General features: G+C 61.9%; 4 protein-coding genes across 5 annotated transcripts; 2 read left to right on the top strand and 2 right to left on the bottom strand.

The window, feature by feature from the left end:
• The first annotated feature begins 9,832 nt into the window (after positions 1 to 9,832).
• SEMA3F (semaphorin 3F) lies at positions 9,833 to 28,398 on the top strand. 2 transcript variants are annotated; one of them, XM_039695422.1, is made up of 18 exons: positions 9,833 to 9,995; positions 18,195 to 18,355; positions 18,504 to 18,566; positions 18,987 to 19,106; positions 20,409 to 20,489; positions 22,512 to 22,605; positions 22,926 to 23,045; positions 24,097 to 24,236; positions 24,326 to 24,440; positions 24,627 to 24,696; positions 24,803 to 24,947; positions 25,063 to 25,285; positions 26,097 to 26,185; positions 26,497 to 26,538; positions 26,693 to 26,850; positions 26,952 to 27,019; positions 27,713 to 27,846; positions 27,924 to 28,398. In XM_039695422.1, the coding sequence occupies exons 1-18, from the start codon at positions 9,884 to 9,886 to the stop codon at positions 28,332 to 28,334; spliced, it is 2,346 nt and encodes a 781-aa protein (XP_039551356.1). In that variant the 5' UTR covers positions 9,833 to 9,883; the 3' UTR covers positions 28,335 to 28,398. The 2 variants fall into 2 exon arrangements, with proteins under 2 accessions (XP_039551356.1, XP_039551357.1); XM_039695423.1 differs by lacking the exon at positions 20,409 to 20,489.
• A 2,995-nt stretch (positions 28,399 to 31,393) lies between these two features.
• GNAT1 (G protein subunit alpha transducin 1) lies at positions 31,394 to 34,572 on the top strand. Its single transcript, XM_039734284.1, has 8 exons — positions 31,394 to 31,552; positions 32,916 to 32,958; positions 33,144 to 33,285; positions 33,359 to 33,516; positions 33,597 to 33,725; positions 33,809 to 33,938; positions 34,024 to 34,177; positions 34,382 to 34,572. Exons 1-8 carry the CDS (start codon positions 31,447 to 31,449, stop codon positions 34,570 to 34,572), a joined length of 1,053 nt encoding a protein of 350 aa, XP_039590218.1. The 5' UTR covers positions 31,394 to 31,446.
• Positions 34,573 to 35,681: 1,109 nt separating this feature from the next.
• On the bottom strand, positions 35,682 to 42,150 carry GNAI2 (G protein subunit alpha i2). The gene is made up of 8 exons (XM_039695292.1): positions 42,022 to 42,150; positions 41,700 to 41,841; positions 41,340 to 41,500; positions 38,768 to 38,896; positions 37,508 to 37,637; positions 37,145 to 37,298; positions 36,657 to 36,863; positions 35,682 to 36,544 (listed from the first exon to the last, which is right to left on the bottom strand). The coding sequence occupies exons 1-7, from the start codon at positions 42,024 to 42,026 to the stop codon at positions 36,673 to 36,675; spliced, it is 912 nt and encodes a 303-aa protein (XP_039551226.1). The 5' UTR covers positions 42,027 to 42,150; the 3' UTR covers positions 35,682 to 36,544; positions 36,657 to 36,672.
• Positions 42,151 to 52,090: 9,940 nt separating this feature from the next.
• SLC38A3 (solute carrier family 38 member 3) lies at positions 52,091 to 65,935 on the bottom strand. The gene is made up of 16 exons (XM_039695506.1): positions 65,761 to 65,935; positions 58,348 to 58,499; positions 58,132 to 58,216; positions 57,923 to 58,038; positions 57,400 to 57,473; positions 57,230 to 57,322; positions 57,060 to 57,141; positions 56,413 to 56,495; positions 56,198 to 56,256; positions 55,594 to 55,767; positions 55,381 to 55,460; positions 54,740 to 54,840; positions 54,520 to 54,644; positions 54,036 to 54,180; positions 53,484 to 53,587; positions 52,091 to 53,378 (listed from the first exon to the last, which is right to left on the bottom strand). Exons 2-16 carry the CDS (start codon positions 58,455 to 58,457, stop codon positions 53,274 to 53,276), a joined length of 1,536 nt encoding a protein of 511 aa, XP_039551440.1. The 5' UTR covers positions 58,458 to 58,499; positions 65,761 to 65,935; the 3' UTR covers positions 52,091 to 53,273.
• Positions 65,936 to 67,352: the final 1,417 nt, after the last annotated feature.

A 67,352-nucleotide genomic window follows, 5' to 3' on the forward strand; every position in this document is an offset into this window, starting at 1 on the left:
GTCAGGATGGGGCTCTCCCCATTCCTTCAGTCTGCACAGAGAGCCCTCGCACCAGAATTCCCACCACAAACCCAGTCTGGGCTGGGCTGACCACCCTTCCTCCACCCCAGAGGGGTGCTGGGGCTGGCTGGGCCGTGCCAGGCTGTGACCTTCCATCCATTTGTCCTGGCTGGAATGAGGCAGCCGCCACTGGACACATCCCAGGGAAGGATCCTGGAGCTGAGCATCGCTGAGTCACGCAGCCAAAAATCCTCTCCAAGTGCCTGGTGCTCTTTTATCCCTGTGAGCTGATCCAGCTCCCGGACCAACTTCTTTGGGAGGACCCACGTGCATGGACGTGTCCCAGTTTCTTGCAGCCCTTGAGCCATTCCAGCTGCCTCTGTCCTGTCCTTTCCAGCTCCTCTGTGCACACCAATGCCCAGAGCTGCACCACTGACCCACTTACGTGGCACACCAGCACGTCAGGGTTGTGCCTCAGAGCTGCTGGCCCCCACCCTCTGCCCACATTCCCTTCCCATGCCATGAAAGCCCCTGGACGCCCCAGAAAATTGGGAAGTTATCTTAAAACTACTGAGTTATTCAGTTGTCCCTCTCACACAGACAGCACTGAGCATCTCCCTGTGTTTGAGGGGGCTGGAAATGGCTCCAGCAGCAGTGAAGCCCAGCCCAGGCACTCTGGATGCTGACCAGTGCAGCCCTTGATGAGAGGATGCTGCTCCTCTGGCCCAGTGGCCTGGCTCCCACTGCCACCTCCTGCATGGCCACTGCAGCCACGGGACAGTGATCCAGTCATGTCCCCAGCCTCTCCCTAAAACAGGAAAAGAGCCTTGTAGCCCTCCAAAATAGTGCTATTCATAAATTTGGTGTGCATGGGGGTGTGTTGGAGGGGACACAGCCACATTGTGACACATCCCTGCCATCCTGTGCACACCCCTGTGCTCCCGTGTCCCTCTGCAGCCCCCCCAGCACAGAGTACCCCACGGCTCACCGGGACCCAGAGCCACCAGTCCAGGTCTGTTTTCCACTGCACAGCTCCTGCCCATTTCCATGGCAGCCTGTGGGTGACACAGAACCCATCACGGGGGCAGAGCAGGAGGGGTACCATGGTTGGGCTTGGTGCAGGCAGCACCAGCCACCCTCTGCCCACATCCTGGGAAGGGCCTGTGTGTCGGCACTGCCATCCCAGGCACCCTGGACTGCAGCTGGGAAGTGAAAAGCCTCAGTCCTGGGGGCAGGGTTTACCTCAGCAGCTCCCGTTTCGGGGGTGTCAGCCTCTCCCAGCCTCTCCCAGCCTCTCCCAGTCCCTCCCAGCCTCTCCCAGCCCCATGCCCACCAGTACATCACACTGCAGACACTGCCAGGCACTCATCCCCCCCTCAGGGTCTCCTGCGGTGCCTGCAGACCCCCAGCAGGACGTGCCCCCTCCCTTCCAGGCTGCTATCGACCGCCAAGCCCTCGCTGCCATCAGCAGGAGCTGCTCTTCAAACGCCTTTGCCGTCGGCGCCGGGCAGAACATCGATCGCAGCCCCTTTCATGTCCTCGCTGTCCCTCTCCCGGCAGAGCTGCTCCCTGCCCCAGACACTTCTGTGCCCCTGCTTCTCCCAGCGCTGCCGTGCTCACAGCCCCTCAGCCCCTGTGCGTGGCCCTGCTGCCAGCTGTGCGACCCTCCTGCCTCAGTTTCCCCAGGAGCAGAGCTGAGCTTGGTCACCCTGTGGGTCACCGGGCTGGGGACAGCTCTGCGCACACCTGGATGGCCAAACCTGCTCTGCTAGGGGATGGCAGGCTGATTGTCCCCATGCCACCGTGACACACCCACTGGGTGCCTCTGATTGACCTCTCACATCACTGGGGCCTCACTGGGACCTCACTGGGACCTCACTGGGACATCACTGGGACATCACTGGGACATCACTGGGACCTCACTGTGCCCCTCTGGGTCTGACTCCCCGCTGCTGCCAGGGGTCCCACCGGGGCACCCCTCCAGCACAGCCCCCCGCTGGTTTTCCCAGCTCGTCACGGTGCGAGGCAGAGGAGATGACATCCCCGCTGCTGCCAAGACAAACACGGCGCCTTCCAAACACGCAGGGCTTGGCAAGGCCCCGCCTCGGCCATCGATCACCGAGCCCGCCGTGCTGCAGCCGCAGCAGCCTCCGTGAGCAGAGCCGGGGACAGGGACCAGGGTCCTGGGGGTCTCAGCACACCCCCGCCCCTCTCCCCGCGCTGCCGGCTGGTTCTCTGTGCAGGATCCACACTCACAGCCTGCCTGGGGCTGGGCTGGGGGTTCCCCCGGCTCCTGACGCCCACAGGCTGCTGGCAGTGTCAGGGTCTGTCCCCAGCCCCGGCACGGAGGGAGCGCCCGGGGCAGGGACAGCCCGTGCCGGGGTGGCTGTGCCCGAGGGTGCCCCGCAGGGACAGCCCGTGCCGGGGTGGCTGTGCCCGAGGGTGCCCTGCAGGGACAGCCCGTGCCGGGGTGGCTGTGCCCGAGGGTGCCCTGCAGGGACAGCCCGGCCCGGGGTGGCTGTGCCCGAGGGTGCCCCGCAGGGACAGCCCGTCCCGGGGTGGCTGTGCCCGAGGGTGCCCTGCAGCTGCTGGCTCAGCCCCAGGCAGAAAGTTGGCCAGAGGCAGCTCCAGGCTCTTACAATAATAAACCGCGCTCAGGCGAGCATTTGTCACTGGGCTGGAGCGGGAAAGGACCAGATATCCCAAACATCTGGGGGAGGGAGCGTGGGAGGCACAGGGCACTCAGGGAGGTCCTGCAGGGGCCGGAGCGGGTCTGTCCTCTCCACAGGGTCCTAAGATGGTGGCAGCAGAGCGTGGCATCACCACGCCAAGCCTTCCAGAGGGCTCAACTCAGCCCGGAGGAGCAAACCCTGCTCCTCCCTCGCATCCCGTCCCCTGCAGCGGTTTTGAGCTGGGAGCTGCTGAGCTTTCCGTGCGAAGCTGGTGTCTCAGAGCTGTAGAGGGGGGCACAGGCAGCTGGTGGGGGCTGGGGATGGAGGCTGCTCTCGTGGCATTGCCAGGCTAAGCCAGACTGGAAGAGGAGTGTGTGACACTGCTGTCTCCGTGCACCGAGGTGTGCCCATCCCAGGAGCCACGCTGGGGCGGCTGTGCCCTCCTGCCTCCTTTACTGGCCACATCTGCAGGGCACATCTGCAGCTGGAGCTCTCCCGGGGGCTGGGGCACCCCAGCATTGCTTCCTGCAGTGGGCTGGGAAGGGCAGAGGGTGAGGGCTCAGGGAAGGTCCAGCCCCTCACCTCTCACCCTCTGCCCTCCTGCAGCCCCCTCAGCGTGCCTGCCCTGCAGCACAGCTCCTCTCCTGTCCCGTCCCGCACCCACCATTCCCTGCCACCCCCTGCCCGTACCCCCAGCCCCTGCCTCCCCCTGCCCTGCCCAGCTCCAGCTCTCCTGCGCTGCCCTCAGGGTGGGTGCCCTGGGTGGTGCCAGGCTGCGGGCACCCTGGGCACCTGGGTGACCACCGTGGCTGCCCAGCCGGCCCTGGGGACACTGGCACTGGTCACCGCCGGGAGTCCGAGCCCGGCGGGGCAGGGGCTCTTGCTGCGGAGCGGGGCAGCAGAGGGTTAAGCAGCTCTGGCGGCGGGAAGGGGACCGGGAGGAGGGGGGAGATGGAGGAGTTTGTTTAATAGCTGGAGACAAGCTATGCAGCTGTGCAGGTCGGACGGGCCCGGCAGCCCCCGGCCCCCGCCGCCCCCTCCCCGGCCGTGCCCGGGCAGGCAGCGCACAGCGGGCAGCGGGGCAGGCTGGCACGGCGCTGGCAGCTGGGGAGCCTCAGCAGGGTTATAAAAAGCAGGAATGCTTCCCCCAGAGCAGCACACGGCAGGCGATGCCTGCCAGCCCGGCAGGGGATGGCGGCACCGCCCGGGAGGTGACACCGAGGGCACTGGGGGACGCTTTGGTGCTGGGGCACGACCCAAAGGGCTGAGCAGGTCCTGGGGTCCCTGCAGGCTCCCTGGGCTGGCTCAGAGGGGCCACCAAAGCTGGTCCAGGCAGCTCTGCAGTGCCGTGCCACCAGCATTGCCCAGCTCCCTGTTGTCCCTGGGGACACCCACCCTGGTGCTCGCTGGCATCCCCAGGCTGGGGCAGGCGACACAGGCACCCCTGGCCCCCAGGAGGAGGCGTGAGACGACGGGCAGGTGGGGGACAGATGGCCAGAGCACGGAGCTGGCACGGGCTGAGCCGAGGCATCCGAGAGCTGCCAGGGGCCTCTGCACCGCCCTGCAGCAGGGCCAGGAGGGACAGGGGACAGGCTGGGAATGGGGGAATGGGCACAGAAACAGGGATGAGTGCAAGGATAGCAAGGAGGATGGAAATTGGGACAGGAAAAGGGATGGGAAAGGGGACAGGAATGATGGTGAGGACAGGGAAAGGGACAAAGATGGGAATGAGGACAGGGATAAGGCTGGGAATGGGGACAGGAAAAAGGATACAAATGAGAATGGGAACAGGTATAGGGATCAGAATGGGGTGGGGATGGAGCTGAAGATGGGCACAGGAATTGGGACAGGAACAGGAATGAAGACAGGGATGGGGTGCTGGGTAGGTAGTGACTATTCACCCCAGGCCTGGCAGGGGCTGAGGAGGCAAAAAGCACTTGCAGGAGCTGGAATAGGCAGGCAGTCACCCTCAACCATGGCATGGAGGTGGCCACATCAGCACTTCCCATCCCTGGTGCTGGGAGAAGAGCCCATGGAGTGGGGAAGGGTCCAAGGGTCAGTGCACGAACAGAGGATGCAGTGACCCACCCCTCAGAGAGGCTTGGAAGTGTAAAGAAGCTGGGGGCCAATTAACCTCGCTGGCTAATTAGGACAGGAAGCCACAGGCTTAAACTGCAGCAGGGGAGAAGGAAGTTACGGGAAGGCTGATTTATAACTGTGGGGACTTGGGAGAGTTAATGGCTCAGTTCTGGGTTAATGATACACAGGGCGGTCCAGGACCCTTTCCGTGCCAGCAAGCCGTGGATCACAGGGATGAGAGGGGACGGTGGGGACACAGCTGAGCCTTTGTGTGGCTCCAGGACACCCACACCTGTTCTGGGGGCCAGGTCTCGGGAGGGTGGCCCGGGGTGGGCGCTCCCTCTCCTGCCTGGTGTCACAGCAACGCAGCTCCAGGGAGCACCCGCAGCCCCCGGCACAGGCAGGGAGTGAGGGGCGCTGAGAGCAGCCTCAGGATGTGGCTGCCCCACTTTAAGTCGCTGCCAAATGTGTGTCACCACCCCCAGAACTGAAGCTGGAGGCTGCACCACAGCCCAGCGGCCCTGGAGTGGCTGGGGGGGCCGGGTGACCTGCCACCACCGCAGCCCGGTGTGCCGAGGCGCGGGCACAGGGGACGAGGTGCCCCAGAGCATCACCCAGCTCACCAGCTGCCAGGAGAGAAAGTGAGATGGAAATTCAGGACAGCCTTTGTGTTTGGACCACATCACGAGAGACTGGGGCTCCGAGGGGAAAATAAAACCTCTCCTTAGAAATTCTTTTATCCCAGGGAGCTCCCGCGTATCGAGTTTCGGGCCATTTATTTGTGCTGCTGACTGAGGCCAGTGCTGCTGCCCTCCCGCACACAGAGTGCCTGGTGATGAGAATCCGGCCACAAACTCCTCATTTTTCAGAGGAAGACAGAGCAGATGTGTGAGGGTGAAGGACGGCGCCAGCTTATTTCTGTGGAGCCATCCCTGGAAAAAGAAGAGGCAGCAGGGGGCAGATCACGGTGGGGCTGGGAGCAGACACCCTCTCTGCCTCCTCCAGCAGTGCCCGGGTGACAAGGTGACCCCGTCTGGGTGGAAACCCTGCCCTGAGAACCTTCCCCTCTTCCTGTGGGGTTCTAGGGGAATGGAGGGGCACTGGGACAGGGAGGGGTCTCTGCTCAGGGGAGGAATTTTCCCAGGAAAAATGTCTGCTTGTGGGTGGCTACTGCTCTCCATTCCTTGGTCTGTGTGCCGGGATGCCTTGGCTCCCCCTGCCCTGCTCCTGTCCAATAAGCCTCGGCTCAGAGCAAATGATGGGTGTTAGATCAGGGCACCTTCTGCAGTTAGATCAGTGCACCTCCAGCACCCCTTGCTGCAGTTTTTCAGCATCCTTAATGCCTCATTACCCCACTTGGAGCAGGTAAGCAGATGGAGAGGCTGCAAACCTCTGGATGGGTCCCCTTAGGCCAAGGGGGAAGGTCCTGTTGGGACTGGGGGGCATGGGGCCAAGCCCTGTGGTGCTTACAGGGGGTTGTACCCATACCTGGGTGAGGAGGCCCTGACAGAGGCCCCCAGCTTGGCAGAAACAGAGCAGGGGAACTGAGACGTGTGCCTGGCTCTTGGGGGACTCCAAGGTGTCCCTTCAGGCAGGAAGGACCAGAGCAGAGCTACAGAGCTCAGCTGCACAGCACCTGCCAGTCACTGCCTTGGGTGTGCGGGGGGACGGTGCTGGGCAGGGATCACCCAGGGGAGGATGGTCCCGGGAAGGGATAGGCAGGAACCCGCAGATCCTGGATGCCAGGCACAGGTCCTGAGCTGGCATCGCCCAGGTGCCAGCAGGGATGCTGTGCAACCAGAGCGGGCAGGGGTCACCTGCCTGCCCCGGGCTGGGCTGGGGGTCACCAGCGGGGGTACCCGGGGCGGGGGCGGCAGAATGGGCAAGGTGGGGCTGGGGACGGCGCCCCGCTCCCAGCCTTTGGAGATGTCGCGTCTGCGAGACGGTTCTGGTTTCTCAGCGGAGCCGAAGCTCTCACAAAGCCGCCGACTCGCCGGGGCTCGGCTCCCCGCAGACCCCGCCGCCCCGGGCCGCCCCCCGCCGCGGCAGACAAAGGAGGGACGGCACTTATTTATCCGCCTCCTTCCCGGGACCGGCGGGAGGGTGGCGGGCTGCGGAGGTGCGGCGAGCCACCGGCGGGCGGGCACGGCGCGGCGGGGCACCGCCTGCGCCCCGCAACAAAGGGCCGGAGCGGGAGGTGAGCGGCGGGGCGGCGCCCGGCGCGGTGGGCGCCCCGGGAAAACTTTCCGCCGCTCGGAACTCGCGCGTGTGGGTCCCCCCCGTGTGGGTCTCCCCCCCGCCGCAACTTGCCGGTGGAGCGGGCAGGTGGGGCTGGGGCTGCTGCCGGCGCTGCGGGGCTGGGACCCCAGCCCCGAGCCGGCGGCGGCAGCGGGTGCGCCGGGGAGCCGCGCTCCCCGCCTCGCAGCGGGGAACGCCGAGCTGGGGCACAGCCGGTCCCGCTGCTCCCGGAGCCGCGGCGGGGCGGGCGCGCCCCGGTGCCGCTCGGGGCGGGGGGACTGGCAGGGGACGGGACGGGGGCTGGAGGGAGCTCCCGGGCATGGGGGCTGCGGCAGGGCTCGGCGGCGAGCGGGTGCCCAGGGCGGGGGTGCCGGGGGAGACACACGCGGCGGAGAATGCCCGGTACCCTGCAGCCGGCTGGCGGAGCCCGCCCCGGGGGACGGCGAGCCCGGCGGGACCCCGCGCCCCGGGGCTGCGCGGAGAGCGCCGGGCGGGGGGCGCAGGGGACAGCCGGCGCTCCCTGGGGACAGGCCGGGCGTGCCAGAGCGCAAAGTTGTGCAAAGTTATTTCCCGTGTGCGCGGGGCCGCGCTGGACATTTCGCGTTATTGTATTATGGTATGTTATTTTTTTCCCCCCCTATTTTTCCCCCCTTCCCACTGATGGCATCGCGCGCCGCGGCCGGAGGTGGGCCAGGCTCCCCTCCCGCTGCCTGTCCTGCCTCTCTGGCTTTTCCCTCCCAAAATGTTTCCTGCGCTCTCCCGGGGCCGCGGGGAGCAGCCGTGCAGGCAGCCCTACCCCTGGGTCTCCCCGGGGCTCTCCCGAGGCATCCCCTCGGCCCTCTTTGGGGCTTCGAGCCCCAAAAGGAGTCCCTGTTCCAGACGAGAAAACCTTTCCCTAATTGCTGGGGCTCGGCGGCGCTGGGCTGGCCAGCCTGGGGAAGGGGGAATAAAGCCGAGTGGGATTTTGATCTTCCTGCGGCAGCACAAGCCATGGCCAAACTTTAATTGCTAAAAAACTCCTCCAAGCCCAGACAGCCCGGGGGCTGGAGGGCAGGAATGTGGCCGCTCTCCCCTGGAGTTCTCCGTTTCCCCCGAGTGCAGATGACCCTGGAAATGGACATTTCCTGGCCAAGGTGCACTCCGGTGGCCCGTTTCCCTTTTTTGCTTCCTTGGAATTTGCCTTTCCCAGCCGGCTCTGTGTGCCCCCCACTCCCCGCCGGCCCTTTCCCCTCTCCTCGCCCTGCGCTTGCTGCGCTCCCCTCCTCTCCCTCTTTTCCTTTGTTTGCCATCTCGCTCCCTGTCTCTGACGCGTACGCCGCTCCATCCAAATGCAATAGTAGGATTTGCCAGAATTATTTCCTAAAGCTGCCGGGGAGAGGGGGGAGGTTTGGATGGAGGGGGGTTATTTAACTGCAACCAACTGGAGTTTTGGCTGGTGGAGGAATTGGGGGTGCAGGCTGTCCCGGCCTGGCGCTGGTGGGAAGGGCAGAGCCTGGGAATGGGTGGGAGAAGGGGAAAGGCAGCCTGAAAAGGGACCGAATACCAGTACAATGGAGCAGAGCTGGGTGTGCTCGGGGACAGAGGAGAAAATTGAAATATTTATTGACCCCAAAGGCAAGAAGGAGGGAAAAAATACACAGCCCGGGGAGCAGCGGTGCCACCACGCTCGGGGTCCTGCCCTGCTGCTGGTGACAGTGCTGCTGCCCCTGCCCTGCTTGGGGCTGGGCTGGGGGTGTGGGTGCTGTGCACTGCGGGAGAGGCCGGCCAGACCACCCGGGTGGGGTGCAGGATTGCCCCCCTTGCAGCTCAGCACCTCTCTCCGGGTGCCCCAAAGGGTTCCCAGCCATCCGTGCAGCTTCTTTGGGTGTGCCTGTCCCCCGTGGGGCTGTGTGGTGGCAGCTGGCAGAGCCTGGAGGGCATGGCTTCACTGGGGTGTCACGGTGGGGACCCCCGTTCCCACGGGGCTGGCGGGATGCTCCCCACATGCCTGAGCCCACCCGGGTACGATGCGTCCCACCCAGGCGTGCAGCCCCCTGGGGACACGAGGGGCTTCCCACCACAGGCCCCCTCCCAAATGCTGCCTCAGTGCCCCGCAGGCCCCCGGAGGGTGCTGCCCAGGGGCGGTGTGTCCCGGAGGGGCAGTGGGGGGCACCGTGCCCTGTGCCGTGCCGGGGTGCGTGTGTGGCTTGCTGGAGGCAGCTTGGCGGACTCCGCTCAGTGCCGGAGCCCCAGGGAGTCCAGCTGCCTGGCACACAGGCAGGGCTTTTTTTTTTTTTTTCTCTCTTCTTTTTCTTCCTCTTTTATTTATGAAAAAAAAAATCCTTTTTTTTTTTTTTTTTTTTTGTACGTTCTTGGAATAATGAAGTCCAGATTTCCTTCATGTTGGAAAGATTTGATCCCAGCTCTGCTTGCTGTGGCTTTGCTGGGGGCTGGGAGGAGAGGTGGGGAGGCAAGGGCTGGGAGTGGGACCCCTTTGGGTGCTGGGGCAAGGAAAGCCAGCCCAGTGGGGGGCTGGGGATGCTGCAGCTGAGGGGGGGTGAGGAGGGGTGGAGGGATGCTCCTCACCTGGCCGAGGCTCACCAGCTGGGCTGGAGGAGGGTGCTGCAGCAGCTCTCACTGTGCTTGCCTCGCCCTGCGTGCTCACAGGGAGGTGAGGCTGTGGCCCCCCGATTTGTGCCCCCCAGTCTGCAGAGCTGGGTTCATCCTCCTGGGCTGGCTTCGGTCCTCCCCGGAGGATGCTGCGTGCCAGCGGGTGATGGAGAGCGGGATGTGGGGCTGGTACCCCCCGGGGGATGGTGGGCGCAGTGAACTGACCTCCCTCCCACGTGTGCCCTCCTTGGCAGGCTCGGCTCCCCGGACTGCCCTCGCTCTCGGTGCCCAGGCGTGTGCCCACCATGCCCGTGGTCGGTGTCCTGCTCTGGGCCACCCTGCTGACTCTGGGCTGGCGGGCTGCCCACCCCAAAGAGCACGGCTTCGCTACCCCCAGGGTCCAGCTCTCCTTCAAAGGTAAGAGTGCTTGTTGGAGTGGGGGGCAGGGTGGGTCCCCAAGATGGAGGAAACCACGGGCACCCCGGTACAGGCTCCTTCTCCTCGCTCAGGGGGCATCAGCATGTGCACCCTCAGAAATCTCCACGGGGATCCCTGTTCAGGTGTGGCTGAGCTCCTGGTCTGCAGCAGCACACGCAGCCTTGGGGGGCTGGTGGCCTGCCTCGTCCCCCCAGTGTGCTTCCTGTTGTGGGTGGGTGGCTCCCTCCGTCTGGCAGGGCTGGGTGCTGAGGGGCAGGAAGCCCCCCCGGCAGCACCCCGATTCCAGACAGCAGCTTGCCGCCGCCCCGACCCCCCCAGCTGGTATTAACGCCTGGGAGCTGGCAGGGAGCCGGGAGAGGCAGGAGGGGAGGGTGCTGGGTGGGGGGAAGGGGCTTAACCCTTTCGTACCGGGGCTGCTTAGCCCACCCAGCCACTCCAGGAGCTGTGGGGGCACCGCTGGGTCGGGTTTGGGGTGCACATTGGTGGAGGGGTTTGTCTTGAGCTCGTGTTTTGGGGTTGCTGAGCAGGGCAGGCTGAGGCTGATGAGGCAGGTCCCAGGCTGCAAACCTGGAGGAGCAGAACGGAAATTGTTCCTGCTGGGGGCTTGCCTGCTTGGATGTGTGTCAGGAGGTGACAGACACGAGGAGCCTCATGTCTGCCTGCCCTTGGGGTCTGTGGGAGAGCTGGGGCTGTGCTGCCTGTGCCCTTCCTTTGCTGTCCCACTGTGCCTGTGCCCTCTGGTCACCTACTGAACCTGTGAGCCCAAGGCAGTGGTGGCAGAACTGATGGTGAGCAGAGCCAGGCAGGAGGGGCTGGGGGGCTGACAGCAAACGCGGGAAAGCAGCAATAGCCATGGGTGTTACAGCCTGGTCTTGACAGAAAAAATGGCTGGTATGAAGAGTCTGGGGACAAGTCCAGGCTGGAAAGCAGTGAGCAAGTTCCTCCCCAGAGGCAGGCGCCACTTTTCTCTCCAAACAGCGTTTTTGGAGAGTTTTGGGGGCTGCTGGAGCACTTTAGCTGCTGTACGGATGCTTCTGCACCTTGGCTTAAAACAGCTCTTCCTCACAGCTGTGGGGAGGGGAGGCTCCAGCAAAGTCCCAGCTGGACCTGGTGCCCACCACCACGGTGTGCTCCAGGACTGAGATTAATTCTGGATAGGCATGGTTAAGCATGCTGTGCCACAAGTTAGGGGCTGGTTTGGGGTTGGTTTTTTTTGGCCCCAGCTGGTTGGAGCAATGGTTCCTGGCTGTGCTCAGGATCTGCAGTCCTTCTCCCTCCTGCCTGAGGTAGTTTGACAGGGCTCCCCCTGCCCTCGCTGCCTAGAGGGGAGATTTGTGGTGGGAGAAGGGCTCATTTGCACTGGCACATGGAGAAGAAATGCCAGCAGTGTGCTGGATCCAAGCACACTGGGGCTGGGAAGGGGTGCCACTTTCCTGCCTGTATTCTGACACGGGTGGCAGTGGTGGAGAACTCCCCCAGGGTCTTCCTCAAGGGCCAGCTGGGAGCCACACACCAAACTGCTGGTGAGCAGCTTCCTGGGTTGATCATCTGCACGCAGCCTCCCTGAAGCCAGAGAACCATGAGATATGGGGTGACAGTGGCACTTTGTGGATGGTCCAGCCCCTTCTCTTGCCTGGTGGGGCAGGGATGATGCCCAAATGCCCAGCCCCAAACCCCCCAGTGCAGCTGCAGACAGTGGGCTTGGGCGTGGTGGGTCTGGGCTGGGGGACATCGGTGTGATGACTTTGGCTGGGCTCTGCTCTCAGCCTGGCTGCGGTGCCACAGGGGACCAGGTGGCTGTGCAGTCACAGCTGCTGGGTTGGGCTGTGGGTCTCTAGCGCAGCATCCCTCTGGCTAAAGCATCCCAGTGCCAGGCTGGGATCGAGGTGGCCTCGTGGCCGGGCTGCTGGGGGAGAAGCCGCCGTGTCCCCAAGCGTGTCCCCAAGCGTGTCCCCGCGCCTTGGCCGGGCTGCCTGGAGCCCTGCCAGCTGCGGGAGCGTCTCCGGGTTTGTACCGTGTCCCCAGGCGTGTCCCCAAGCATGTCCCCGCGCCTTGGCCGGGCTGCCGGGCTGCCTGGAGCCCTGCCAGCTGCGGGAGCGTCTCCGGGTTTGTTTGCCTTTGCTCGTTATCGCGCGCCAGAGGTTTGTCGCAGCTCCCCGGGGCCTGCGTCATCCTCCGCGGAGCCCCGGCGTCTGAGCGCATGAAAAAATACATCTATAAAAGCCTGAAGTGATAGCGAAGGGGTGGGGGCTGAGCTCTGGGCCCTGGTGCAGGGTGATGGGCTGGGCAGGGTCAGTCCTCCCCCCGTCCCGTCACCCCCGTGCTCTCTTTACGTCTGTCCTCCTCTCAAGGCTTTCCTGTCCGTGTGTCGGCAGGAGGAAGGTGACCAGCATGGAAAGAACAGTGCTGGGAGCGGCTCCGGCACAGCTCCCTTTTGCCAACAGCTCTTCCCAGATCCCAGCCCAGTGCTGGCCAGAAATAGGGTGGATATTTTTAATCATCTCCGTGCTAACAATTCACTCGCTCTCCACTCTGCTGTACACATCCTGCGGTCCCCTCTCCTCCGGGCCGGGGGCTCGGGCACCAGCGAGGCTGGCCCGTTCCCCACGAGGATGCAGGAGGTGATGGTGATGATGGTGATTCATCCCTCCGTGTCCTGCTCCCTGTCCAGCGTGGGAAAAGCGTGCGGGAAGGAAGGGTGGGCTCTCGCCCCGCATCACGGCGGGAAGCCCTCGAGGTCAGGGCTCTCCGTGGGGCTTCCAAACGGGAGCCACTCCCCCCAGCGACGGGAACAGCCGTGCTGGCACCTCTGGAAAAGCTGTGGCTGAGCTCCAGCCGGGGGCAGCCCTGGCGGGGAGGGGCAGGGTGAGAGGCAGGGCAGTTCCTGCAGGGGAAAAAAATTACTTTAAAAAGAATGAATTGAGCATGGAGTCTCCTCTGGGCTCCACTGCCAGCCCCCTGCGTGGCCTCGCTGCTGCCTGCCTCGTGCCTCAGTTTCTCCTCCCACCCCGCTGGCATCTCCGCCGGTGGCCAGGAGATCCCGGCACGCTTGATCCGGGCCAGGGGGTGGCAGATGGCTGGAGAGGAGCCCGGACAGGGGACCGTGTCCTGGGGGCCACCCAGGCGCCCTCCTAAGCTGCTGCAGCTGTGGGCACTGCTTGGTGACAGCAGGATGGGATCAACAGCGGGCTGCGAGCAGGGCCAAGGGCTTAGGGACAGCCAGGGCTGGGAATGTGCTGGGAGCACTGGCACTGTGGGTCCCCACCCTGGCCTGAGTGCCCCATGCTGCTCCTCAGAGCCTGTAAAGGTCGGGGGGATGCCGCAGGCCCCTTTGCCGTGCCCTGAGGGGCGGGGCCATGGGGCTGAACCCTGTGACCCCTAAGAGGATTTCCTTGGCTGGGACAGTGGGGGGCTGCGGCAGAGCCCCTCCACCCGCTGGGACCGGCTGCTGCCGGCGCTGAGCTCCCTGGCTCCGGCTGCGAAGCTCCATAAGCTCCTTAAACCCTCCCTCCCCCAAAAACCCTGTGCAATTTCAGCCCCCCCCCAGCCTATATCTAATAAGCTAGTTATCCCTCAAATTAACAATGCTCCTTGTGGAACAGCGTGGCCCTTCCCGGGGTCCTGGCAGGGGTGTTCTCCCTGCTCCAGTGCTGCTCAGAGCAAAGGGCCGGGAGCAGCCGCAGTTTCCAGCCAGCACCGTGCCCTCCCCTCAGGGGCTGTGGAAAGAAATCGTGTCCAAACATTAAACAAAAGAGCCCAAAGAGCGGTGGGTTGGGGCACCTCAGCTCGGCGCTTTGCTTTTGGGGTGATTAAAGTATTTTTTTTTCTGAAGCCAGGCTCTTTCCTGGAGGGGATTTCGTGCTGCTGGAGCAGCCAGGAGCCTGGGCTCCACAGCCCGGTGATGCTTGCTGGCGCTGGGGCTCCCCTCACAGCGCTGCTGCTTGGGGCACACGCACACACCAGCGCTCGGGGCAGCCTGGCCCGGGGATGAATCAGCGCTTTCCGCTGAAAAAAATGTGGGTTTTCTTTTTATTTTTTTCTTTTTGTTTTTTGGCTTGCGCCCAACCGGCCGGGCTGCGATGGCTGCGGGGAGCACCCGGCCGGCTCCTCCTTCATCCCGAGGGATTTGACCCGGGCGGATGCAGCACCTGTCCTGGCTGCCGTGCCGGCACGGGATGATGCTCCAGGGGGCAGGAGATGGTCGGGGCTGGAAGGCAGCAAGCGGGAACAGGAGTTATTTCATCTCCCAAGCCCCTGCAAGGCAGCTTCGGTTTCCTCCCACCTGTGAATCGGTTAAATGGGAAAAGAGCTTGGCTGGGGGCCACGGAAACTCTCTTATTACATGTAATTAGCTTAATTACATCATAAATAACCCATCAAGGGGTAGCGGAGTGACGCTCAAACAAATAAGCAATTCTGCTTTCATCGGACGACCCACCCAGCTCTTTGATCAGCCCCAATAACAACAAATGCTTTAACCACGAGAGGGGACACATCCAGCCCCCTATCCCTCTCCTGGCATTGCTCCCCATCCTGCCCCTCTGAGGCGTACCCAAAAAGCTGCATCTCAAATTCCGAGCAGGGAAAAAAATTAGTAGGGAACGTAATCAAAATTTGGGGCACGCTTTTAAATTTGTGGGATAAAACGCTGCAGGATAGAGATGGGATTTATCCCTGCTGTGCCAGGCTCCCTTGGGATCAGTGCTGGGCTTCTCCATCGGCATTTAAAGTGAATTCATTCTTCCCCACGCAAAGAAAGGGCTCCCGAAAGGCGCTGGCTCCGCCAGCCGGGGTGGGGGGGGCGGGAGTGCGGTTATTGAATATAAACACGCCGTGTAATTTACATGCTAATTATGTTGAATGCGCTACAAGCCCATAATTAGAATCTAATTAGGTGAGAGCGCCTGTAATTGGTTTTGGGGAATGCAGTGATGGTGCACCTGGGGAGGTGACCCGCTCGGGTCGTAATGGCATTAACTCTTCATGCGGGTGCCCTGGTGGTGTTTGGGGGAGTCGGGAGGATTTGGGGGACTGGGGTAGGGTGAGGAGTCCCGCGGGGTGCGCGGTTTATCGAGAACCCCCCAAAAATCTCCCTTTTCCTTTGGAGATCAGCAGCGGTCTCGGTGCCAGTGGGTGATGAATAGGGACCAGTCCCCCCTGCCCGATGGGGCCAGCGGTGACAGTCAGCAATGGTGGGCAGCTGCCGGGGCTGGGAATGCAGCCCGAAACTGGCATTGCGGGAGGAATTTGGCTTTGCAGAGCAGGCGGCGGGGCGGTGGTGCCGCGGGCAGAGCAGAACAGAGCAGAGCATCGCGCCTCGCTGCCAGCCCTCGGGCTCCTGCCGCCGGCATCGCCCGAGGCCGCGGGGTAATTGCAGCGCAGCGCCCGGGGACGCGCAGCGACCGCGGCCGGGCGGCTCCGGGGGCTCTGCGGGATGTTGTCCCCACGGAGGCCACCCTGGCTGTGATGCCGAGCGGCTCCTGGCTCCGGTGCTCGGCAATTAAAATAGGATTAGGCTCGCGGCCAGCCGGGGAAGCTCTGCCGGTGCTGGGATTGGCGATGGCGAGGCAGGAGGGAATTTGCTCCTTGGGGCACATCGGCTGGTGAGGGGCCAGCCCGGCCGGGGCCCTGCCCCACTCCATCCCCAGGGACACCCATGGCCGCTGGGGGCGGCTTTGGGGGCAGCGGGGGATTGGGCAGGGCGATGGAGGTTTGGGAGGTCAGGGGTTGTGGCAGGGTCTTTGCAGAGGGCGTCACGGGGCAGCGGGTCCGGCACCGCCCTGCTTTGGCAGAGCCCCCTCTGATCGCTGGCCCGTGGGGGGTTGAATGGAGCCACTGGCGGGGGGGGCAAGGCCCTTTGTGCTGCTGGCCCTGTCCCCTGCCAAGCCCTGGAGACGCCCATCCTGATGGACGTGGGATATTTGGGGCTGTCAATGGAGCCCTCCACTCTCCAGTGTCCCCACAATCCAGGATCCCGGGGCTGGCTGTTGGTGCTGGTGTTCCCAGGCTTGGCAGGGATGACAGATGAGGAGCTGTCCTGGCATGGGGGCTCCTGTCCAGTTTAATTGCCATCCTTGCCTCTGCCTGCTCCAGGTGTCTCTGCCCTGAGTGGGAATCCTGGGTGTGCAGTTCCATCACTGGCAGTTCCATCTTCTGCTCTGTGTCACTGACTGCCAGAGCTACCCTGCCCTTTCCTGGCTCCGAGCTCTGGTCCCCACTGGCACCAGCATGGCACTGGGGGAGGCACCAGCACACACAGAGTGGGGCACACACCTGTGCACACACAGTGTATGGGGCATTCAGGACAGAGGACAGGCAGGGAGCAGACCCAGTGTGCCATGGCACAGTCAGGGACCGCTGCAGGACAGCCTGGGGACGCCATGGGTGGCATGTGAGCCACGCCAGCAACAGGGAGCATCTGGAGCCCAGATGGGCCAGGCAGGAGGAGGAGCCTGCCGTGGGTGGGTGGGTGAGCAGCCGCCTGGCCCCCCATCCTTGGCCCTGTTCCACTGCACTCTGCCATGGGCCCCTCGCCTGCAGCCCAAATTCCAGCCCTTGCCATGCCCACCGTGCTCATCCCGCCCTCCAGGCTGGCAGACAGGCAGCCCCCAAGTCCCCAGGCTGGCAGAGGTTCATGTCCCATCCTTGTTTCCCAGCCGGCTCCGGCGGCTCCCACGCTGTGGGTGTGCTCCGGCCTCGCTGCCGCGGCCCAGCGGGTCCAGCAGCCACAGGACTGGGGACCATCAACCGCTGCCAGCCGTGGGAAGGGACCCTGGGGGCACCTGTGGGACATTCCAGTCCCTTGTGCAGCCAGGAGGAGGGAGGTCAGGGGATCTGCAGGCGCTTGGCCTCCCGCTGGGAGTGGAGGCTGGCTGCTGGAGCCCTGCCCAGTGCTGCCTGGAAGCCGCTGTGATGCTTCCTGACCCCGACCTGCAGGACCCTGCTCTGCTTCTCCCCAGGGAGGGTCCTCAGAGCTGCTCCTGATGCACAGGGCACCCGTCTGCATGCAGGGCCACACTCCACAGGGTGAGGGGGCTCATTGGATCAGTGTATCAGGGATGTGGCATTCGATGGCTGCTGGTGGCATCCAAAGAGGATGACAACGCCAAAGAGTATGGCATCTGGGGCAGATGGCATCCCATGAGGGTGACATGCAATGGCTGAGGATGGCATCTGATTGTTGTTTGTGGCATCCAAAGAGGGTGACACCTTTTAAAAGTGTGGCATCTCCAAAGGGGTTGGCTTCAGAGGCTGATGGCATCACGTGGAGATGGCATCCAATGGCTGTTGATGGCATCCTAAGAGAGCAGCACCTCCAAAAGGAAGCATATGGGGAAGATGACGTCCCATGGGGATGGCATCTGATGGCTTGGAGTGGTATCCAAAGGGGTGACATCCAGGGCAGATGTCATCCCATGGAGGTGGCATCTGATATTTGGGGGTGGTATCCAAAGGGGGTGACACCTCCAAGGGGAGTGACACCTCCAAAGAGCAGCATCTCCAAAGAGCTGGCCTCCAGGACAGATTGTATCCTGTTGGGGCAGGGTGCTCTGTCTTGCTCGTGCCCTGGCCCCTGCCGCGTGGTTCTTGGCACTGGCCCACATCATCTGCAGCACTTCTGCCTTCCATCTGGCTGCCTCGTTGCACTTGTGAATATTCATGACCCTCATTATCCTCTTTCACTCCTTGCTCCCACACTTAGACTAAAAATAACTTTCCAAGGGGGGATGGGGTGTGCTGGGCGGGGGAGAGGCTCATCACCTCCCCTGGAGCTGGTTCCTTGGGGTCCCAGCTCTCCCATCCTACAAGCCAGAGGCTTGGCTGGAGCACGGGGTCACAGTGCAGGAGGGGGATGATGCTGGAAATTCTGAGCTGTGGTCTCTGAGGTGGCAGAGAGCTCCTGCCTCCTGCCCCATCTCAACAGCAGCCTCCACTCCGTGCTGTGGGGTGCTGCATCTCCCGAGCCCAGGTTCTGGTGATTTATCTTCTGGCCACTCTTGGTTGTCCCAGCTGGCCACGAACATCTCTGTCATTGTACCTTGTCCTGCATAGAGGTGCAGTATCATCGTGCTCATGGAGTGGAGAGTGGCACCTCTTCTCACAGGGTGTCCTCCAGCTGGGCCCAGGCTGGGGGATGACACTGGTGAAGATCATGACACTTTTCCTTTCCCCCTGTAGAGCTGAAGGCCACGGGCACAGCACACTTCTTCAACTTCCTCCTGAACTCCAGTGACTACCGCATCCTGCTGAAGGATGAGGACCACGACCGCATGTACGTGGGCAGCAAGGACTACGTCCTGTCCCTGGACCTGCACGACATCAACCGCGAGCCCCTCATCGTAAGCTGGGGGCACGGGGAGCAGGTGGAAGGGCTAATTGGGCACTCTGGGGACCTTGTGGATGCCAGGGCAAGAGCTCGATGGGCATAACTGGTGCTGGTGGGGCCAGGTGGGAGTCCTGGTCTCCCCTGGGTTGCTGTTTCCACAGATCCATTGGCCTGCGTCCCAGCAGAGGATCGAGGAGTGCATCCTGTCAGGCAAGAACAGTAATGTGAGTAACCACCATGAACCCCCTTCTAGTAGTGGAGTGGGGCTGGTGCTGGGCACTGGAGTGGGATTCATGTCCCTGTATCCTACTCTGGAAAAGCCACCCCCTCGCATGTACAGCTATGTGGAGATGGGGTGGCACTCCAGGGTGTTGCAGTGTCCTGTCACCCATTCTGTTCCAGCCAGGCAGCTCCTGGAGAGCTTTCTGGGCAAGTGGGAGGCCAAGCTCCCCATGCTGCTCCCTCCTGCCAGCCAGGGCTGGGCCCTCTGGCTTGCCGGCTCATGGCCCATGCCAGCCCCTGTCCCCTGCTGTCCCGTGCCACGTGCCATCCAGTGACCTGTTCCATCCCGTGCCCACCAACACAGTCCCATGGCAATCTATAGCCCCCATGCTTGGTTTGACATGTTCTCCTCTGCTTCCCAGGGGGAGTGCGGCAACTTCATCCGCCTGATCCAGCCCTGGAACCGGACACACCTCTACGTGTGCGGCACCGGCGCCTACAACCCCATCTGTGCCTTCGTCAACCGCGGGCGCAAAGCCCAGGTGAGGGGCGGGAGGGATGGCGCTGCTGAGCCGGCGTCTGGCACAGTGGTGCTGGCACAGCCCCCGGGACACTGCGGTGGGCTGGGTGCTTGCTCAGCTCTGCTGGGTGGGGGAGCTTGGGGGCTGGAGGTTGTGGCCAAGGGCGGGCTGGGGGTGACCGTGGCTAACAGCATTGTGCTGCTGAGCGGGGCCAAGCCATCTCCACAGACCAAGGACTTCTCTTCACACTGGAATGTGGCTGTACTCTGGTGGCAGCTTCCATGCAACGTGCCCTCCCACTGTTGGCTGCAGCCACTGCTGGATCTCCACTGGGACAAGGGACGTGTCAACCCAGCTTCCCACCTGCTGAGCCCCTCACCGTAGATTCCAAGGATGCCAGCACCGGTCCTGCACAGGGAGAACCGTGCAGGGATTGTGCCAGCTCGTGTGGCCATGCAGGAACATCCCCGGATGGATGTCACCCAGCACCAAGGACCACAACATGCAGTGACAGGGTGACAACAAAGCTGCATGCCACCAGGCAGGAGGTGTAGCAGAGGAACATTTTCAGGACAGCCTTGGGAGGGAGCTGGTCTCTGCAAGTAGCAGCATGAGTATGCCAGGGGTCCCAGGCCCTGTGAGGTGTCTGTCCCCTCTGCACTGGAGTGACAGGTCCCAGCTGTGTCTTCTCCTGAAGCTGGAGAGGGAGTCACCAGCCCAAACTGATGGAGGATCACGGCGCTGGATATGAAGGATGGGCATCTGCCTTGAAGTCCCCAAACCTGGCATGGGCACTGAGAGAGGTGGATTCTGCTCAGACCATTCCAAACTGGGATTGGATTGGGACCAAACTGGGGAGTGGCAGCATCTGAGCAGGACCTAGGTGCTAGTGCAGACGAGGACAGCACTAGTTGGCCAGCAGGGTCAGTGGCAGTGTGGAAGTGTTCAGTGAGCCCATGGTGCTAATAGCTTTGATGCTGAGGCATTGCTCACCAGCACAGGAAGAACAAGGCAGGTGCCATTTTTGAGCCCCCAGGCGTGAGCCCAGCCTGGCATGCTGTGGGCAACAATGGGCAACAATCTCTCCACTGTCTCCTACTCCATGCTAAGGGCACCCCAGTTCTGTGGGAGAGAGCAGGATCCATCCTGGAGGAGCTCCTGCTGGAGGCCAGCCCAGCCTGGAGCATGAAGGAGCGCAGGGGGACAGCAGTGCTGCTGCTCAGTGGGCAGCCACCACCGCAGCTCTCGGGGTCCCCTGCTCCCCCCTGCCCTGGGGGTCCTTCCCTGCCGGCGCTAACTCTCTGCCCTGCTCCTTTTCCCCAGGGGTTCCCGCCGAGCCAGCCGGGAGGCCGGGAAAGCAGATCCACCGACAGCCCCCTCAGCCCGAGACCAGCACAAAGCAAGGTGGGAACCGGTCTGGGAGCCCGCCCGCCGCAGCCGTGCCCGCCTGGCACAGGGGCACACCAGAGCCGCGGGCTCCTGCGTCCCACTGGCATGCTTCCACCCCTGGGCCAGGCTGTCCCCTTCCCTCCCAGCCAGCACCTCCCGGCCACCGGCCTGGCGTCGGCTTTCCTTCTCTCACTAACTCCTTCCTCCTAGGCCCTGTAGGATCCCCCCCGTGGGGGACACTGTCAGGGGTGGTGGCTCTCCACCCACCGCTGACTTTGCCTGACTCCAGGCTTGCTGTGTTCCTTGGAAGTGGGGCCGTGTGCCGGCAGACACACAGGGCTTGGAGTGGTTCAGGGGAGGATGCCCAAGTAATGTGCAGAAGGTGTTTGGGTAGGGCCTGCAGAAGCACTACTGACAAGCTGCTTCACCTTGCCCCGAGAGGGGCTTATGTCATCCTGGCAGTCAAGTGCTCTCAGGGAGGTGGCAGCATCCCCGGCTTCTGGGAGCAGCCCAGTGTGCAGCCCACCCTGACAGTGTCACCCCGAGCCTCTCCCCTCCGGACTAACATGGGTCAGTGCATGGGCTGGGGAGCATGGGGGACATGGGCGCCCTGCTGCAGCCTGGGGCTCCCCCAGCTCCTTGGGTGGTCGGGGCCAAAGGGTGATGCTTGGCAGTGAGCATCTCCCAGACTGTGGGCAGCTCCTGCTGCCAATTCCCCGGTGCCAGCTGGGAAAACCCACTGCCATTTCAGCCCCCTCAGGTCACCCCTGCTGGGGAGAGGGTGTGTGTCCCAGCAGGAGCTCCGTGGGGGCTGCCAGCACGTGCTTCCTGGCAGCCCTGGGGCATTTCAAGGTGCATTAGCTGATCAGCAGTGCCAGCACCACAATGGCTCCTGTGTTGCCTGACCAGGAGGGTGAGATGGTGCAGCCAGTGCCAGGGCTGTGCTGGAGACAGAGAGGTTGTCCATGTGAGGTGTTTGCCCACTTCAGGAGCAGGGCCAGCATTGGGCAAAGGTGTTTGTGATGGTGATGGTGGCACAGACAGCACAGTGCAGTGATGAGGATGGTGAAACATGGCTGTGCCCATCTCTGGGCATGGGTGCTGCCGGAGGAGCTGTGTGAGCAAACCCTCTAGTGGGAGATGCCCACGGTGAGATCCCAGCCCCTCACCCTCTCTTGTTCTTCCCAGAGCCTAGGCTCCACCAGGACCCTGCTGGCCTCTCAATGGAGGGTGGCTGTCACTGTGTCTGTCACCCATGTGCCAAAGCAGGGCACAGGGCCAGTGGACATCTGCCCAGTTTGGTTGCTTAAGGTCCCCCCATGCCCAGGCTCCCCACGGATGCTCTGTGCTGCTGCTGTGTCTCAGCTGAAGGTGGTTGCTGTGCCAGGGTGGGGAGTGACCTGGCTGGGCCAGCCTGTTCCTGTGTGTCCCCAGCCAGCACTGGCAGAGGATTCTGAACGTGCCTCCAGAGGCAGCGTGGGTCTCGCTCCTGGCTGGGAATGTGTGATGGTGCCAGGGATGGCCACGGGAAGGCAGAAGCGACAGTAGGGAGGCATCCCACGGAGCAGACACAGCATCTCACTGTGTGAAGAAAAGCACTGGAAAATGGCCCCTGGCAAGAGAAGTGCAGTGGGTCCAGCAGCCAAGCTGTGCCAAGCCCAGGCCAGACCCTGCCTGCTGAAGCTGCTGGGACTGTGTGACCTTGCTGGGCAAGCGGCAATGTGCAGCACAGCCAGCTGGAGTGAAGAGGCAGTCAGAGGGAAGTGTTTTTCCAGACCTGGGGGATGGATACCCCAATTCAGCCTGATGGCTCAGCCAAGTCTCCAAGTGGTGGAGGGCATGGAGAAGAACCCAGCATCTTTGGAGGAGTCGCTCACAGGAGCTTCATCTTCTCAGGGGACCTGCAAACCCCTTCCACATCTGTTCTCACTGCTGTGCACCGTCCTGGAGGAGGCTGCCTCTCCTGGTGGGTTTTGGGAGTCACATAAATGGAGGAGTGAAAGTCTAACCAGCTGCTCTATCTGCTTCCTTCTCCAGGATTATATCTTCTACCTGGAGCCAGACAAGCTGGAGTCGGGCAAGGGCAAGTGTTCCTACGACCCCAAAGTAGACACTGTCTCTGCATTAATAAGTGAGTCCTGTGGCTCCCTGGTGCCAGTGCTTCCTGCTCTGGGCAGAGGGAATATGCAGGCAGGATGGAACAGCTGCTCCCACCAGGAGCAGGGTTCCTGCTCCGCCACCCCTGCCTGCTTCAGCTGGCCAGGCACCTGACCCAGCAGGGGTGGGGATCGTGGTTACAGACCAGTGCCAACCTCCAGAACTCTCTGGGATGGTCACAGGCAGTGGCTCTTGGTTGCCTGGTGGCTACTGGCCTGGTCTGGGGCTGGGGTTTGAAGAAGGTGGGTGGATGGGATGAGGTGGGGATTCCTGGCTGACCTCTGCCCTCTGCAGATGAAGAGCTTTATGCTGGCGTCTACATCGACTTCATGGGCACGGACGCAGCCATCTTCCGCACCATGGGCAAGCAGACAGCCATGAGGACAGACCAGTACAACTCCCGCTGGCTCAACGGTGAGCTCGGGTGTCACTGCCCCGGGTGCCCTGGGGACCTCATGGCTCCAGCCCTAGGGATGAGACCTGTCGTGTGGTACTGCCTCCTGCCAGAACAGAGACAGCAGCCAGCAGGGGTGGGTGGGTGGGTGGGTGGAGGGATTGATGGACAGAAAGTGTGTGGGTGGATGATGGATGGATGGATTAATTGATCATGGATGGGTGGATTGATGATGGATAGATTAATTGAGGATGGATGGATGGATGATGGATAGATGAATTGATGGATGGATGGATGAATTGATCAGGGGTGGATGGATGGATGGATGAATTGATCACGGATGGGTTGATTGATGATGGATAGATGAATTGATGATGGATGGATGGATGGATGGATGGATGGATGGATGGATGGATGGGAAGGCACAGGGGCAGGGACAGCTGTGTGGGGCAGTGACAGACATGCCTGGAGCTTTGCTGGGTGGCGGGAGCGGGCTGGTGAGAGATGGGGCTGGCTCTGTCGGTGTCAGTGCGTGGGTTTCTGCAGCGCTGACATGTCAGCCGTGTCGTCTGCAGTCGGTGACCCCAAACGTTCATGCTGCCCCCCTCGGAGCACCCCTGCCTGCGGGGCAGCAGCTGAGTAAACAGAGCAGAGCAGATGGGATGATCCTGCCGGGCTGGGGAGCCAGCGGGGTGGTAACCTGAAGAGGGGGAGCTGTCAGCACAGGCTGGGCACCGGCTGATGGATGGCAGGGAGAAGCTTCCTGAGAAGCTTCATGCTGTGTGGTTCCTTCCTGGGGGGAAGACTGGTTCCCACCACCTTGCTCGTAGAGCTGATGTATCTCCAACCTGTGAACCTCAGGAATGCTCCTAGGGACCTCAGAGATGCTTCAAGCGTCTCCTGGTGCATTAGAGATCATGAGAGACACTGAGAGATGTAGCTCTCACTCTGTGACAGTGCTTTTCCAGGAATGAGGTGATGCTCCAGCAAAGGGAGGCTGAGCATCCTGCTATGGTATGGAGCAGCAGTGCCACTGGGCTGATGGTGCCATGCTGTGTTGTGCCATTCCAGACCCAGCCTTTGTCCGTGCCCAGCTCATCCCTGACAGCAGCGAGAGGAATGATGACAAGCTCTACTTCTTCTTCCGAGAGAAGTCGGCTGATGCCCCACTGAGTCCTGGGGTCTATTCCCGCATCGGGCGCATCTGCCTGGTAGGTGTAGCAGAGGACAGGCAGGGAAGCAGGCAAGGAAGTGGGCAGGGGGAGAGGCAGGGCTGAGCACAGGGTTCTCACTGTTGCAGAATGACGATGGGGGCCACTGCTGCCTTGTGAACAAGTGGAGCACCTTCCTGAAGGCCCGGCTCGTCTGCTCTGTGCCGGGACCCGATGGAATTGAAACGCACTTCGACGAGCTCCGTGAGTGTGCAAGGAAAGGGAGGGGAGCCTTCTCTACCCCTGCAGGCTTGGGGGGCACCCTGGGCAGAGCTGGGGACATCCCTGCTGCCCCCTGCCTCTTGCTCTTCCATGGGTAGCTGCTCTGCCTGTACCCTGGTGTCCCTGCCCTCCTTCCCTATGGTGACGCCTCCATCTTTCTGTCCCAAGAGGACGTCTTCATCCAGCAGACTCAGGACACCAAGAACCCTGTCATCTACGCTGTGTTCTCCGCTTCGGGGTGAGTGCTGACCCTCCTGGCACAGTGCAGGAGAGGAGGGGATCTCAGCTGGGTGGGTGTCCTGGCAATGCCATGACAAAGGGTGGCAGCAGGTCCTTGTCCCCAGGTCGGTCTTCAAAGGCTCTGCCGTGTGTGTCTACTCGATGGCTGACATCCGCATGGTCTTCAATGGGCCCTTTGCCCACAAGGAAGGACCCAACTACCAGTGGATGCCCTACACAGGAAAAATGCCCTACCCCCGTCCAGGCACCGTGAGTACCCCCCGGGCACCACGGGCAGGTGAGCCAGTGCCTGCCGGGCAGCCAGCACCCTCAGACCTGTGCTCGGCTACCACCTCACCAAACTCTGCTGGTGTTTGTGCCACAGTGCCCTGGGGGGACCTTCACCCCGTCCATGAAGTCGACCAAGGACTACCCTGACGAAGTGATCAACTTCATGCGCGCGCACCCGCTGATGTACCACGCCGTGTACCCCACGCACCGCCGGCCGCTGGTGGTGCGCACCAACGTCAACTACCGCTTCACCACCGTGGCCGTGGACCAGGTGGACGCGGCAGACGGGCGCTATGAGGTGCTTTTCCTGGGCACAGGTACCCACGCCGCGCACCGCGGGGAACGCAGCATGCTCCGGCGCGGCCCCGCAGGGCGCGGGCACCACCAGGGCTGGCCAGAGCACGGTGCCCTCCGCCGCTAGAGCGGGGTGAGGGGCTGGGAGTGCCCCCCCCGAGATCCCTGCCCCTCCTCGAGGCTCCAGACTGTTCTCTCCCTGTCCTGGTGCCATCCCACGGACCCTGCTGTCCTGCCTGGTCCTTCCCTTAGCCCAGCTCCTATCCATGAAGCCAGTGGTCCAGCATGATACTTCCCATCCTAGGGATTCTGCCATGCAGCCTGGTCCTCCCCTGTCCTGGTGCCTGTCCCAGGGGCCTCATCATCCAGCCTTATCCTTTCCTGAACCTAGCACCCATCCAATGTGCTTCCTACTGCCCATCATCATCCAGCCCTGTGCCTTTCCTGCCCAGTTGCCCATCCCAGAGACCCTGTCCTTCCCAGACCTCAGTGCCCATCCTGGGGGCAGTACCTTCCAGGCCAGTGCTTCCCCCGCTCTTAATGCGCATCCCAGAGCCCCCATGATCCATCCTGGTCCTTCTCTTGCCCTGGTGCATGTCTGCATGCTGCTCTGGGCCCTCTCTGGCACTCTGGTGGCACTCTAGACACGGCTGGTTACCTGAGCTGGCACGCTCCACCCCAGACACCCCAGCTGCCACAGCTACAGGAGAGAGATGGGGATGGGCCTTGGGGATCCTTCCTTTCCACAGGCCCAGCAGGGACCCTCTTCACAGACAGGGAGGGCATGGGTGCCCAGGGTAGCACTGAGCACCTGGGCACTGTGGTGTCTTGCAGATCGGGGCACCGTGCAGAAGGTCATTGTGCTCCCCAGGGATGACATGGAGACAGAGGAGCTCATGCTGGAGGAGATCGAAGTGTTCAAGGTAAGGGCTGGCATGTCCTCCACCCTCTGCAAGTGTTCTGGACCCAGCCAAGCAACCCCTTGGGACACCAGCTAGCCCCTTGAGTTACCAGTCACTCCCTGGGACAGCAGCCAGTCCCTTGGGACACTAGCTACCTCTTGGCCAGCTCTGGAGGGACTCCGGGCTTTGGTCCTCCTGCCTGCTGCCCACTCACATCTCCCCCTGCCTGCTCCAGCTGCCTGTAGGGGGTCTGGGCTGCCACCCCAGACCTGGGGTGTAGCGTCAGTCCAAGCAGTCATCCCTCCATCTTCTTCATTCCTGCTCTCATCCAGGTGCCAGCCCCCATCAAGACGATGACCATCTCCTCCAAGAGGGTGAGTCACAGCAGAGACCTGGGTGGGCAGATCCCATCCTGGTCCCAGCGGTGGCATTGCCCAGCGTCACCACAGCACTGGAAGAGGATGTTGCAGGGGCCCTAAAGTAGTGGGGATGACTAGCAGCTCACCCTGTCCTCCTTGTCCCCAACAGCAACAGCTGTACGTGTCCTCGGCCGTAGGCGTGACCCACCTGGCGCTGCACCGCTGCGACGTGTACGGGGAGGCCTGTGCTGACTGCTGCCTGGCGCGGGACCCCTACTGCGCCTGGGACGGCAGCGCCTGCACCCGCTACTCCGCCTCCTCCAAGAGGTACAGCACGGCACAGGGACAGGCACAGGGACAGGGACAGGGACAGGGTCAGGGTGGGACCCCCGCCGCAGGCTCCCCCTCTCACCTCCCGCTTCCCGCAGGCGGAGCCGGCGGCAGGACGTGCGGCACGGCAACCCCATCCGGCAGTGCCGCGGCTACAACTCCAACGGTGAGCGGGGCCTGGGCACGGCCCTGCAGCACGGGGCAGCTGGGAGGGCAGCCTGAGGGACGGGCTGGAGCCGGGCACACAGGGATTCCTTGGTGGGGGGTGGTTTTGTGGGGTTGGAGAGGAGATTGAACAGATTTGAATGGGTGGGTGGATGGACGGATGGATGGACGGATGGATGGATGAATGGATGGATGGATGGATGGATACATTGGGGAGGAGGTTGAACACAAATGGATAGATGGATACACTGGGGATGGATGGGTGGATGGATGGATGGATGGATGGATGGATGGATATATGGGGGAGGAGATTGAACAGTTTTGAATGGGTGGATAGAGGGATGAATGCATGGGTGAATGGACGGATGGATGGATACATTGGGGAATAGGATGAGCACGGATGGATAGATGGGTACACTGGGAATGGATGGGCGGATGGATGGATGAATACATTGGGGAGTAGGATGAACTTGGATGGATAGATGGATACACTGGGGATGGATGGGTGGGTGGATGGATTGCTGGATGGATAGATGGATACATGGGGGAGGAGATTGAACAGATTTTAATGGAGGTATGGATGGATGGATGGATGGGTTGATGGATGGGCGGACACCCACCCTTAGAGACAGAGGGGGCAAGGGAGAAGTGCAGCGGGCTGGGGGTGACCTGGCTGCCCGTGGCCCCCCTGCAGCTAACAAGAACACGGTGGAGGCCGTGCAGTACGGGGTGGAGGGCAGCACGGCCTTCCTGGAGTGCCAGCCCCGCTCGCCCCAGGCCAGCGTCAAGTGGCTGCTGCAGAAGGACAACAGCGACCGGCGGAAAGAGGTAGGGCAGGGCAGGGCGCGGCGGGGGCGCGGGGCGCTGGCTGCCCGCGGGCTCAGCCCTGCTCCCTGTCCCCCCAGCTGCGGGTGGAGGGCCGGGTGCTGCGCACGGAGCAGGGCCTGCTGCTGCGCGCCCTGCAGCTCGGCGACAGCGGCCTCTACTCCTGCACCGCCACCGAGAACAACTTCAAGCACACGGTGACCAGGGTGCAGCTCCGTGTCCTCAGCAGCCGCGCCGTCCACACCGTGCTGGTGCAGGCGGAGACCCCCCCCGGCCTGCCGGGTGCCCCCACTCCCCGCTACCAGGACCTGCTGCAGCTCCTCAGCCAGCCTGAAATGGGACTCCTGGACCAGTACTGCCAGGGCTACTGGCGCCACACGGCCGCCAGCCCCCCGCAGCCGCTGGCTGGCCTCAAAGCCAAGGAGCAGCAGGACCAGAGGAAGCCTCGAAACCGCCGGAATCACCAGCCAGAGACCTATGGGCATACATGAAACCATCATCAGGGACTTTGCTAGCACAGTGGTCTATTTTTCCCCCCTTTTAATATTAAAAATATCTATAAATAAATATATATATATATATATACATCCATGCACACACACGCGCGCAGACACACGCGCTGCCCCTCCCACGGGAGGTGGTGTTTATTTGTAGGCTGTGGGGTGGTGCCACCCCCACCTCCCAGCTCCAGGGAGGAGCAGGGACCCCTGAGGTGGCTGCAGCCCCCCTCGCTGCCTTCCCCCTGCTGAGGACCCCCAGATGCTGTGGTGCAGGGACCATGGGTCACCACAGCCCCTCTCCCACAGCTGGGGTGCTGGGGGTGGGTGTCCTTGTGTGGGAGGGGACGGTGCCCGGGGGGCAGGCAGTGCTAGACAAGGGCTGCCCACTGCCAGCTGGGCACGGCCATGGTAGTTTTGTGCCTCAGTTTCCCCACAGGGTTATGGAGGAGCAAGTGCTTCTGTGGGGAAGCTGTAGCCCTCCGGGCAAGCTGAGGAGGAGGGTTGAGGGTACACGGCTGTGTCCCCTCCCTGGGGGCGTGGCAGGGGTGAGATGGGGCCTCCAGGTAGGACCGAGGTGTTGAGGCAATAGTGGGGGCTTGGCCCAGGGTGGTTGGATGGAGAAGGGAAGGAGAAGGGGCCGTGCTGGTGTGAAACCTCGAGCAGCTGCTGGGGCTTGGTGGCAGTGCCACCCAGAGGTGTTTGGGACCCCCAGGCCATCAGCCACCCTCTGGGCACCCCGGAGGGTGTGGAGGGCTGTAAATAGTTGTACCTGTGAAACACAGGGGCGAGCAGGGCTGAGTGTGCCCTGCTGAGCTCGGGGCACTCCCGAATAAGCACTGCCTTTGGGACAGGCTGTGTGTGCTCTGTGGGGCCTGGCCTGGCCCCCAGCACGGAATGCTGAGCCCTGCAGGGCACACGGGGCTGTCCCTGGGGCTCTGGGGAGGTGGCAGCAGTGGGTGGCACTGCTGGTGTCAGGTGGCCGGTGCCACCACTGGGTGTTGCTGAAGGCACTGGGAGCACTCAGAGTCACTGCTGGGGGCACAGGAAGGTGCTGGGGGCCTGAGGAAAGCTCTGGAGCACTGGGATGTGGTACTGGGAGCTGGTACTGGGCGGTACTGGTGGAATGGAGCAGGGGAGACACTTCACAGAGGGCACTGAGGGTGGTGGTGGATGGTGCTGGGAGCACTTTGATGGATACTGGGGGGGCACCAAGTTACTCTGAGTAGCTCCAGGAGGCACTGGGGTCACTTCTGAAAGGTCCTGGGCTGTACTGGAGGTAGTACTGGGCACTACTGGGAGGGCTAAAAGTACTGAGGCACTAGGACTGGGCAGTGGGAGCTGGTACTGGGAGCAGTGGTGGTGGTTCCAGTTCCTCAGGGTGCCTGGGGCTGTGGTGGGCAGCACTGGGCTGTGTTGGGCAGCACTGGGCTGTGGTGGGCAGCACTGGGCTGTGGCAGGGCCCTGCTCAGCACTGGGCTGATGGAGCAGTACTGCGCTCCCCTGGCAGCCTTGAGAGGCTCTGCTGTGGGCACTGGGGGTGCTGGGGCTGTGCTGGCTCAGTACTGGGCATACTGGTGGGGTGCAGAGCTGTACTGGGGGTGCTGCAGTGCTGTACTGGGAGCACTGGGCATACTGGGAGCTGCGCTGCCCTCTGGCGGCCGAGCGAGGCGCTGCAGGAGCGGGGACAGGGCGCGCTGGGGACAAATGGGGACACCGGGGAACTGGGCTGTACTGGGGACACTGGGGACACCGGGGAACTGGGCTGAACTGGGGACACTGGGGACAAATGGGGACTGGGCTGTACTGGGGACACTGGGGACAAGAGGGGACACCGGGCAGCCACTGCGGTGCTCCTTGGGATACTTGGCTTTACTGCCGTGGCCACACGGTGGTGGCAGTGGGGGCACGGTGGCAATGGGGACAAGAGGGGACACCGGGGAACTGGGCTGTACTGGGGCAGTCCCGGCGGGGCCGGGAGTCACCGGGATGGGGACACCGGGCAGCCACTGCGGTGCTCCTTGGGATACTTGGCTTTACTGCCGTGGCCACACGGTGGTGGCAGTGGGGGCACGGTGGCAATGGGGACATAAGGGGGGGCACTGGGAAGGCACACCGAGGGACCCAGAGACATTGGGGGGCTCACTGCGCTGGGATGGTGGCACAGAGGTGGCACTGCAGTGTCCCTGCACGTTGGACAGGGTTTTTTGGGGTTGGGGGGGGACGTGGTCCCCGCACAGGAACTGGAATTGTTTGGGAGCACTGGGATTTCCTCCGTGTCACTGGGGAGTTACTGGAGAGGCCTTTGGAATCGCTGTGGAGGGTGTGCGGGTGTCCCTGAGGACATGGTGCAGGTGTTGCTGGCGGGCCTGGGGACGCTGTGGAGGTGACACTGAGCTGGCCTGGTGGCACTGGGAGTGTCCTGGTGGGTGGCTGGGCAGGCACACTCAGCAGTGCACCCAGGGGCATGGGGACATTACTGGAGGGTTCTGGAAGGGTCCCTGGGGACGCAGGGTGCGGTGGCTGAGGCTGACGTTCTGTCACTGCGGGGAGTGCCCGTGGGGACACTGGCGTGGCGTACTGGGGCAGGACACTGGGCACTGATCCAGAGCAGGGGTTTGCCCAGGTGAGATGGGGACAACGGGGACATCTGCTCCCGCTCTGACCAGATCCCAGCGGACACACCATCCCCACCCCGCAATGCCAAACCCCTGGGGTCCACGGCAGAGCCGGACATGGGGAGGGGTCCCGCTTCCCGCAGGGTGGCCGGGTCCCTGCCCCAGCCCCGGGTGGGGACAAAGCTGGGGGCTGCTGGGGCCGGGGCACCCCCCCGGCAGAAGTGCTGACACCGGGAGCCGCGGGATGCTGAGCTCAGCCCGCCGCAGATTGCAGGGGGTTTATCGGGGGGGCCCAGCTTAAGCCCCGGGTGCTGAGCGCAGCCCCGGCAGGCGGCCCCGCCGCACCTTGGCCCCGTCCTTGTCGCACACCGGGCGGGCGGCGGGCACCGGAGCGAGCGCTGGAGGCGGCGGGAGGCTGGAGCTCGCTGCCCATCCTGGTGCTGACCTCCAAGGAGCAGCTGGTGAAGCGCAGGGCTGCGGGGCTGAGCATGGGAGCCGGGGCCAGTGCCGAGGAGAAGCACTCCCGAGAGCTGGAGAAGAAGCTCAAGGAAGACGCTGAGAAGGATGCCAGGACCGTCAAGCTGCTGCTGCTGGGTAAGGGGGACACAGCACCCGGGGGGACAGACCCATCCTTTGAGCATCTCACCCTAACAGCCACCCGAGGTGCCCCTGAAACCTGCCAGAGCCCCTCAACCCAACCAGCACACCCCACAACTGTCCCCAAACCCAACCAGCCAATCCAGCATCCCCTGGCCCCCAGATGGACCCCCAAACCCAAGCAGCCCACCCTCACAATTCATTCAACATTCTCCTGACTCACCCAGGAGCCTTAAAACCAAGCAGCCACCCCAACATCAGCCCCATTCCCAGCAGCCCTGAACCAAACTTCCTCTTCTCAAGAGGCCACACAGTGTTTCCCTGATGCCTCCAGCACCTTTAAACCAAACCAACATCACCCAGGAGTGTCCCCAACAGCCTCCCACTCCCAGGCATCCCTAAAACCAACCAACCACTCCTCAATAAACACCCGAAGTTTCCCTGACCCCACTCTAAACCCAATCAGTTCAACAGTCCTGTTCCTAAGCACCCCTAAACCCAGTCAGCCCAATTTAGCAGTCCTCTGACCCCCACAGCACCCCTAAAGCCAAATACCCAACCCAAAAGCCCATCCAATGTTTCCTTTCTCCCTCTGAACCCCTAAACCCAACAAGCCACCCCAACAGCCCCCCCATTCCCAGGACCCCCTAATCCAGCTCATCCCAACTTGGTCAGCACCCCTTACCAGGCACCCCAAACACAACAGACCATCTCAACATGAAGATATGATCCTGAGATCCTAAGGTCCTGAGACCTACCCCCATGATCCCCTGGCTTCTATATATCCCTCAATCCAACCAGCCCACCTAACACTGCCCCCATTCCCCAACCAACCCGTCTTAAGAGCCTACACCAACACTACCACCCCAGCCTGTCAGCACCCCTGCCCCATCCTCCTAGGGACCCCCATGCAGCCCCCTGTGTGTCCCTGGAGCCCCCTTGCACTGTGTGTCCCCCCCAGTCCCCCAGTGGTGCCTGAGGATTGGGGTGCTGTGTATGTGGTGGGGCCATGGGTGGCATCACTGTCCTCACAGCCTGGCCCAGGACACATCTGCCTGCACAGCTACAAGTTTGGGGCATTGGGTGGCAGGGTTGCAATGCCACCATGTCCCCAGCCCCTCCCTTGGGTTCCTGAGAGTGTCCCTGGCTGAGCCGCTTCAGATCCCATTAGACACAGCTGCTCAGGCTACCCTTAATGCCCTGGCACCAGGCTGTTAATCCCCTGCACACCCTGAGCCATGGACCAGCCAACAGTGCCCGCAGCTGCGTCAGGCACCAAGGAGCTCAGTGAGCCAGCACTGGCTCAGCTGGGAGTGCCCATGGATTGGGCACCACCCTGACCCATGTTTTGTCCCCTCAGGAGCAGGGGAGTCGGGGAAGAGCACCATTGTCAAGCAGATGAAGTAAGTGCCAAGGGGGGGTCACTTGATCGTGCCCACCACGCACAGTGTCTGTCCCACACGGCAGCCTGGGGTGCCCTGTCCCACTGTGCCTGACTGCCCCACGCCACTGCCGTGAGGTGCATCTGCCGTGTGGCTCAGCTCCACGGCACCCAGCTCAGCCCCATGCTGTGATCTGCCCCGGCCAGGATCATCCACCAGGACGGTTACTCGCTGGAGGAATGCCTGGAGTTCATTGCCATCATTTACAGCAACACGCTCCAGTCCATGCTGGCCATCGTGCGCGCCATGACCACCCTCAACATCCAGTACGGGGACACGGCTCGCCAGGTGGGGAGCATTCCATGCTGGGCAGGGGGTTCCCCGCGGTCCCCGGGCCCCACTGACCCCCTCTCCCTCACAGGATGATGCCCGGAAGCTGCTGCACCTCTCGGACACCATCGAGGAGGGGACCATGCCTAAGGAGATGTCAGAGATCATCGGACGGCTCTGGAAGGACTCGGGCATCCAGGCCTGCTTCGACCGCGCCTCCGAGTACCAGCTCAACGACTCTGCTGGCTAGTACGTGTGCTAGGGAGCGTGGGTGGGGGGCATCAGGGGGGTTCCAACCCGTGTCTCATGCCCACCACGTGCCTGGCCAGCTACCTGTCAGACCTGGAGCGCCTGGTGACCCCCGGCTACGTCCCCACAGAGCAGGACGTGCTGCGTTCCCGCGTCAAGACAACCGGCATCATTGAGACCCAGTTCTCCTTCAAGGACCTCAACTTCAGGTGGGGACCAGGCCCCCAGGGAGGGCTGGTGCCGGGGGGTGGGCAGGGAGTGGGGGGTGCTGACGCTCCTTTGTCCTGCCCAGGATGTTTGATGTGGGCGGACAGCGCTCGGAGAGGAAGAAGTGGATCCACTGCTTTGAGGGTGTGACCTGCATCATCTTCATCGCGGCTCTCAGTGCCTACGACATGGTCCTGGTGGAGGATGATGAAGTGGTGAGGAACGCTCACCACCTCACAGCCCCTCTGCTTTGCCCCGGTGATGACCTGGGTGTCACCACGGGGCTGTGTCCCTCTGCAGAACCGCATGCATGAGAGCCTGCACCTCTTCAACAGCATCTGCAACCACCGCTACTTTGCCACCACCTCCATCGTCCTCTTCCTCAACAAGAAGGACGTTTTCCTGGAGAAGATCAAGAAGGCCCATCTCAGCATCTGCTTCCCCGACTATGACGGTGAGTGTGGCGGTGGGGTGCTGGAGGGGTGGGTGCCACCAGCCCCGCGGGAGTCCCCACCAGGTGTCCTCAGCACCCCATGCAAGTGCTGCTGCATGAGCCTGCAAGCTTTACCCACCCGAGGGAGCACTGGGTAATCCCGGGCCGGCGTTCTGGGGGGGACACCAGCCCAGGAAGGGATCCTGCTCACTGCCGCACCACCAGGTCCCAACACCTACGACGATGCGGGCAACTACATCAAGCTGCAGTTCCTGGAGCTGAACATGCGGCGGGATGTGAAGGAGATCTACTCCCACATGACCTGCGCCACCGATACCGAGAACGTCAAGTTCGTCTTTGACGCCGTCACTGACATCATCATCAAGGAGAACCTCAAGGACTGCGGGCTGTTCTGAGCCCCAGCCGAGCACCCCCTCCCCTGGGGACCAGCCCCACTGCTGACCCCATTCCACCTCCACAACCATCTCCGCTTGCCCCGGACCCCTGGGATTTGATCTGCTCAGCTCCAAAGCCACCCCTGGTGAAGTGGGGAGGGGAGTGAGGCACAATGTCACTCCCCCTCCCCATCAACTCTCCCACTGTGGGGCCCCCAGTTCTGCTGGGGGTCTCTGGGGCTCCAGGTCCTAGGGGTACCTGGATGACCCCGGATACTCCAGGGTGCTGGATGCTGCAGGTCCCTGGGTGACCCTCAGAGCTGTGGGGTATGGGGGTTCCCTTGGGTGCTGAGGGTCCTTGAGTATCCCTTGGAGCAGAGGGGCGTTTGGGGTCCTGGGTGTCCCTAGGTATTTGAGGGATCCTGGGGTGTTCCTGCATTCCCTTTAGAGCTGGGGTTCCCAGATGACCCTTGGCATTGGGGAGACTGGGGGGGTTTGGGTGCCCCTTGGTGCTGGGAGTCCCTAGTACCCCCGGAACTGAGGGGTGTTAGGGGTTCCCTTGGCTACTGGGGGGTCAGGTGGCCTCTGAAGCTCTGGGTGCTGGGGTGGTCCCTCGGGTGCTGCTGGGTGTCCATGGGTGTCCCCCTGGAGCTGGGGGGGCTGGGAGTCTCCACAAACCCCTCAGAGCTGGGGGTCCTTTGGGTGTGGGGTGGCCATGGGTGCTCCCTGGGGCTGGGGGTTCCTGTGGGCTGCTGGGTGCAAGGGGTGCTACATCTCCCTCTGGGCTACAGATCATTGGGTGCTCCTGGGTACCGGGTGTCCCCAGGGACTGCGTGATACTGGGGCTCCCTTGGTGCCATCATGTCACCCCTGCAGAGCCAGGGGGCAGTCACGCATTTGTTCCCCTCCACCCCACAGCCCTGCAGCAGCATCCCAGCTACACCCCCAAGGGTCCCACCACTGCCCTCACCTCCCACGACCAGGGGCTTCTCCTGACCCCAGGGGGATGCCAACCCACCTTGTGTCCCTCTCCCACCCCTGGGGCCCACCCCAGCCTCCCACAGAGGTGAACCCCCCTGCCCACTCCCACGTCACACAGGGCGTTTCAGTACATATAATGTTTCTCTCTCTTTTTTTTTTTCCTTTCTACATTTTATTATTTCAAACCATGTGAACAAGTCGATAAAACATCTTGTGGGAAAAGCGAGGCCGCAGGCACCGGCTGGAGGGTCCCCCTGGGCTGGGGGGACAGCGGGGGCCGCTCTGTACAGCGGGCTCTCCTCGCCCAACGCAACAGCTAGCCCTAAAAACTAGGCTTAGAAAGAGGGGGGGGATAGAGGCAGTGGGCAGCACCCCCTGCCCACCCTGCTGCCAGAGCTGCCCATGGGAGGGGGGCAGCGAGGCGGGGTGCAGACCCTCCCCCCCAAAGGCACACGGTTGGGGGGTGGGCTGGCCACGGAGGGTGCCACCACCACGTAGCACTTGATGCTTTTAAATAGTTTGGTAAAAAGGTTTCGTTAAAAAGTAACCTGTGCCCAACCGGTGTGGTGTGGATTTTTTTGCATGGTTTTGGGTTTGGTTTTGTTGGTTTTTCTTTTTTTTTTTTTTCCTTTTTTTTCTTTCTTCTTGCTTTTCTGGTTTACTAAAAGGAATGTCATCGGTCGTGTTTGTGGCTGGGTGGGCATCCCTGAGGGGACTCTGCCCCCCGTGCCAGCAACACTTGCAATGTAAACAGTGAGAGCACCAGGGCTCGGAGTGAATGAAATGGGGGCTGGAACGGTTGAGGGGTAAAAACCAAGATTAAAACCTTGTCTTCCCTGGAAGGGCAACGCCGGCGAGGAGGAGGACAATGGTGGGGGGCAAACACCGCCAGCAGGGGGTACATGGGCCCTGGCACCATGCTGACACTCAAAGTCTCTTTACGTGGTGGGCGGAGGAATGAATCTGAAGAGAAGCAGGAGTGGGAGATGGCGTGGTCCTTCCTTTGCAGCTCCTAGGAGAGAGAGGTCGTGAGCAGGGGAGGGTCTGGGGCCAGAGCAGCCTGCAGCTGAAGGATGGTCCATGACCACCCCACTTGAGGAGCCACTAGTGAGACCACCACCCACCTGGGCAGCGCTGCCCTCAGAAGAGGCCACAGTCCTTCAGGTTGTTTTTGATGATGACGTCGGTGACGGCGTCGAAGACGAACTGGACGTTCTTGGTGTCGGTGGCGCAGGTGAAGTGGGTGTAGATCTCCTTGGTGTCCTTTCTCTTGTTCAGGTCCTCGAACTTGCTCTGGATGTAGCTGGCTGCCTCGTCATACTTGTTGGCCCCTGGGGAAGAAGAGACACTGGGCTGCCCCACAGTTGCGCACAGCCACCAAAGGGTTTGGGCTTGGCTTGGCCCTCCACAGCCACTGTCCTGCTGCCAAACTGAGGCTCCAGAGGCACAATGAGCCTCAGATAACACCCCTTCAGGACAGCTGCCCCTCGTGTTGGGTCCCTCCACATCTCCCATCTCCCGGGGCAACCCAAACACCCATCACGCCCCACTTGCTGTCCCAACCCAATGCTCCTGCCAGGAGGGAAGGGGGCACAGAGGGTCCCAGTGGTACCTGTGTACTCGGGGAAGCAGATGGTGAGGGAGCTGTGCACGATCTTCTCCTCAAAGAGGTCCTTCTTGTTGAGGAAGAGGATGATGGACGTGTCTGTGAACCACTTGTTATTGCAGATGCTGTCAAACAGCTTCATGCTCTCATGCATCCGGTTCTGGCAGGGAAGACGGCAGCATGAGCCAGGCAGAGACCCCCAGGCAGCACCCACCCCACTGCCACCCCTCATGCTCCTGGGCATGGGATGCCAATGGCCCTGCAAAGCATGGGCCACACTGGCCAGGGCACTGGTGGCCACCAGAGGAGGGGCTGCTCGCCCAGCCCCCCACGGAGGGGACGGCTCATGGCACTGGTCCCATGACTCACCATCTCCTCATCTTCAGCCAGCACCAGGTCATAGGCACTGAGGGCCACACAGAAGATGATGGCTGTCACCCCCTCGAAGCAGTGGATCCACTTCTTCCGTTCCGAGCGCTGGCCACCCACATCGAACATCCTGCAGCAGGGGGTGACACGGCATGGATGGCAGCTCCAGCCCCACCACCTGCACCCCATGCCCTGTCTCAGTGCTCCAGCAGAACTGGTGCAGGCAGAGTACAGTGCCTCTGCCCCAGGGATTTTGCCAGTACTGAGGATCTGCCCCAGGTCCTGCTGCCAGGATGGCGTCCAGAGTAATTTCCCAGCCAAAGCAAATCCCTGACGTGAGCTGGGGCAGGATCAGGCCACCTTTCCCAGGGGGTGTCAGTGTCATGCTCCCCAGAGACCTGCTCCAGAGCAGGCACAGCAGGGCTTTGCCAGAGACCTTGGACCAAGGGGAGCCAAGTCACTGTGGGCTCAGCAGGATTGTGGCAGCAGCAGGGCTCAGGGATGATCCTGATGCACCATGTGCCTCTCCTTCACGGGCAGCAGAGGAAGCCCTGCCTCCATGGAGAAGAGCCCAGCAACAGCATTCCACATCCACGGCCATGCCCACTGCCAACTGTTTGGCTGGCGGGAAGGCTTTCCCATGGGACACACTGCATTCCCCCTAGACCACCCCCACTGCCACCCCCAAAGTGCTGCCCTGGCAATGCACAACCAACTGCATCCATTCTACCAGGGTGGCATCGGGGCACCTGCGAGCCCCCTGCATTCAGACAAGACCCCAGCAGATCTTTCTGACATCAGCTCTGTTGCCATGGGACTAAATCCCCTGGGGATGTGCACAATGGCAGCTTTTTGCCTCTGAAACTGGAGCCCTCATTATGTCCCGTGGGTTTTCAGTGGAAAGCAACCACGGGGTGCCAGCAGGCAGCGCTGCCACTGCCTGACCCCGAGACCCCAGTCCTGCCCAGCGCCCTTCCTGCAGCGGAAGCAGCGTCACAGAAGCAGGAGGAGGGACGCCTTCCCCCTCCCCTCCTCGCCAGAGCCTGGATCCGCCCCCAGGCTGAGTTCTGTGAAGTGTTTTTGAGGCTGTTCCAGCTCTTTCAGCGGTTTCCGCTCTCTGAGGCAGCAGTTCCCGCCATGAGCAGACCAGGAGGAGGGGAGAACTGAGTGCACACAGTGTGCACCCATGGTCCATCCCAGCATGGGGAGGAAGGGATTTTTTGCTTCCAAAAAGGCAAAAGGGAAAGAGGTCAGACATACTTGAAGTGCAGGTCCTTAAAGGTGAAGTGAGTCTCCACGATGCCCGTGGTCTTCACCCTGGTGCGCAGCACGTCCTGCTGGGTGGGGATGTAGTCAGCACGGGCTATCCTCTCCAGGTCGTTCAGGTAGCTGGGGACAAAGAGGAAAGGTGCTGTGGGAGCTGGACCATGGGGAAGAACCCACCCAGATCCTATGGGACATCCCACACTGGCCCAGAGTCCCCTGTCCATCTCCCAGCATTGCTCAGTTGGGGTGGGCAGTGCCAAGCTGGGACGCACAGCAGAGGCTCCATGTGCATCCTGGGGTAACCCCGTGTCCCTGCCAGACACAGGCAGGGCAGGACACCAGTGGCCAGGGTGACACGGGACACACAGGACCGAGGCACTGGGAGCCCAGCAGAGGATGCAGCCGGGGCTGAGGGGCTCACCCCATTTCCCTGGCCGTTTGCACAGGGGGGAAATGGCAAAAGGCAAATATTCAGTGCTATGGCAACCAGCCGCAGTGCCGGCGGAAACAATTGATGGCGCCATGCCATTTATAGTCAAAAACACAAAGGGACGGCATCCTGGGAGGAAGCAGGAGGCAGGAGGCCAGAGACACAGGGAGCAGCGCCGTGGGGGGCTGCAGGGGTACCAGCCCCCGGGGAGCATCGCCTGCCCTGCTGCCCACAGGGTCCCTGCAGAGGTGGTGCCGGGTCCTCAGCATGCAACACCCACCAGGACTGATGAGGACTGCCGGGGGATCAAGGCAGGTTTTGATTTCTCCAGCTCACATTGCTTTAATTGGGTTACTACAAACGGGCTCCTTTAAGCAAATTAGGCTTGTCTTAATTAAGGCATTTGCGGCCCTGTAATCTGGTGAAAGCCAGATTACAGCCCGCGAGGCCATAGGGATCCTTGGCTCCGACTGCAGCACGGCCACTCGCCAGCTCCTGGGAAACCCTGCAGCGTGTCAGGGCAAGGCCAGAGCTGGAGGTGCCCCAGGAGCCTGCTGTGGGTGTGAGGGTGGGGGACCTGCACGTTACTGCTGCAGAGCAGCTCAAAAACAGCCGGAAACACTCATGGCCTCTGGCTACAAAAAAACAGGAAACACCACAGCAGGGCCCTGCGCAGCGCCACAGGCTCTTGGACATTGCATCAAGCCCCAGGGTGCTGGTGAGCACCACCCTGGCACCCCAAACTCCTGGAACACCAAGAGGCAGAGGAGAAACAGGATGGGGGCTGCTGTGCTGCAGAAGGCTGGGGCACAGGTGGGCTGTGTGCTGGGCACGGCACGGGGCTCCTCATTCCTACAATGTCCTGTTCCAGTAGCACTGTGGGCACATCATCCCTGTGAGCTGGGCAAGGGATTGGCCACTGCGCAGGCATCTCCACAGGGCTGGAAAAAGGCTGGAGCAACAGCTTGAAGGTGCTCCTAATTAATGGTTATCCAACCCCCACCATGTGCTAAACGCTCCATAATGGCACTGACAGCAGCAGGCACTTGGCAGACACTGTGCAGATACACCTGCTCCAAGTGTGTGTGCGAGCTCCCTGGCACCTGCTGGGTGTTCTGTGCTTCCAAACCAGCACCACTGCCAGGGAAATGCCGGAGCTGGCTGGGAGTGATGGGGCTGAGCAGACAGGGGCTGGGGAAGGTGGGTGTGTGCCCATCAGGAGGAAGTGAAAGCTGCGGGTGCTGGGGGAAAGAGCTGACAGGAGCTCCTCCAGGTTTGGTGCTTGCCAGGAGCTTTCCTGTAGTCTCTTCCCCACAGTGACCTCAGTGCAAAAGAGGGACCTGACACTGCCGTGCATGAGGGGACAGCTGGGGAAATCACTTGCCCTGGGATGGCAGTGAGTCCCAAGCGTGCAGAATGCCAGGCAAGGCCAGGCTTGGTAGGGTGCTCCTGGCACACCATGAGCTCCCCCCACACTGCTTTACCGTAAGGGGTCTGGGTGGAGAGGGTAGGAGAGCACTGTGCAAGCTGAACACAGACTCAGCTGTGTTGCTCTCTCCAGCAATGGTACATTAGGCAGATTAACTTTTTTTTATTAATCTCTTCAAGAATTAACTCAACCAGCTGCAGCAATCGACCTAAACACCAATTTGTTGGGTAATGCACAAGTGTAATGCCAAGTCATTCTGTATAAAAACAGTTAAAAGAAAGGGAAGCTTCTTGATCATCCTACTAATTTTCTTCAGACCTAAGCATCCCCAGGGCTTTCCTTGGGAATTTTTCCTGCCTTGACGGCCCATGAAGGGTGATAAGGAAGGGCTGTGCTTATGAGTGCACAGCCAGCGGAGAGCATCTCCTGGGAAAGGGCAGTGGGGACACAGCAGTGGCAGCAGGGGGATGCCCCAGTGGCCCCCCTCCAGGGCACACAGCACCCTGCCAGAGAAGGAAACAGCTTTCGAAACATCCGCCTTCCCAGTTCCGCTCCGGCTCAGCCCCAGCACCATGCGGGAAGTGGCAGCACCAGCTCCTAAGCCTGGTGACGGTGAACAGCAGCCCCTGGGGGGAGTTTCTGCTGCTTGATAAAAGCACTGTGGCCCACAGGGCCCAGCTGAGCGGGGGCAGAGGGGGGGTACTCACTAGGCAGCAGAGTCGTTCAGCTGGTACTCTCGGGAGCGGTTGAAACAAGCCTGGACCCCGTTGTCAGCCCACAGTCTCCGGATGACGTTGGCCAGGTCCTCGGGCATGATGCCCTGCTCCTCAGCAGTGGAGGAGAGGGCAAACAGCTGCCGAGCATCATCCTGCAGGGATAAAACAGTTTGAGCATTGGCACAGACTTATTGAAGCTCACTCACTCAAAGGACCTGATGAGAGCCCACCAGACAACAGCACGGCTTAGGCTGAGCCACCTTTAATCCTAGTCCAGTTATGGGCACATCTGTTGTAGCCACCAAGAACCCCCATCCCTGCCAGGCACAGTGGGAGAAGGAGGGTACCCACCGCTCTGGAGGAGTCTCCAAAGTCAATCTGCAGGTTCCCCATCGCCTTGATGATAGCCATGATGGACTGGATGGTGTTGCTGTAGACCACAGCTTTGTACTGCCGGCACTCCTCCTCTGAATAGCCATCCTCATGGATGATCCTGGGGCAGGGAAGAGACACAGGCAAGGTCAGCCCTCTGTGGGGTACCTCAGGATGCTGCTCCCCACCCATGCTCTGTGGCAACACCGATGGGGAGCTTTCCCTGTCAGCCACTGGTTTTGGAGTTTGTGACCAAGGCCTGAGCAGTCTCAGCCACAGTGACAGGGTAGGAACCACTCACTTCATCTGTTTGACGATGGTGCTCTTCCCAGATTCGCCAGCACCTGTGGAGAAATGAGAAGGGATGAGGTCCTGTGCAAAGCCAGGAACCCTTACCCTACTGGGACACCCGCCCAGCCCAGGGAGGGAATGCAGCAGCTGCTTCAGCCATTGGAGAAGCAGCATTAACCAGAGCAGATGACTGGATGTGCACCGGAAACGTCAGGACCAAGAAAGAGGGAACAAAGGGAGAGCCTGGGGAGCCCTTACAATAGGTCCCAGGGGAAGAAATTACACCTGCTCTGGGCCAGGAAAATGGCATCAACACAGTAACATTTCCCCCACAATCCTAGCATGTCACAGCTGACGGGCAATCCTGGCTTTGGCTGGACCCGGGGACTCCCTGTGACAAGGGGGCCAAGCTCTGTCTATCCCCTGCCATCCCATCTCCAGGCACAACCTGAGATGCCACATGCCACATCCCCTCTGTGCTGAGGAACAATGGAGCACCAGCCCCAGTACATATCCACAGCTGGAGGCAGCAGCAGCCAGGATGCAGGGATGCTTGTGCCACAAGGTACAGGCAGGGAACTCGGGAACAAGTTGCCACCTCCAGCAGGCAGCTCAAGCGATCCCAGCGGGCCCAGCCGCCCCCGGGCTGGTTCTTAAATAGCGTGCACTTCCCAGCCTGCTGGGCCGTGCCCCAGCCCGCTGCAGAGGCGGCTGAAAGCAGGAAAGCTGATGGCTTTTGGGGTCGTTTGGTTTTTCATCATCCAAACGCAGGGTTCCTGAGTTCAGCGAGACAACCAGGGTGCCTAAGGTTTCCTTCCCCCACCCTGTCCCCCCTAGGGACGTCACCCCACGCAGGCCATGTGCAGCTCGGCGCAGCCCTCCCTCCACAGGCTGAGAGCAGGGAAGAAGCAAAGTCACCCTGGCTGCAAGAAAGGGGAAGCCAAAAGGGGAAGCTGAAAGAAAGAGGCATGTCCCTTGTCCCCTCTCTGTGCAGGGAGCGTCACGAGATGGATGAGTGCCTGCCTTGTCTTCCCCCAGGACCCCCAGCAGGATGAGGCCCCTTCGGCTGTGGTCCCTGCCTCCAGGTGCAAATCCCAGAGGATCTCCCAAGCCAAGTCCATCCCGGCGTCCTCTCACAACCCTTTTTGCAGGTCCCCCCAGTGCTGCCCTTGGCCATGGAGCTGCCCTTACAGGGGCCCCAAGCAGGATGGTGCCAGCATGGCCACAGAGAGGGCAGAGATTACAGAGGAGGTTCAAAAAATTAGAAAAAAAGAAGCAGATTATGCTAAAATTAAAAATTATGGGAAAAACAAGGCCCATCATGCCAGCTGAGACATGGTGGCAGGGAACAAACCCCTTCTACACTTGTTGCCAGCCTGAACACCTCCAGGTGACAGGCATGCACCCCAGGGACACCAGTGTGGGCAGCGCTCAGGGCATGGAGCGCCCCGATGCTGGGGCCATACTGAGGCTGCAGAGACCCTGATTTACCACTCGAGCACCTTGCTCCCTGGCTCCCACGCTGTACGTGCCAAGGGAGGGGCTGTGCTCAGCTCAGAGGTCACTGCTCAGCACAGCAGGGGCTCTCTGCACTGCTGACCCATCCTCCCCCAGGATGCTGACGCGGCACCCGGCGCAGCCCGGCCAGCGCTCGTGGTCAGTGCTGGCAGCTCCTGCCTGGAGCTGGGAGCAGGGGGAAGGACTTGGTGTAGCCCTTCCTTTTTTCCATTAAGTACCTCTAGTTTCTAACACCATCCTGTACCGCCGGGTCCGGTGGCCAGTGGCATTCACCCAATCCTTTCTCAGTGGGTGCCTGGACAGGGAAACTGAGGCACGTGGCAAGCAAGAACCCGGCTTATCAGCATCTCTGAGGTGAGGTGCCAGACAGCCATCCCCAGCTCCTCCTCTCTCTGACCCTGCCTGACATTTTCTCCCTGCCAGGAGGGAACAACCCTGCTGGGGCCTCCTGCTTTCTCCGGGCTGGGTGACAGTCAGTCACAGGGTGACCGTCACCGAGGCTGGCTATTTCCTTGCAAACTTCCTCCTCATCTCCCGGCTCCTTTCCAGCCCTCTGAGGAAGGCAGCCATGTTCCAAGCCAGCACCTCTGCCTCCCATCCGCTGCTTGCCCAGCACAAGCGACTGTACACTTGCAGGGAGCAGGAATGTGGATGTGAATTAACAGCCCCCCTCCCCACGCAGGGACCCTCCCCAGCCCCCCTCGATGAGTGCAGTGGAGGGGAAGGATTTCCAATCCCCGGAAAACCCCAGCTGCCGCCCATTCAGCCCCAAAACAATTCCTGGGCTGGATGCCAGCTGCCAGTTTCCAGCCTCCAGCCCAGCCCAGGCAGGACGAGGCAGTGTCAGAGGAGCTCTGGACTCCTGTGCTGGAATATCAGGGAGGTGGGGGGTGGAGACCCCCCACTACCACGGGCCAACCCCACGGCTGTGCTTCCTCCAGCCCTGCCTCTCTGCAGGCAGTGCTTGTTCCCAGGGCAGCGCCTGGCAAAAACAGGACGAGAGCTCTCTCCTGGGCTCATTTCCTCCTTTCTTTGTTAAAAATAATCTTCAAAAATTTAAAATAAGCAAGCAGCTGCCTGGCTCCAGAACTCCCTGCTAATCCACTGGCAAAAACTTTATTGAGCCAACATATATATTTTACAGCCCATGATTTATGACGCTTTCTGGGCAGCAGATATTTAGTACAATATATGCACATAGTTCTGGGCAGCACCTACGTAATCCCTGTATTTTAGGAGCTGGCCACAGGTTTCAGGATCCACCTCACCCCGCATCACTGACAGGGGATTTTCCATTTTTCTGCACGGCACCATCTTTTCAAATATTCAGGCATAGATGGAAGCAATGCATAGCTGGAAAATTCTCATTATGGAGGAAAAGCTGGAATTCAATCCGGCAGCAGGTCCAGAGCCATCCCCATTCCCAGCACCCAGAGGCCCATTCCCTGCTGCTGTCCCGGCAAGCTTTCCCAACCTGGCAAACAGCAGCTATTCTTTGAGCATGGATTTACAGATGGGTTTTAGCTCTGGACAAACCCACCAATCCCCTTCCCTGCAGGACAGATAGATGGCAGGACAGAGGGACGGCTGCAGAGCCCACCCCCCTTGGCACCTGTGGGGTCCCCACCATCAGATGAGACAGACTAAGGGGTGTGTTAAAAGCAGACTTACCCTAAAGACTCTAATAACAAAAAGAGATTCCCCTCGACATTTTCCTTCCTACCCAAAATAGATGGAAAATTGCTGTAAAAATAATCACATTTTTTTAAAACCCCACAGTGACACAGGGCGTTTTTCCCAAGGGCCATCCCATTCCAGCACAGGGCTGGCTGCTTCCCAGAAGGAGCCGTGCATCGTTGGCTGGTGGAATGCCACGTCCTCAGGCAGGACCTCAAAACAATTGGGGGGTGCAGACCCCCAGTCCAAGGCAGCCGATGGAGATGCAAAAAAAAACCCACAAGAAGAAATAAAATAGAAATAAATTGGCAGCACAAAGGATGCTCAGGGCACACAGGGAAGAGGTGGGCTACGGATGGTTTCCCAGGGGGAGCACGGAAAATGCACCCCCGGTGCCAACAAGAGCTGCTGGTGTCCACAAGCTGGACAAAACTATCCTTGTGCTGGGCTTTTTCCAGGAATCCTGAAACTTTGCTGCTCTGTTTCTGTTCCTGCCCGGCCAGAGTGGTCCCTCTCCCCTCACACACAGCTCCACGTGCCCCCAGGCCTGGGTGCCATTATCCTGCCCTGACAGGACGGGGCCTCACCCTCCGGCACAGCCGGGATGTGCCAGCACCCGAATCGCCCCGAATCCCCCCGGCTGGGCTTTCCAGCAGCAGGATGGAGGATTACTCAGCTCCCCCAGCTCCGGTGATTCAAGGGCTCTCCGGGCCGGAAAGCCGCGCTCGGGCCGCAGCAGGAAACGCTGGCTGCGGAAAGGCCAGGCCAGCCTGGCTGCAGCAACAGCGCCCGGGGACACCCTGATCCCAGCCCGGGCAGGCTCACACCAGGGGACACCATAAAGCTACACAAATATACAGGTGGAAAAAAAAATATATGTGCTTTTTGATACATATAAATCAATGTATATGTTGCTCTATTAAAAAAAAGGTTAAAGTATAAAAAAAGTTAAAATATAAAGTGCATTTCTAATGTACATCTGTAAAAATATATGCTTAACATATACATATAAGATTGCTGCTTCCTCTGGGCAAAGTCTAAGTGCTCGTCTTGGAGCAGAAGGCAGCTGCCAGCCCCCATGACATCTCCAGTGGGGACATTGTAGTGACCCATCCCATCCCAAGCCCAAACACCAGCTCCAGGGGGTTGGACGTCAGATCCCTCTGGATCTAACAGCACTGAGTTCTTCCCTGGTCCCCTCACTGTGACACCTCCGAGCCCATCACAAAAAAAAAACACTGTGGCTCCCAGTGTCCCCAGTGAAGGGAGGGCCCAACCTCTCCAACAGGCAGGACTGAAGGAGTGGGGACAAAAACAATCCCCAAGACAGGACCAAGCACAGCAAAGGAGGCTGCAAGGAGGCTTACACAGAACCCAGGGCAATTCTGGAGCCACACAGCCTCTGAAAGTCACAGCTGGTCCCTCCCTTCCTCTATTTTTATGCAAGCCCCAAAAAAAAAAAAAAAAAAAAAAAAAAAAAAAAAAAGCAGCTTCCGAGCCCTGCCCAGCCACTGTCTGTCCCAGGCAGGATCTGGTACAGGCAGTTCCTACATGACGTACCCTGGTGCCACCAAGCCAGCAAGGGCACTGTCCTCACCCCAGGGTCTGCACCTAGAGCAATCCCCTGGGGATTAACATCATCAACCAAGCCACCAGTGCCTTCTCCACCTCTGACACAGCTGAGAAATCCTTCACTTTCCTAATCCTCCAAAGACAAGAAACAAGGGGCTTTGAGCACAGCAATCACTTGTCTGCTGCCAACTCTGAATCCCCCTGGAGCATCCCAGCTCCCACAGGCAAGGAGGAGGGTTGGCCAGAACATTGCTGCCCAGCAGAAACAGCCACTAACTTTGGCAGGGCTTTGTGTGCTAGCAATGGTGAGCAGCTGATAGTGGCACCAGGTGTTGAATTGCTGCCCAGCAGAAACAGCCACTGACTGCAGGGCTTTGTGTGCTAGCAATGGTGAGCAGCTGATAGTGGCACCAGGAGGTGTTGGAAGTACAGGGCAGATGCTCTAGGAGCTTTTAGATGTCAGTGATGGCTCCTAGCCCCTCCCAGCACCAAAACAGTGGGAGACTGCTGGTTTCCAGTAGCAGGAAGGGACACATTCTTTGTTTGGGAGAATTGCTTTGCCTGGCGGATATTGCTTCATCTGGGTCTTCTCCTCATCACAGAGTGGAGCTCCAACTGTCTGGCACACACTGACTTTGCCAGAGCAAACAGCAGAGGGAAACCTGAAGGCAGGACAGGTGCCACAGCAGGAGCAGTGCTGTGCCCATGCCTGCAGAGCCACTGGGGGGTCCTGGCTGTCCCCACTGCACTGACAGCGTGTCCATTCCTCCCAGCTCACCACCACGGCCAGGAAAGGCAGGAGGCAGCTCATGGCCACGTACAGAGCACAGCACAGATCTGAGGCACCTGCAGCAGCCAGCCCCAAGCCCTCTCTGCTCCTGCACTCCTGATGCCATCACCACACACCGAGACTGCTGCCTTCCACTCACACCGTGCCCTGCCTGGCTGAGTGCCCCAGCTCCAAAACCCAGCTGCAGGACACCATGAATTGACACCAAAAAATATGCCACGCTTGGAAGAGACGTTTCCTCTTCATGCCGCAGGTTGATACAGCACAAAGGGTGAAGTTGTTTTTCTCTTTAGTTTTTCCCTCCCTTTTTCTGGGGGAGACAGGAGGGCTGCAGCCCCCATGGAGAACCCTGGAACTCTGACTTACTGAGAGTGATGAGCTGTGGTGCTCACCAAAAAGCACGTGAGGCCTCAGGTCTCCTCAAAACTTCCCCTGACCATGGGGAAAAAAATAAGGGTGAGCAGCAGGGAGGTGGGAGCATCCCCCCAGCAGTGCAGCCCCACCTCACAGAGGGGACATGTCACGGGCAGCAGCCCCCAGGGGGGCAGTGCTGGCCACCCCTGCCCAGCCACTCCCTGCCACCTTGGGAGGATTTTCCGGCCAAGGCTCAGCTCGGAAATGGGCAGTGCTGACCCAAGGCTCTAGTGCTATTGACACCTGAACAGCTGCAAGGGCAAGAAAAAGCTATTTTGCTAAGTGTACAAAAAGAGCCATTTTGCTCTATTTTTGGCTTTAGAAAGCAGCTGAGATCAGAAGCACCGCTCGCAAACACCGTTCCCAGCAGAAGGGAGTGCGGACATCCTCTTCCTCCTCCTGCCTCCACTTCAGGACACAGCAAGACCCAGGAAAGGGATGTCAGCCAGCCAGCCTACAGCGTAATCCTCGTCACTCAGCTGCTCTTTGGTGATGCTCAGCACCAACAGGATGGGCCCTCCCCACCGGGGCACCCAGAGCTCACAGCACCAGGGTGACACTGCCTGGACAGCCCCAGGAGCCTGCCAGGGCTGGAGGTGACAAACCCCCTAGCCAGCTACCTCCCCATTGCTTCCCACCAGCACTGGGCTGAGAGGAGCAGACCTGGCAGCCCACACATCCCATCCACTCCCTTCTACAGAAAAAATAATGGGGCAGTGAGTGTGCCCAGCCACCGAGCCCCCCAAACAGCACAGACCCTCCCCAGTATCCCCAGGATGGCTTTTGCTGCCGGCACTGCTCGTGCCAAGGCAAAAAGAATCAAAATCAAATAAAACAAAAAAGAGTCGCGCTCTGATAAAGGAGCATTTTAAGGCGTTAATTACGTATTTCTCAAGGCAGGCAGGGGTTGAGCAAATAAAGGCCTGCCGGATTTCAGCGTGACTTCCTGCTGCTGGCAGCTTCCTCTGCAGACAGCAGATGAGTCCAAAGACATTTTCTGTCAGGGTTCCCTCTGTCCCGCTGCCCCACGGGAGCCTCGCCCGCTCCCAGCTCGCACCTGGAGGGAGGCCCTCCCTGGGAATTTCACAAAGGGAATAAAAAGCCCAACTGGGAGTCATTAAGAGAAATAATGAATTAAAATAACGAAGTGCTGCCTTGCCCGCAGGCACAGGGCAGGGCTGTGAACGCCCATGGGAGCATCACCAGGGTGCTTTGAAGAGCGCCAGCGGCCCGTTATCAGCACCAAAATCGAGTGTCCGTGAGGCAGAGAGCCCGTGGGCTGGGGGGGACCCTGCCCACGGCAGGCAATGGCCCGAGCCCCCCGAACCCCTCGGAGAGGGCAGGGTGATGGAGAGGCTGGGGGCTGCCCCAGGGCTCCGGGGCCCTGGGTGCCTGTCAGCCCCGTTACCTCCACCACAGCCAGAGGCCAGGGAAGAGCAGCCCACGGAGGAGTCCAGGGATCCTGGGCAGGTGGGACAGGGTGCCCGAGCCCGCAGGACCTTTGCTGGGGGGGGACATCCAACGGGAGAGTGGGGATGCCCCACCTTTGTCCCAAAGGGATATGTCCAGACTGGACACTGACCGGCCGGGGGGACAGTACCACAGTGGGTGGCAGCTACTTCTGGGGGATCCCCACAGCCCAGGGTGGGGTAGCAGCCTCTCTGAGGGGCATTTAAGGCTTGCTGTAGGGCCAGCACCCCACTGCCAGGGGGATCCCCAAAGCCTGGAACGGGGCTGGCATCCTGCTCACAGAGATGTGGGGAAAGAACCCCAATGTGGAAGGGATCCCCAGGGTTTGCTGCGGGTACAGGGATCCATTCCTGTGGGGAAACCCTGGGAGCTGGGATGGGGTCAACACCCCACTCTTAGGGGGATCAGATGGGATCAACATCCCAGCCCTGCAGGGAGAGACAGTGGGAGCTGGGATGGGGCCAACATCCCATTCCTGGGGAGGGGGGGATCGGTGGGAACTGGGATAAGACCAACAACCCCCTCCTGGAGGGAATCCCTAGGATCTCAGATTCGATCAACATCTCACTCCTGGGGGGGATGCCTGGGATGGGATCAACACCCCACTGCTGGGGGACATCCCTGGGACCTGGGATGGGACCAACACCCCACTCCTGGGGGACATCCCTGGGACCTGGGATGGGACCAACACCCGGCTCCTGGGGGGGATCCTGCGGCCTGCTGCTCCATCCGTGGGGGGAACCCGGAAGCCTGGGGCGGGGCAGGCCCCGTTCCCGGGGACATCCCCGCGGCCCGAGACGGAGCCACAGCTCACGGTGGGGAGAGCCCGGAGCCTGGGCTGGGGCCAGCATCCCACCGGCGGGGATCCCCGCGCCGGGGCGGGGCACTCCCGGCGCTGGTACCCAGGATGGCCCCGGGGCAGCGGGGGGCGGAGGCGGCGAGGCCGCCCGGTTCCGGCAGGGCCGGGCCGAGCCGGGCGAAGGAGCCAAGATGGGGGGCCCGGGGGTGGGGCAAGGGATAGCGTGAGGTGGGACACGGTGTGTGCGGGATAGGCGTGAGATGGGACACGGTGTGTGCGGGATAGGCGTGAGGTGGGACACGGTGTGTCCCGGATAGCTGTGAGGTGGAACGTGATGTGTCCCAGGACACACATGGGGGAGATGGAGTCTGGGTGTTGCGTTTTGGGGTCCTTTGGGTGCAGAGCAGTGGGTGCAGCCCTGGGAACAGCGGTTTGGGTGATGCTGTGTTTCAGGGCTGTCCTTTGTGAGGCTCAGAGCCTGGGCATCTCTCACTGCTCCGTGTCCCCTGCCGCAGGAGGAGGGAGCTCCTTGTCCGGTGCCTGTGGCAGGGAATGGGTCAGGATGGGACTGGGCAGGCTGGAGTATCTCCAGGTTTCTCCCAGAACAGGGGCTCCCTCAGGCACTTGCCCCATCCCACATCTCTCAGGGCTGCTCCCTTAGCTACCAGAGCCCCCCACACGTCCTGAGGAGGGGGCCAGGTGTGCCCACTGACCCAGGGGCTGGCCCGTGCCCAGGTAGCCACCCTCAGTCCATGCTAGCCCCACAGCAGCGCCTCATGCCTGCCCAGGCCCTGCAGCCCCTCCACACACCCCTGCTGGCACCGAGCAGGACGAGGGCAGCCAGGGATGCTTTCAGCTCAGAATGCCAGGGGATGGGATACAGCATCCCCCGTGGGGGCTGCAGGCCTGTGCCCGTGGGCCGGAGTGGGAGCAGGGCTGTTCCCGTGGGAGCGGGCTGCCGTGCTAATAAGGCTTTGCTAACGAGCTGGCACTGAGCCCAGACCTGGGGCTGGCGGAGGAGAGCGAGGGGCCAGGGCCGGGGGGGCTCACCCCCACTCCACACTGTGCCATGGACAGGGCTGGGGGGCTGGCCCTGAGGGCACTGGGGGCTCCCACTGCCCTGGCACCAGGCACAAGATGCCCCAGCGCTGCTGCCCGGGAGCCCTGCTTCCAGAGCAGCCCCACTCCAGGGATACTACTGCCATGGCACTTGCTGGGGTTCCTGCTCCCACGTATCCCACTCCCAGGGTCGTGCTCCCACACGTGTCCCGTTGTCCTGGGGATCCTGCTCTCACAGGTGTCTCACTCCCTCGGGGTCCGGTTTCCCCAGGGTCTAACTCCCACAGGGGCCCTGCTCCCATGGGGGTCCCTGCACCTCCATGTCTGTGTGTCTGTGCTGTCCTGTTTTATGTCCGTGCTGTCTGTCATGCTGTTCATCCGTGTGCACTGACCCCTCACATCCGTGTCCGTATATCCCTGCTGTCTCCACGCACGTCTGTGCACCCATGTGGCTGGTGTCCGTCTGTCCGTGCCGCTCAGGATGCCGTGTGTGAGGTGCCAGCCTGCATGCCAACACCCCACCCGCCCCAGTGATGCCCGAGACCTGGGCACATTCACATCTTTATTCTCACCTCTGGCCTCCTGCCACCGCAGCATCACCCCCAGCAATGACTCACAAGTGTCAGGGTGGCCCTGGGGCAGCCAGGCTGGTGACAGGAACAGCGGGGCCACGCTGCAGCCGGCAGACCCGGGCTGATGGTGAGTCTGCAGCAGTGCCCCCCATATGATATGTACATTACACAGAGCTACCCAGAGCAACACAACACGTTAAAAAAGATCTACTCTTATGTACAGTATTTATAAAAAGCATCCCAGCCTCCACCACCTCGTAAAAAAATACATCTCTTATGTATTTTGCCGCAGGACAGACCCCCCAACCCTGTGCTGCCCACCCTGCCGGGCTGCCCTCCGTACTGGGAGGGGAGGTGGGGGGTGGGAGAGCCGCTCTCCGGGTTTTGGCATGGTTTGGGCATCCCAGCGGCACGGGTGGATGGGTGGGTGGGGGTCTGAGTGCTGGCCCAGGGTGCAAGGCGAGCAGGGACAGCTTGGGTTGCTGGTGTGCCCATCACCCTGGCATCTGGGCTGCAGACAAGGGTGCCTCCAGAGCCCTGAGCTTGCCCCCCAAAATCCCCCTCATGCCCCTTGGGTGCGCCAGGCCCCCAGCAGGCGAGCTGCAGCATGGGCAGGATGCCAGTGGATGCAAAGGCCATGCCACCTCCCTGGAGCAATGCAGCTGGTCCCCCGTACATGGCCCAGGGGGCAGCAGGGTCCCATCCGCGGGCACCAGGAGCCAGCAGATCCCCTGGCAAGCTCAGGAGCAGCGGGCTGAGTGCCACCAGCCACGGCATGAGGGCCACGCTTGTCACAGGGACCGGGTGTCCCCGTGATGCCAGGGCAGTGGCTGGCATCTCTTTGGGGACGGGGGGATGGCAGGGGAGAGGGCGGGTGGTTTGGGCACAGGTGCTGTCCCAGGTGTGAGCGCCCTGCTGGATTCCAGCCCCCACGGACACTGTTCATCAGGCTCTCGATGCTGTCTGGGGCAGGCCAGGGAAGTGCCCGGTCCTCGGTCCCCATGGCAGGCAGTGCCCTGCGCCCCTGGCAGTGCCTGCTGCTGGTGGCTCTTGGGGTGCAGAAGAGCTCCACCTGACAGCCAGCTCCGGGTGAGGTAGGGCAGTGTTATTCTCCCCATTTTACAGATGGGGAAACTGAGGCGCAGAGCAGGGAGGGTGCCCGCTGGAGTGGCTGGGGGGCACAGCACCTGCCCCGGGCTCACTGCCCCATCCCGGACACAGGTCGAGGAGTCTCCATGCCTGCCGTGGCTCATGCCCTCTCACCATCACCACAGGTGATGGGCAGCAACAGCACAAGTCCCCAGGGAATCCTGGTGGGGGCTGAGCCCAGGGCCGGCTCTCCCGGGGCGCCGGGTGGGTGGGGGGAGGTTGGCTTGGGCACCTGGCAGTGGCTAGTGGCTGCCACCGCTCTTCCCCCCACCCGTGGCCCAGTCGATGATGATGAAGCTCAAGCTCATGATCATGAAGACCACGCCGAGGAGGGCAAAGCAGGCAGCCTGTGGGGACAAGGAAGGGACTCAGGGATGGCCAGGGCAGCAGGGTTCCCAGTCAGGCTCAGAACCCGTGCCTGTCCCCATCCTTGTACCCCTGCCCATGCTTACCAATATTTTGGGGGTGGAGCGCAGTGGCTCCTTGTCCTTGGGCATGATGCGGATGTAGAAGATGGCAGGGAAGATAAAGATGAGGCAGGGAGCGGAGGTGGCACCTGGAGAAGACAGGGACAGAGTGGGCAGGGGCCTCCCACCCTGCAGCTCAGCCCTGCCAGAACAGGTCCTGTCCACCCCCACCCCCTCCTTGCTCCCCCCAGTCCTGGCAAAGCCTTCCAGGAACCCAGGGACGCAGTGTGCTGGCACTGTCCCCACACCCCTCCCGCAGCCCGGGCCCTGGCACCGAGCTGAGTGCTGAGCGGGGGGAGCCTGGCTGGGGGGATCAAGGGAAACACGCAGGGGAAGAGCAGAGCCGGCACTGCGCTGGGAACAGCCTGCCAGGACAGCGATGGGATCCACACAACCACCTGCTCCTGGCATGGGGACCAGGGGAAACTGAGGCACGGGAGGGTCAGTCACAGTTGAGCACCAGTCAGGACAGGGCCTGGTATGCTGCTGCAGCACCCCATGATCAAGGAGGGACAGGAGCAGGGGGCTGCCACCCACCAATCAAGCCGAAGATGCCGAGAATGGAAGGGGCAAAGATGACGAGGAGGTTGATGAAGGTCAGCAGGATCACAGCAATGGCGATGTGGCGGATCCAGCTGAAGTCTTTCCCTTGGAACAGCATCTGCTGGATGGCCCGACGCACCTGGGGACAGGGACAGGGTATCACACTCCATCCTTGGAACCAGGACCCGTACCCTGTCGCTGCTGGTCCCCATTGCCCCTACTCTAGCCCTATCCCTATGGCCCTGCAGGTCACCATAACCCCTTTCCCTTCCCAAGCTCTGACCCTGATGTCCCACTGTCACCCCTTCACAGCCTTGTCCCTGTGGCCCTGACTGCCCCATCACCCCTGCCTCTGCCCCAGCCCTGCTCCTGGCACCCAGAATGTCCTGTTCCCCAATCTCTGTCTTCATCACTGACACAGTTTCCCTTCTCAAAGCCTGGTGCTGAAGCCACCTGGCATTCCTGTGGGGCCACTCACCGGGAAGAGGACGATGGGGACGGTGAGGGTGACAGCCGTCAGCACAGCCACACGCACACACAGGATGAGCACATCAAAGGGGTCCACCTTGTTGTACGTGTGCAGCAGCTCTGACTCCACACGGTCTGTGAACACCATCAAGGAGCCCCTGGGTGAGCCCCAGCACCATCACCCCCCTGGCACAGGTGAGCCAGCCCCAGTCCCCTCCCCGAGGACTCACCGTAAAACGTGAGGTAGCCAAAGAGGGCAGCCAAGAAGTACATGAGGTACATGACCATGATGGAGATGTTGGAGATGCACTGCATCTTCTTCTTGGAGGGGCTGCAGGACATGGTGGGCTCAGCACGGCCCTGTGGCACCCGCTGACACCAAGCACCCACCCAGTGAGGAGGGGTGGTGCCAAAACACTCTGGGGTGTGTGGGGGATGTGCAGAGAGGGGCTGCATCCCTCTTCCTGGGCAGGGTGGCACCAACCAGCCACCCACCCTCTCTGGGTCACAGCACCCACATCCCAGGGGTCACACCATCACCCCTGGATCGTGGTTCCCACCTCCCAGGGGTCATACCATCCCTGCACCCATTCTGAGTCGTATCACACACCTCCCAGGGGTGATAGCACCCACCCAGGGTTAGATCACCAACCTCCCAGGGGTGACATTGCCTATCACCCACCTGCCCACCTACCCCAGGTTGTGTCACCCACCTCCTGAGACTGATATCACCCATCCCAGCTCCTATCAGCCACTCACCCACCCAGGGTCATATCACCCACCTCCCCACGATGCCACTGGATGGCACTGCCTTTGGGTGGGCACTGGGTGAAGCCTACCCCTCCCCGTGGGTGCCCCCCCCAGGACTCACTCCTTCAGCTCGGTGTAGATGGGCAGGACCTCGGGGTGGCAGACGAAGGCGAAGGCCATGATGGGGATGGTGTACGCTGTCTGTGCGAGAGGAGGATGACTGACTGCTGGGGGCCCAGTGGCGGGTGCTGCCAGCACCAGGAACACCCATCTTCAGTGGGTGCACGGGGTGGGGGCTCACCCAGAGCCTCAGGGGTGCATCCCATGTCCTTACCTGTGAGTTCAGGGTAAAAAAGCTGGGTGTGCAAGTGTCCTGCTCGGGGGCCTGGAGGACTGTGTAGCCATTCTGGTAGTCACTGGTGCTGACAGTGGTGACGTTGAGGATGCCCGTGATGTTCCCCTCCTGCTCTGGAAGTGGGCAGGGGATCTGGAACTTCTTGTAAATGACCTGGAGGTGGGGGGATATGGGGCCAGTCAGTTCTTGGTGCCCCCAACTCCCAGCACACGTTGCCCACATGTCTAGCAGGAGACTGACCCTGCCAGGACCCCTCCTGGGGACACCTTTACTAGTGCTGCCCTGTGGCCATAGTGCTCCCCAAGCTGTCCCTGTGGGGTGGGCAGCGGGACAGAGTGAGGCAGCAGCACGTGGAGGGGCCACATGTGCAGATGACCCTCCAGCACCTTCCCCCTCTCCCTTTCCACAGCGTTCGGTTCCTTCAGCCCAAAATAACCCAGCAGCTTGACAGCGCTGCCACAGCGTCTCTGCAGCCCCGAGCATCCGCTGTCCCTGCTGCCTCCTCTGTCCCCACAGCACCCAGCCCAGCCTCACACCCTGGCAGGAGGGATGCTGGGCACCCCAAGGCACCGGCACTGCTCACCGAGATGAGGAAGAAGACCATACAGCTGAGGGAGAAGCCGCTGGCGTAGCCAAGGTAGCCTGGGGAGGGAGGAGAGTGGCTGGTGGGTGCGGGCGGGACCCTTGCACTGGCTAAGTGTCCCCTCCTTGCCCAGCACATCCAGGCTGGCACCATCGCCCCGTGGGAGACCCAGGGTGCCAGACCCCAGTGCCATGGGTAGCATCTCCCTGACTTACCCAGCTGCTTCATGAGGGCCAGGGGCAGGATAATGGTGACAGAAACCAGGATCACCAGGTAGTTCCCATTCATGTACCAGTCCCTGGAAGCAGAGGGCCTGCTCACCACCCCGCTCTGTTGGGGCACAGGGGGCAGAGGCAGCCACTGTGGGGGCTGTCTGCCATTCCTAGGGACCCTTAAGCTGGCAAATTCCAGGGGCACTGGTGTCCCTGAAGCTGGCATTCCTGCTCTGCTAACATCCCTGGGGACCCCTGAGACAGCATCCTTGGGGACCCCTGAGGCCAGCATCCCTGGGGGCCCTTGAGCTGGGATTCTGCCTATCCCGACAGTGGTGCACCCACAAGGGCTAGAGTTGCTAGTGGGGATGTGGGCATGGCGTGGGGGACCTATACCCAACCAGACCCCCACCCTGCAGCCCCAGGTTCTGCTCAAGGAGGAAAGCCTGATCCCAAGGGGATGTGAGGAGCAGGGATTGGAAGTTCAGCTCGGTTTAATCTCACCCAGGGGCTTATTCAGCACTGACAGTTATCAAAAATAGTAGTGGCTTAATGATAGTAAATCCCTGCCACGGGCTGCACAGCTGGAGCCAGAGCCCCGGCGCCTGCCCGGGGAAGGCACGCAGGCAGCGTGGGCAGGAGGCACTCACGTGGTCTTCTCCTCCAGGTTCAGGAAGGTCTGGATGACCAGAGGCACTTCAGATTTGACAATGTACAGGTAGCTGGACATGGCTGCAGGGCAGAAGGAGGTCTTGCTGCGCTGCTGCTCTCTGGTCCCATCCCATCCCCAGCCCCGACGTTCCCCCAGCGCCGCCCTCACCTCCGATGTTCTGCAGCGTGATGGCGATGGCTGCGGCCAGCTTCCCCGGCGTGCCGAAGGCGCGGTAGCCCAGCTGCTCATAGGCACGGATGCCTGTGGGATGGCAGCAGTGGCGGGTGAGAGTCAGGATGGGACCCCCAGCACAGCCCTGCTGAGGACTTGGCACTCACCCACAATGCCCGAGGACTTGAGCAGCAGGTGGATGGAGTAGCTGGAGAGCAGGGCCACTGCTGTGAGGAGGAAGCTGCAGGAGGACAGCACAGTTACCAGTGGTCACAGCACAGCACTCAGTCATGGCTGTGGGGCAAACCCCCTGCAGATGTGCTCTGCCTGTGGACAGATGTCCTGGCAGGATACCACCCCCTTGCCTCAGCACCAGCTGTGTGTTCATGGGGCAGATTCAGTCCATGTCTCCACAGCCAAAAGGAGCCATCACTCATGTCCTTCAAGCTACTTTTGAAAATCTGACCTTGCGGTAAGAAAGGCAAACCTTCACCCTCCTCCTCCCCGCAAGTGGGGCACAGCACTCAGCATAGCAGGCAGACTTCTGCCAGCAATGGGCATTGCTCAGCCAGCAGGACACTGGTCCCTGCATCACCCCAAGCCAGAGATTTCTTTCTCACCTGCACCCACCGATCCCCTTGGAGGAGCCCCCCCAACCTGGACACCGCCCCACACCCCCATGGCACTCACAGGAAGAGGATGATGCCGGTGTTGGCCATGGCATAGGCCAGCCCCAGGATGCCGCTGCCCATGATGGCATTGCTCAGATTGAAGACGGACATCCCGAAAGACGTCTTCCCTTCAAACTGTTCACAGGACACATCAGGGAGGGGATGCACCAGCCACGCTGGCAGCTTGCCCCATCCCACCCCCACCACTGTGCCCATGCTGCTACTCACATCAGTGAAGTGTGTCTGCTTCTTCTCGGCGCCGTGGGGCAGGAACTCCTCCATCTCTGCCACGCCAGTCTGGTTCTCTTCAAACCTGTCCATGGAGGGAGAGGAGTGAAGCCAAAGCAGAGACAGGGACCAGCACTGCCTGCTATCTCAAGGGCAGGGAGCAGCTCGGAGGACCCCCCAAGTCCCTGGCACCACCGCTTGCCCTGAGGCCCCTACCTGTCACCCGCCAGTGAGGGGACAGTGGAGGTGGTAAGTGCGGCCGTGTGCTTCCCGTTGGGCACCAGCTCCACCATCTCGGCCTGGAGGGGCACGTCCGTGGTATCCATGGCTGGGAGACAGCTGGGCTTGCTGTGGGCTCTACTCGGGCTCTGCAAGAGGGAGGCAACAGAGATCCAGCTCTGGGCAGGAGCACCAGAGGGGCTGGCCTGGAGTCTCACAAGTCCTGCCTCCACCAGGGACACTGGAGCTGGGCTCAGCACCAGCGCTGGTGGCACGGCAGGGACAGGCGCCCGGGGATGAGTGTCACCGAGCCAGGCATCACGGTGGTGTGCTTCTCCCTTCTGCCCGCTCAGCACACCGTGTCCCATGGAACTCAGCCCCAGCTCCAGTACCCCACTGGAGTCCCAGCGTGGGATTGCCCCTCGCCCAGCCAGACATCCCACAGCCCGCCCCGTCCCCTTGCTGACAGCACGGCACGGCACTGCCCAGCCCCAGAGTCCCCATCCACGCTGCCTGCCCACCTCCACTCCCCTGCCCGCAGCTTTCGGCTCCATGACTCAGTTTCCCCTCCTGGAGACGGGTGCCAGCAGGCGAGTGGGGGTGTTTGGGAGGGCGGCTGAGGACGGGACAGGGAGCTCAGGGACCCCCCAGCCCTGTTATGTAAAGCCCGTGGTGCTGCCCGGCGCGAAGGGCTCACCCACGTCCCGCCGCTGCCGGGGTGCCAAGGCGGGGGGCTCGGGGGCACGTCAGGGCTGGACAAACGGAGCAGGAAAGAGCGCGGGGCCGGGAGACAGCTCCTTGGCAGGGGAAGGCGGCCGGGCTGCCGAGCGCGGGACGCCTTGGCACGCCGCACAAAGCCGCCTCTGTGCGAGCCCCGGCCCTCCCCGCCCCGCTGGGAAACGGCACAGGGTGGCTTTCTGGGGCAGGCTGGCAGCCGGGGCAGGGTCCCGCCACCCCCCACTGCCCCGAGGGGCTGGGGTCTTGTCCGGCTGGCCAGGGGGCTCCACACTGGGGCTATGTGCAGCCAAGGGCCGGTGCCACCCAGCTGGAGGTTAGCCTGGCTGGGATGCAGTGTGGTCCCCAGTCCCGGGAGGATGCTGCTGCCCCACCGCCCCATTGCCTGGGGTTTCCATGGGGTGAGCAAGGGATATGCCCATCTTTATGCTCCTGGGGGATTGGAGTCCCCAGAAATGTGAGGAGCCTTCCCACAGCACAGTCGGGTCCAGCAGTCCTCCTGGCACGCAAGGGAAGGATGACACGGCAGGGTGTGGGCGCCAGCACCTCCGGTCTCCTGAGCTGCTGCCCTGCTTGTCCCTGCCTACCCAGGCCACAAAGACCTGGCAGGGTCATCCCAGGCCACACACTGGCTGCTGGCACTGCCAGGGGGGCCGAGCCCCTGTGTTGGCCCAGGGTGATGGGCAGATATTTGGGCCACCCTACCTGCAGCACCCAGCCAGGTGGGGAAGCTGAGGCAGGACACAGGCCAGCAGGGACCAAAACGAGAAGGTTCAGCCATGCGGGGGATGAGAGGGAAGCGCAGGGCGGGTTCTGGGTGATGATTTATCCCCTCCACTAGGCCTCCGCTTGGGATGGATCCAGGCATGAACAAGGCTGCCAGCACGTCCAAAAGCCACCGTTAACTCTGCGCCTTCCCACCACCACGGGCAGGCATCGCTGAACCCACCAGTATGGGATTGAGGGGGGCACCAGATCTGTGATGTTCCAACACCTCCCTAAGCCCCCCAGTGCCGCTGGGCTGCCTGCGGGCAGGGCTTCACCGCATCCCGCTGGTGGCAGGCAGGATCTGCCCACTCCCCTGCCCGCTCCCCCACGGGCGCCAGGAAGGCTGGGCACTCTCGTCTGCAGCCCCTTTCTTCTCCCAGGTTATAATTACACCTCTCTGGGCAGCTCAGGAAATACCAACTTCTTCCCCCAAGCGTCTCTCGGAATAGCAAGCGGCACGGCCGAACTCATTCAGCATGCACCGGGCTTCGTGCTGCCACCCAGACGCTTCCTCCCGCCGGGCAGCCCTGGCACAGCCCTGGCACAGCCCTGGCACAGGCCCAGCACCACTCACTGCCACTTCCCCAGCTGGCCCTGGCCTTTGCCCCTCGGCCAGGCTCTCCTGGTGGCAGTAGCCAGGGCAAGGGGGGAGATGAAAGAGGAGGGAGCATGGGACGATTCGATCGGGCAGTGTGAGCCCTGCCTGCTGCTGTTTGCCTTGCGATAAGGCAGAACAGCAAATACAGAGTGACGAGTGGCCCTGAAGGGGTGGCTTGGTTCCCCTCCAGGTGGGGTTGGTGGGTTCACCGCCCCACTGTGTGCCCACCTTAGTTGGGAGCCCTCTGCTCTGGGCAAAGAGCATCTCCTCAGGGATCTCTTCCCTCAGGGGAACCACCACACAGATAGGATGCTGCCATCTTCACTGCCATGTTGGGTAGCCCACATGCTGCCTGGCATCATCCCACTCCTGACCAGCAGCCCCAGCGTCCACTCGCCCAGCCTGATGGTGGGGACCTGGCCACATGCGTGGGCACAGAACCCCCTGCTGTGGCACCCACGGCCACGTCCTGGGGCTGCTGGGCAAGCTGCATCGATTTCCCAGCACGCGCCTCTCCGCTGCCTGCCGGGCTCTGGGACACAAGGACAGCGACAGCCCCGCTGCAGCCAGACCTCCCACCTCTCCCAGGCTGTCCCGGTGCTTGGTGACACCCCACCGAAACTGCGCTGTGGCCAGGCAGCCTGAGCCGGGCCCCGGTGCTGTCCCGGCAGACGGAACAGGAGCGGGAGGCGTGGGACGGCACGTACCGTCCCGCGGCCACGTCTGCGCTCCGGGCAGGCTGCGCTCGGTCTCGCACGCTGCCTCCCGGCCAGCACAGACGCCTGCCCGCCCTCGCTGCGACGGGGACACGTGTGTGGGGCGGCAGGGCTCCCAAATCCCTGCGCTGCTCTGGCAGACGGGCAGTCCTGGGCTCACCTCGGCCCCCGGCCAGCCCTCCTCGGGGACCAGGGCACCGTGCTGAGGGTTTCAGTCCTGGGAGGGACTGCATCCCTCTCTCTGCCTCACATCGCGCTTCCACGCACTTCATTTAAAAGGTGGAAAATCCCAGCGGGAGGCAGGCAGGGGCGGGCGCGGGGGCTGGCCGGGGGAGCTCTGCCGGCAGTGCCAGCAGATATGTTGGATGGGAGGTCCATGGCACCTGGCAACGTGGCCGGCAGGATGTGTGTTACCCCGGGCAAGCCTGGCTCCTGCGCTGTGCCAGCTCCCTCGGTCAAGCCCCGGCACAGCACAGTCCCCAGCAGCGCACACGGTGCCGGTGGCAGTGTGGCACACGTGGGGACAGGCCAGCCAGCCGTGCCTGTGCCACACAGAGCCAGCCCGGGGGCCGTGTTCCCCCAGCCCCAACACGCATCTGTGAGCACCCACTGCTCCCGCCTGCGCGGAGCGAAGGCACAGGGTGTCCCTGGCAGCAGGGGAGTGCTCCCCCAGGCCGGGGACCCCACGGGGCAGAGACTCCCTCCCCATCTCCTCTCCCTTGCAGATGAATCCCTGTTAATCCGGCCCAGCTGGAGCCGTGGGACTATTCCGGGTGGTAATCCGGCTTTAGCGCCAAGCCTGCCGCAGCTGCCGGCCTGCGTGCTGGCAGCCAGGTACCCTGCTGCTGCGGTGTGTGCCAGGGGGATGGCAGCCCCCCCGCCCTGCCCGCCCGCCCAGGTGGCTGTTCGGGTTTCAGCAGAGCTGGGCACACAGGTCTCATGTTCCCTGAGGCTGTGCTGATGACCCAGCCCTGCCAGAGAGATGGGCAGCAAGGGCAAGTGGGCAGGGATGCCAGTCGTGTTCCCCCAGTGCCATCAGCCCCAGCCCTGGGGTTACCCCAGCACTGCTGCTGGGCCCAGGGTGACCCCAGCCTGGCATCCCTGGTCAGCCTCTGGCACTGCTGTGGGCACAGGGCTGTGTGGGCACACAGGCACAGCTGGGCAACAGCCCAAACAGGGGCGGTCCCTGGGCACCCCCTACCCAGGGAAATTGACTCCAGTGGGGCACACAGCAGAGAAACCCCCCTGTCCTTGCCTTCCACTGAGAACCACTCTCCACAGCTGCCCTGGGAGTAGGGTCTGCCGTTCCCCTGAAGCACGCACAGGCAAAGCTTTCCTCCCAGCCTGTCTTCCTAAAATTAGCAACCCAAACCTGGTGTTAACCTGTGGTGCTCCACCCCCACCTCCCAGCTAAACAAAGGCAGCGTCAGGGTGCCACCTCCTCCAGAGGAGAGGGGCACCCAAAGGGGCAAATCCAGCCACTCAGGGGATGGCCAGGCACCTCACCTTTGGGGCAAAGGCTCTGGGGGTGCCCACATGGGCACAGGAACCCCGGTAGCTGTGGGAAAGGACAGCTGGAGGCAACCTGCCTGGTGCACGGCTGGAGAACCTCTCTGGGTAACCCTGCTGTAGACCTTCCCCAAACAGATCTGCGGGAGATTCTCCTGAGATCCTCTGGAGATGACAGCCCCACCAGCTGGTCATGCCAGCCAGCCCCACTCATGCCCCCAGCACCAGGTGGGGTAGGCACTGCCCCCGGGCTCACCTCACCTCTTTCAGCCCCAAATACCACACCATGGCTCAGCCTCGGGCCAGGCAATTCCCCTAGTGCTCCAGCCAGGGCAGGATTGGCAGTAGCAAGTAGGAACAAGAGGCTCTGAAAGCTGCTGTCCTGGCTAGCAGGGCTCTGGCAGTACCAACACCTGCCTGGGCACTTCTGGCCATCTCTGTTGCACCGTGTGGACAGCGGTGTCCAGCCAGGGTCTTACCTCTAAGAGCACAAGTGGCACCCCTGTCCTGGGGGACAGCTGTACCTGAGCCTGGGAACGGGGCCTGGGACACACCAGGGCGGGGAAAGGCAGTTCAAGGAAGGGAATGGTGGAGCCAGACACCATGGTGGGGCCATGGAGAGGGTTCTCAGTGCCAGAGCCATGGCGCAGCTCAGCCACAGCAGCGCCAGGCACACAACCCAGGATGGCTGCAGGTGTCAACCGTCACCATCCTGCCACATCCTCCAACAACCAAGCACACAGCTCAGCCACAGCAGCGCCTGCCAGGCACACAACCCAGGATGGCTGCAGGTGTCAACCGTCACCATCCTGCCACATCCTCCAACAACCAAGCACCAGTACCAAGACAAGCTGGGAAAAGCAGGAAGGAAGCTGAGGCCAGGTGAGGGGAGTCGTGTGCAGCACTGGGACAGCCCAGGCTGTTGCTGTCACCTGCCAGCTTGAGTCCATGGGGTACAAGGTCAGGTGGCAGACAGAGCTGGCAGCAGGGGGATGGGGACAGGGTGGGCACAGCACGAGGCCGATGGCACTCAGTGTGGTTCCTGGGGAGGCTGGGTGAGACACCAGCTTGAGCCCAAAGCATCTCAGGCAGTGCTAGGCTGCATGATGAGCTTTGCTTTACACCTCAAACGCTGCCCTCCGGGAACACAGGGCCACCCAGGGAAGGTGGTGGCACAGGTAGTGGCACTGCAGAGACTGATGGACAGCAGTGCCTGGAAAAGGACATGTCGGGTTTTCTACCACACCTCTGGAGTTTTGTTTTCCCTTGGAAGCAAGATGCTTTCCAGGAGTTCACACTCCCCAAAACACAACTGGCCTTAGTGGGATGACACGGAGGGGTGAGTACCAAAAACTCCAAGTGCCATTTGCTGCTGGCAGTGCTGGGGACATCAGGAGGGACTGGCCTCAGCCACAGACCCGTGTGCCTCCGGCACCCCCAGCACAGCCTCCTGTAGCAATCAGCAGCCACGATTCGCCCAAGCCCCGTGGCACCACCACTGTGCCCAGCCATGGCAGTGTCACCATTGGACCAGCCTGGCATTTGCTCCACGGGGACAGCAGGACCGGGCTGGCTGTGCCCCGCTGGCACGGGGGACCCAGCCAGTCCCAGACCTGCGTCAGCAGCTGGGGAGGCACGTGGCGGCTGAGACCCACGCGGCGAGGAGAGCCGGGGCACGGGGGTCCGTTCTGTCCCCGACCCGCCTGTTTGCTCAAGGGTTGCACTTCCAAAGGAGCCCGTGGGATTCCGCTCCTTCCCCCCATCCCCACGAGCCAAGGAAAATAGGCTCTGCCGGTGCTTGTTTGTTTGCCGTGGCGCGGCCCCGGCGTGTGATTACAGCTGCAGCACGGCCGGGTGCTGTGGGGCCCTCTGCACCCCAGCCAGGGTCCCCGCAGTGCCAGCACCCCCGTGCCACCCCCGAGTGGAATGGAGTGTCCCACTGCTCCTCAGCTTCCCTGGCCACCAGAGCCAAGGCACACCGGCACTCTGTTCCGGGAGACAGGGCAGTGTCGCGAGGCACAGACGCCTTTCTCCGGGGTACCCCCTTGAAGCCACAGGGACCAGGCAGGTCTAACACCTCACCTTGGGCCTGGTCCAAACACCAGTGGAAAATTCCCCATCTCCTGCGCGTCAGCCCAGCACAGCCGTGCCCTCCGCAGCCAGTCAGGGCTCTGCTTCCCTGCCATCCCACCTGTTGGGGACTTGCCAGGTCACCCGTGCCACCGCAAGGCTTGGGGACCCCAAGTCCAGCAACTGAACCTGTTGTGGCTCAGTTTCCCTTGGGGAAGATTTCTCTGCAGTGGGACTTTCACAGCTGACACGATGGAGAGGGCCACCACGCCGGCTGGCCCGGGACACGCGTGGCCGGCAGGAATGCAGTGTGCTGCCCGGCTTTCCACGCTGCTGTCCCGGCAGCCAGGCTCTGTTAATAGCGCAGCCCGCAGGTCCCGGCCAGCCCCGTGCCCACGACGGCCGGCATCGCTCTCCCTGCCCGTGCCCCCCGCCCCGGCACCCCGGCACCCTGACACCCGATCCCGGCCACAGCCGCTTCCAGCCCTCAGAAACATATGTCATTCCCACGGGCGATTAAAAATTAAAGCAGAAAAAAGGGAAAGTAAAGGGAGTTTGGGGGCTGGTGTCACTGAGTATCAGCGGAACGATGCATGCCGAAGCCCCCAGCGCCTTGACCCCGGTAGGGGCAGTGCCGGGGCGTTGGGGTACCCAGGGCTCTGCCTCCCCCTGCACCCGCGGGATCTGTCACCCACCTGTGGGAAGGTGCCAGCCGCTGGGAAGTGGCAGGAGTACAGCAAAGCAAACAGCCCCGGGGCGCTAGCACCTGCCAGAGCTGCCGGGCCCCGGAGCCTTCCCGGAGCTGCTGCCCCGGAGCCGGGAGGAGGAGAAGGAAACGGGGGAGGAGAGAGAGCCGGGCTGTGAGAGGAAAGCGAGACCAGCAAAAGACTGATCGGAAAGGACTGGAGAATAAGGGGAGGTGAGGGGTCCGAGCGCCGGCAGCCTCCAACCACGGAGCTCCACGGAGGAGCGAGCCCGGGAGTGCGAGCAGCAGGGCAGATCGGCGAGACCTACCTGCCCCTCTCCGCGGTGCCTCTGCTGCGGGCTGGGGCAGGCAGCCCCCGGTGGCCGGTGCCGCGGATTAGAGACTATCCTGCGACCGTAATCCGTCGGAGCCCGAGATTAAACCGGACCCGAGCCCGCCCCCAGTGCGAAGGCTCCCAATCTGCTCTCCGCCGGGGCACGGGAGGAGCGCTGAGGAGCGGGTGCAGCGACCGCCCTGCATCGACCGACCCCCGCCCCGCCCCGCCCCGCCCCGCCCCGGCGGGACGACCGCTCCCGGGGCACGGCATCACCTCCCGCGAGTGGATCACCCCCAGCAGGCGACATCCCCCGCTGGGCATCGGGCTCCAGGCAGCGCTGCCCCGTCTGGAATAGGTCACCGAGCATCCCAACACAGCGCACGTGGCACCGGGAATCTGTGCCCCTCACGGCATGGTCACTGTATGGGGCATCCCTGTCCGGCCGGTATTGGCACCCCCGGGCATCCCTGCCTGCAGCAGCCGAGGCTCCTGCAGGAGGCCGGTGGCTGCTTCCAAAGCAGCAGGGCTGGGGCAGTTGCTCTAATCTAGCTGAAGGGCTAAATCCAGTGTGTGCTGAGTGTGGGCACAGCGTTTCCCCCCCTCTTGGACAGGGACAGGTCACCCAGCAGCACTCCTCAGTCAGATTCTCTCCCTGGCTGGGAAGCTCAGGCTGCTCCCACGTTGAGCCGGCCCAGCTGCCCTGCTCATGGTGCTGCCCTCACAGCACTCACCCCAGCACCTCGGCACATGGGAGTAAACGACCCCTGGAATCGTCCCAACAAGACCCAGAGTAACTGGGACAGGCCAGCCCCCTCCTCCAGTCTCCATCAAACCTCCCCACTTCAGCTGAAAGATGTCTATTTTCATGAAGACACAAATCCACATAAAAGTTCCCCAAAGCAGAGATTTGTCCCAAGGGCATCCCATATGCTTTAGGGAGAGCCATGAGCTCTGGGGAGTCGCCAGTTGTGTCCCCAAAGATTCCCTGCACCTTTACAAGGTCTGCCACCCCTAAACTATCTCCTGCTCCTCTGTCCTGCCCAGCTTTTACTTTTGAGGAAAATTTTGGGGGTCCACGCTTGGGAGTCCCCCAGCTGCCATGCTGAGCTGCAAACCCTGCCCAGCCCTGTGCACTGGCAGAATGGCTCCGCTCGCTGCTGGAAGGCTTTATTTGTGTTATGCATATCTTTCATAAATCCTCGCGAAGCCTCGGGCAGCCTGCGATGGAAACGGCTTTGCCAGCCAGCAGCGAGCGTCGCCATCGGGAGAAGAGGCACCCTCCCTCTGGCCTGGCCATCGAGGGATGTTAAATATTCAGTGGCAGCTCTGCCCTCACGCTGCCGGCAATCCCGCGGCTCCTGTTACTGCCGCTCTCCTTTGGCTGCAGACGTACATCCATTAACTAATTTCTAATAACAGCAGCATGCGTAAGTGCTGAACCAGCGCTGGCTGGCACGCCGGGGGACTGGAGGCAGCCAGGTTTGGCAGTGTGACGGGGGAGCCAGAGGCACCCAGAGGATGGGCACGGCTGGCCTCAAGCCATCGGTTTAACCCTTTCCCTGCTCTGGTGCAGGCGGGCGCAGC

This window comes from Passer montanus, unplaced genomic scaffold, assembly GCF_014805655.1.
Source record: "Passer montanus isolate IOZ18808 unplaced genomic scaffold, ASM1480565v1 scaffold9, whole genome shotgun sequence".
Lineage (NCBI taxonomy): Eukaryota > Metazoa > Chordata > Aves > Passeriformes > Passeridae > Passer > Passer montanus.

Bases quoted from the DNA above. Each gene is read 5' to 3' on its own strand.
- SEMA3F (XM_039695422.1), top strand. From the start codon at position 9,884: ATGCCCGTGGTCGGTGTCCTGCTCTGGGCCACCCTGCTGACTCTGGGC. The intron at 24,237-24,325 runs GTAGGTGTAGCA...TCACTGTTGCAG, and splicing joins GCATCGGGCGCATCTGCCTG to AATGACGATGGGGGCCACTG. The intron at 25,286-26,096 runs GTACCCACGCCG...GGTGTCTTGCAG, and splicing joins GGTGCTTTTCCTGGGCACAG to ATCGGGGCACCGTGCAGAAG.
- GNAT1 (XM_039734284.1), top strand. From the start codon at position 31,447: ATGGGAGCCGGGGCCAGTGCCGAGGAGAAGCACTCCCGAGAGCTGGAG. The intron at 33,286-33,358 runs GTGGGGAGCATT...TCTCCCTCACAG, and splicing joins ACGGGGACACGGCTCGCCAG to GATGATGCCCGGAAGCTGCT. The intron at 34,178-34,381 runs GTGAGTGTGGCG...CCGCACCACCAG, and splicing joins CTGCTTCCCCGACTATGACG to GTCCCAACACCTACGACGAT.
- GNAI2 (XM_039695292.1), bottom strand. The intron at 41,501-41,699 runs GTGGGTACCCTC...TTATCCCTGCAG, and splicing joins TTGGAGACTCCTCCAGAGCG to GATGATGCTCGGCAGCTGTT. The intron at 36,864-37,144 runs GTACCACTGGGA...CTTCTTCCCCAG, and splicing joins CTGCTTCCCCGAGTACACAG to GGGCCAACAAGTATGACGAG.
- SLC38A3 (XM_039695506.1), bottom strand. From the start codon at position 58,457: ATGGATACCACGGACGTGCCCCTCCAGGCCGAGATGGTGGAGCTGGTG. The intron at 57,323-57,399 runs GTGAGTGCCAAG...GCCATCCCACAG, and splicing joins CAAGTCCTCGGGCATTGTGG to GCATCCGTGCCTATGAGCAG. The intron at 54,181-54,519 runs GTGAGTGGCCCC...CCCTGTCCCCAG, and splicing joins TCCCCATCGTCCTCTTCCCG to GTGCGTCGGGCCATCCAGCA.